General features: G+C 35.3%; 2 protein-coding genes across 2 annotated transcripts; both read left to right on the top strand.

Annotated features, from left to right (window-relative positions):
• Positions 1–36,653: 36,653 nt before the first annotated feature.
• LOC149928552 (macrophage mannose receptor 1-like) lies at positions 36,654–40,789 on the top strand. The gene is made up of 4 exons (XM_090157915.1): positions 36,654–36,821; positions 37,562–37,883; positions 39,385–39,498; positions 40,548–40,789. Exons 1-4 carry the CDS (start codon positions 36,654–36,656, stop codon positions 40,787–40,789), a joined length of 846 nt encoding a protein of 281 aa, XP_090014041.1.
• A 19,301-nt stretch (positions 40,790–60,090) lies between these two features.
• Positions 60,091–60,863, top strand: LOC149928551 (uncharacterized). The gene is made up of 2 exons (XM_090159323.1): positions 60,091–60,324; positions 60,394–60,863. The coding sequence occupies exons 1-2, from the start codon at positions 60,306–60,308 to the stop codon at positions 60,780–60,782; spliced, it is 408 nt and encodes a 135-aa protein (XP_090015449.1). The 5' UTR covers positions 60,091–60,305; the 3' UTR covers positions 60,783–60,863.
• Positions 60,864–72,089: the final 11,226 nt, after the last annotated feature.

Raw genomic sequence — 72,089 nt, 5'->3', positions numbered from 1 at the left:
CACACTTTTCTTTTGACAGATTTCAGTTTCCATTAAAAAAATGTATTATTTAAACTATAATTTTGTAGCCTAATCCCACGTCCCTGACCATGAAAAGCTAAAATTTCTAAGGTCAAGACCAAGACCCTCCTATTTTATGTTTCTGATATTTAAAGTATTGAATTAATTTTTGCAATAAATAATCAAAAGTCTTATATTTTTAGAAAAAAATATTACTAATTTTCACTTAACTGGTCGTAAATAAATTTAAAAAAAAATCAATTGATCATTCCGCCTCTGCAGAGATTCTTGACTGATGTGACTGTCAGGTTAAGTCAAACTTTCCACACTGCTCATGTTATATGGAAATAATTTCCATGGGACAAAACAAAATATATACATTCACGAAGGAAATGTAAGGAATGTTGCTTTAATTCTAGGTTATCCGGAGCGAAATTTCACCCGTGCTTTATGCGATGCAATTTTATTATACCTAAATAACCCCCTGAAAATCAAAATCATATTTTCAAACATTTAATAATTACTCCTGTCCAATTTTATTATCGCGTTTCACCAAATATTTAATCCAGAAAGGTTTTTTGATAGAGATGCTAATGAGGTCACTTGGTTTCATCAATATCAATCGTTGCCATCCAGGGCAGTTTTAACAAGTCGGTCCAGCCGGAATATTAGTTTCACATCGACGCAAAGTATCAAAGGTTAAATACCTAAGCTACCTTCGATGTCTTACGACGTGCAATAATAATCCAATATAATTAAATTACAACGTCCAAAAATGTTCCTATTATAACACATCAAAAGAAATTGTCTAATTCAAACTTACCGCCACCCGCCAATTATAATCCCTTTCTAGAATATCGAAAGAAATTGTCTAATTCAAACTTCCCGGCAATTATAATCCTATTCTAGCATATCAAAAGAAATTGTCTAATTCAAACTTCCCGCCACCCGCCAATTATAATCCTATTCTAGCATATCGAAAGAAATGGTCTAATTCAAACTTCCCGCAAAAGAAATTGTCTAATTCAAACTTCCCACCACCCGCCATTTATAATCCTATTCTAGAATATCGAAAGAAATTATCTAATTCAAACATCCCGCCAATTATAATCCTATTCTAGCATATCGAAAGAAATTGTCTAATTCAAACTTCCCGCCCCCCGCCAATTATAATCCTATTCTAGCATATCGAAAGAAATTGTCTAATTCAAACTTCCCGCCCCACGCCAATTATAATCATATTCTAGCATATCGAAAGAAATTGTCTAATTCAAACTTCCCGCCCCACGCCAATTATAATCATATTCTAGCATATCGAAAGAAATTGTCTAATTCAAACTTCCCGCCAAAGAAATTGTCTAAATCAAACTTCCCGCCAAAGAAGTTGTCTAATTCAAACATCCCGCCAACTGTAATCCTATTCTAGCTTATCGAAAGAAATTGTCTAATTCAAACTTCCCGCCAAACTAACTGCTCGATGTGTAGCTCCATCTACTTTGTCGTCGCTTTCCACGACGCTGACGCCGCCGACGACGACAAACAAACATACAACACTTAACGACATTCGAATGTATACTCCATGTGACACTTAAGACTTTGAGGGCCTTCTAAATGTGATTTTCGACGCCACTGGGTCTTATTGACATATATTTAGCTTTTAATAAACCCACTTTTCTTAAATTAATAGTGATTACGTTGAAAAATATACTAATCTTTAGTCCACGTCAGTTTCCCACGGCATTTGCTGTTGCATCAAGTAATTTTGATTTAATTGAAATTTTAAGCCAATTGGTGGAACCACACGTACGCACTATTGTGATGTATGAATTTAGTAGCAATTCAAGATTTAGAACCAATACCATTTGTCTATAAATATTTTATACTTTCGGTGGGCTTTTTAGGGCACCGCACGTATATTATATAGAATATTTGCTATGCTTCCTTACGCTATCTGGGCTATTGCTAGAGAAGGTGTTGTCTTTGGTATGTTATGATATCTTGATTTATCTATACCGGTTGGGTACTTTTGGAGTTTATTTCTAATTTTCTTATCCATTGATAAAGGGGGTTTTTCCCCTGAAGAAAGACAAGCTGACTGAGATAGTTCCTAATGCACTCGATTGTTGAGAAAGTAATGATTAAAATAACATTAATTTAATGTTGTTATATCGTACCTATCAAGTTATTGTACGGGGAAATTGAGTTCGTTTTTAATTCACAAATTTGTTAATGGTAATTGAGATCGTTGTGAATGCTCTAGGTTAAAGACAAAATGCTACTTTTGGTAAAATGCTTTTCCGGTTGTTATACATAAATCTATAAGTGCACGGTCATTTTGGGTAGTTCTAATTTTAGTTTGTTCAGTTAGGACTGTTCTAAAAACTATTTACATAAATAAATGTTCTGCTACAGGTGACGCGTGCAGGGCTCTCTAAAATACAAAATTTACGTTCCCTACTCCTAAAATGCATTTTGAACAAAACTGAAAGTTTCTAAATCGGGCCTGAACCATTGAGTTAGGAATAAATAGAGGTACAATTGAAATCTGATAGTCGCGGGACAAAAATTTAGCTTCAAATCTGAAACGTTTTCACTCGACGATATTGCCATCTATCTCTAGTGGTGGGAATCATCAAAGCCTAATAACAAAACCCACGTATATCATTCTGATTTGTGTATTTAGTTACGTGGGTTTTACTTTCAGGTGATGTTGTTTCACGCGAAATTGACTCAAAATTTTAAACGGAGAATTAGGCTTAGCAAACTAAACAATATTATTTTGAAAAGGCTATTGTAATTGTATACTAAGTTATTGTAATTGTTTAATAAACACCATAATGGGTCGAAACGTTTTAGTTAAAGGTTGTGTCAATACCGGTAGAAACAAAATTGTTCAATGCATAAGTATTTAATAAGAAATAAGGAATAGAAGGGATTTATCTGAAGCAATGTTATAGTAATTATATTCCCAATTAAAAGACTAACTTAAGTAAAGAAATAGCTTGAGGCTATAAGGCAACTTGATGAGACTTCTGGTCCACAACAGGAAGACGCGATTTGCGGGGTTCATTTTGATCAGTCTGCTTAACGTGAAAACGTGAAAATAAGAGTACTCTCAGGTAAAATGCAGTGAAAACTTTGAAAATTTATTTATTTAATGTTATGACGTTCCAGGCTTGTGTACAAACATACCAAAACGATACAACACAATAATACATTCATAAAAGAAATCAACCTGAAAGAAAAATAATGTTTATACATGAAAATTGCAACAAAAAATGAAGTAGATTTTGAAAAATAGTAAAGCACGGGGCAAAGGAATCCACAAATACATTTAAAATATAAACCAAATTACAAAACCTAGGAAAAAATTTAAAATACAATTAAATGTAAAATTTCTAAATTAAGTTTATATTTAAGGATATACTTTGGTCATTGGCAATGTTGGTTGAGCCGGTGCAGGAAAAAAGGATAAATATCGCCAACATGATTATTGCTTAACAACGAAAGGCCTAATAACCCTACGGAATCATGATGGGTTAATTTATGCATCTGAGAGTGTTGTTAAAATTCTTCAAATAAAAGAAAAATGCATAAGAAGCATTACAGTGGAATATCAAGGGGCCTCAAATAAACGCCTTACCTTACATATTGAGTTGCTGGTTCGAAGGTGCCTCAACCATGATCATATTTGACCATGATGAAACACTTCTCCCAGATTTTAATGATCACATGTTTGACCGAGAGGTGGGTTTGAACTATATCATTTTAATTTTCCCGTCCCTTAAGTAATTAACTCTTACACCGACTTAGGACCCAGTAAAATAGCGAAGAATATTAATGAGAAGGTTAAAAGGGAATGCATTAGGAAAATACTAAATTGACATTGTTCAAAGTTCAAAACAATGAAAACCAGACGTATACAGTAAAATCTCTTAAGATAATGGTATGCATCATTCTATACAGCTAATGTTATTTGCTTGAAACATGTAGCCAAGCAAGCTCCTGTTGTAATGGTTTCTAGGAGTATAGGGAAGTGGATACTTCTCTAGTAAGATATTAACTTCTGCTGATAACTTGCTTTGAATAATACTATTATTGACCAAAGGGTTATACAAGTGTTTGATTATAAGAAGTTTGCTTCTAAAAAAATAAATTGCTATGTTATATACATATTTGTTTTGGAAGAAACAAAAACTTCAATGAAAATATGCTTTTTATTTTAAAAATGAGATTAAAATTATTTTGAAAATATAACAGAGTGGAAAACCTGTAACTAAAAAACAAACTTGTTTTAGCAAAATATCTTTTTTGCCAAACAACTTTAGAAACATATATATCACTGTAGGAACTTAATTATTTCAGGAACTGTATAGGAACTTCTATATTTTCACAAACTGTAACAACTTTTATATTCTTGACTAAAGTAGGAACTAATTTACTCTCAACTGCGAGAACTTCTTTAGTATTGACAAATGCAGGGATTTCATCATGATCAGATTTTGAGGGTGATATTTTACTTCCAGCTTCAGTGGGAGAAACATATTTAATGCGTGGCTTCTTTTCTTTCTTGGGGGTTACTATTGCATCAGGTATTGAAGTAAAATATTCATCCATTTCTTCGTCCGAAGAAAAAATTTCAATGACTTTGCGTTTCCTAGTAGTTAATTCGCTGCAAAGTAAGTTAATTAGAATTATAAATTTGGTTTATGCAAAAGTATACCTTGAAAAGTACCTTGCTTTAACCGGGGTTGATGCTTTAACCGGGGTTGATGCTTTCACCGGTGTTGATGCTTTCACCGGGGTTGTTGCTTTCATTAACAAGTTATCATATTTTACTGGGGAGCATGGAAATTTATCACTCCTAAAAAATATGTAAAATTTACTGTATTTACATCAAATTATAGATTAAAAAGTACTCTTCACTTACGGTTCAAAATTTAAGTTTATAATTTTCCTTGCTTTCACCCAGTATGAAAAAACATTCCTTCGTATGTCTTTGCTACTATTCCATGCATTGAAATATGCGTGTATCGCGGCTTTATAATCTGCATATGCATTAATTGTCCCCAGCTGTCTCATGACTCTTTCCAAGAGATAAGGATCTACACCATTCAAATAAGCAAAAGCACATATTTTTTCCATTTGGTCAGTGGTCATTGAATGTCTCATAAATAGGAGTTGTTTAATATGTGGAGGCCTTCTGAACAAATAGTAAGTTCCATTTCGGTTAAAGCATTCTTAACCCTTTTAGAATGCACAGGGCTAGCACCAGGAGAAGCCATAGAAGACTAGGAAGAGATTCTACTGAAAGGAATGAATTAAGAGCAATGTATATAATAATAGCAACTTTTAAAAAAGTAAAACTTTACCGTATTAAAAAAAACTGCTATGAAATTCAAAATATTAAATTTGGGGGCTTAGAACACTGTTGAAAATCCAGCAAGTGAATTGTAGGTTAGCATAAAACGTTTTGGCGAATTTTGTGCAATGTGCATGGAGATTGGAGAATTCAAACTTGGCTGTACCATGGACGAACTACTGTAGGACGAACTACTTCGTCCATGGCAGTACTGGAAGTGGGATTTAGTCCTTGAGAGATCATGACGTCATTAGTATTTCCTCGAATAATATTAAAGGTTGACAAAGCGTGGTTATTTTAAATGGAATAAATGTTATCACATACAATTCCAAGTTTAAAAAACTGCGAAATGTTTATATACATTATGTAAAAATTAATTAGCATTACTTTGAACAAAGATAAATTATTATTATTTTTAGATATTCCACAGGTTCGACCTACCATTTTAAAAATAATTAATTGTTTTGTATATTTATACCTTAATAATAATACTATTTTATAATCAATCTGTTTTTACATTGAGAATGAGAATTGCATGGCTAAAGATTTCAGAACCAATTAAAACTATGAAGTAAAATATAATTTAGGGTAACAAACCATATTGAAACACCATAAGAGTAAAAAATTACCAACACTATCCAAAGCGCTTGAAGAAACATATGCCTTTATGGTAAGACTAGTAGGTTTCTCTGTATATTGAATCAAACATGTCGCAAAATTTTACATTACCGAAAGCCAAATCTAATTGAGAATGTTGATTGGTAGATTCTAGCATATTCAAACCAGGTAGCAGAGAAAAGTTGTTGTTATGAATAAACTCTAACAATTTTTTTGATAAATTTGATGACCTATCAAGAAGGTTGATATTGAAGTCTCCTACTACAACAGTTGGAGCATTTGGGTCATAATATTGCTACAAACAAACTGTAAGACCTTCTAGAAGGCAACTGAACTTAGTCTTTGGGGAACTATAAACAACTAAGAATGCAACTTTTTCATTGAAAATTACCACATCTAGCCATAATCTTTCTAAATGATAGTCTGCTGTTGGTTGCATAACACTCTTTTCAATTTGTAAAAGAGTTACGCTTGGTTTTATATATAATGAAGTTCCATAGGCTTTTCTGGGTTGACTGTTTGTTATATAAATGCCATGTAGTTCTGAAAATCCTAGCAAATTAAAATGATCAGATTCCTTTTTCCAAGTTTCAACAAGCAATGTAATTTCTGATCCCATTATTTGTTGATCACAGCTGATATCTTCTAAGTGGCTTTTTAGGGATTGCACGTTATGGAAATAGATTGAAATTTTGTTTTCTAGAGTTAAAAATGGAAGATGTAGAGAAGCATTTTGTTGAAGGCGTGCCATTTCCATTTGTACTTTGGGTGGTCTAGCAGGCATAAAATTTCCAACAATGTACATTCCATTAGCTGTTTTTGCTCTACTGCAGGCTACATGAAGTTGAGAGCGACACATTTGTCTTTTAGAATTTAAATGAACGGCAACATCAGAGTACGTATCGCCTTGGGATTTGTGTACAGTCAAGGCTTCTGATATAACAAGAGGAAATTGTTTTCTTGAAACCAAAATATTATTTTGTCCATGTCATCTACAGAAAGTCCGAACAATCTGATCAACTGGGGTCCAGCTTTCATTAACGCCACAAGCAAACATCAAACCTCGACTTTTTGCTCTACATTCTCTTCCAGCCTTAGCACCATCAAATTGAATCCACGCTCGAATAGCAACTCTGTTTTCTTTTTTTGTAAATCCGTAATCTATTTGTTTAAGTTTCCCAGTACTTCCATTTACAAGCCCATCTACCGTAGAAACATTGACAGTCATCATATATCTTAATCCTACTTTGAGCACTAAAACTCTGGGCAAACCAAATGTTTTTGATACAGGCAGTGTTTGTACTTGTTCGAGAATTACTTTTTTTACAGCTGTTGATGCATCTCCAGTTGCTAAATCAAAGGCCATTGATGTTGCAGAATCTCCCGCTGATGAAAGCAATTTATAAGTATTGAACTCATCAACTTCCTTATTTGTTGCAAACAAATGAATTGTGTCTTCTGTTGGGTTCCTAATATTGTTAATAGTTAGTTTGTTAAATAAGGAAATATCATCATCTGTCATTTGTCCAACTGCCATTCGATTTAAGGCCATTGCAAAGGTTTTGTCATCCTTCTGTCGCATTATTTCATATAATTCAATTCACTTAAATTCTTCCCACAATGGGTTATGAATTAAGTTTGCATATGCATTATCCCTCTCTCTCATTGGTTGGAAAGCATAATTGTCCCCAACAGGGCAAAGTTGATTAAAATCTCCAACAATAATTACAGACACTCCACCAAATGTCTTTGAATTGCCCATAATTTCTTGAAGTCTAGTGTTGATATTACTGAATATTTTGACTCCTACCATTGAAATCTCATCAATAATCAGTAATTTCAGGTTTAAAAATTCAACTCTCATTTGGTTTAATGAATCAGAATTCAGTGGTTTCATTGGTCCTGAAAATTGGTTGATAGTCAGATGAAAAGCATTATGAAGAGTAAAGCCATCAATATTGAATGCAGCTTTTCCTGTATATGCAGTTTTCAAAACCGAAAGCTTTGACGGGTCAGTACCAGGCTGACTGTGGTTAATTCTAGCCACAGCTTCGTAAACTGCTTTAATTAAAAGCGATTTACCCACACCAGCTCCTCCTGTAATCAAAAGCCTTAAAGGGTCACGTTGCAATGTCTTAAAATGATACAAAATGTAATAAAATATTTCACGCTGCCTTTCATTAAGTTTGCGAAGTATGCTATAGTAATCATCATTATTTCTGAGGATTTCAACTGTTGAGCCTGTAAATGTAGATGTATTGCTTCCAGGGTCAATATCAGCTCCAATGTCTCCAACTGCTTTTGCGAGTGAATTTACATAGAAATCTGGGTCATCTATACTGTATTGTTTGTCTCTTTCATTCTGATGTTGTATCAAGGGTTGAATATTGTTTGCTAGCACAAGAGGTTCATTCTCTTGTAACTCCTCTATAGCTTCTTCAATGGCAATGTCATCTACTTCAGAAAAAAATTCCCTTCGGTTTTCAGAAATATATTCAAAATTGTGTTGATACAATCTCTCTAAATCACATTGAAGCAATTCACATTCTTCATTTCTCCACGGGTTAAATAGAATTAATTGTTCACGGTAAAATTTATTACATCATTTTGCAAACTATATTTTCTAAACCGAATAATTTTAGTTTGATGTCGTTTCCTTCTGTAACCCGATGACTTTAATTTCATAAACATATCAACTGGGTTACTATCTACTTCTTTACCACTCCTAGTCGAATTCTCATCCTTGTTTGCCCACCTTTTTTGTGTTTTTGAAAATTCAAACCAAGCTGCAAATTTTGCCAAACAAGTAGTTTCCAATTCGTCAGGTCTAGCCGTGTAATGATCAATCAAACCAGTTGCAAAAATGTCAGTGCTATCTTGTGGAAGGTCTTCCAGTTCTTGTGTCCATTTAATAATGTGTATTCTCTCTTCGGGTGGGCCAGTATTTATGAAAACAGAAGCACGACTGCTCTCGGAAACTGGTAGTTGAAGGCATCCATACGCACACTCATGAGCACTAATTTCTTGAGCATTAAGAAACTTATTTGAAATAACTTTCAGTCTATCCTTAACAGTTTTATCACCTTTTATAGCTTCCTTAGCTGCTTCACGAAGTAAAAGTGACATACCCCTATGGCTTTTTCCTATATAAGTTATTATATACATAACAAGAGCATAGATATCAAGTACATATTGGAGACCCATATTCGCTCTCCAGAGCTCCAAAATTTTCTTATTATAAGGATTAATTCGTATCTCTTGTGGAGATCTCTTCAGAAGTACTGTTTTTCTCGTAATGTTGAGTGTCACCGCATTTATATATTCTTCTTCGGTTAAACCCAGAGGTGTGATAAACTCTTCAAATGTATCTGGTGCATTTTCCATATTCAAACCTGCAATCGCTTCAGCCACCAGTTTGGAATGTTTCAGTACATTTTCATTACATTGTTCTTTGGTTCGCATTGATTGATCATAAACTCTAGTTCTCGGCATAGGTGCAAATGGAATGCTGAAACGGCATATAGATGTACTTTTAATTTTCTTTCGACATGTTTTAGTGTGCTTGTGAGTTTTGCAATTTGATCAGATTGTTAGAATTTTCAGTGCCATTACTTTTTGAACAGCTAATTATTGAGTCTATGAAGTTTTCTACGTTTTCCTTATTTGACCCATCTAAATTGTATTTTACTGCTCCATTTATCCACAACAAAATATGTGCATGAGGGGACCCCCTCATTTGAAATTCAATACGTATATAGTAATCTACAATTTGTCCAATTGGGGAATCTAAACTTCTTAAATACTTGAAAATAGCATGCAAACGATGATGAAAGTAACGAGAGCAAGTCACCGGATCTTCATTTATAAGCTTTGCTCGATCGATGAACTCCAAATTTTTGACATGGTTTTTTACTATAGCAGGATCATTGCCATTAATAAGGCAAAGGCATTCCAATAGTTCTTCCCATTTACTTTCAGCAGCTGAAAGGGTTAGGAAAAATGTTGGAATTCCAAGTTGTCGTATCATCGCAAGTAGCTCTTTTTGGCGATGTTGCCAGTATGCTGGGGATGATCTAATTTTTTGTAGTATTTTGAAACCATCATCATGCTTGAAAATACTGTCAAGTGCACCTGGTGTTTTCAAATATCCAGCAGTAAGATGTTGTCCATTTTTCAAAGAGCTTTTCCTAAGGCCCACCTGAATAGAATTCCTTAGTTTTAAAATCTCTAGTTTTACATACGAATAAAACAATTTTTGCACATTTGAAGCACATCTACGATCTGAATTACGTAACTCCCACTTAAGTATGTCACCAAAACTGACATCACTTAGCTTCCTAAATTGTCCACCATATATACAAGGGAATGACAATAATTCAGAATCTTCATCGTACAAAATTCCTAGGGGTCTTTGTCCTTCACCAGGAGCAAAACTTATGAGGTGGTCAGAAGAAACCAAAACTGTATCTCTATTTCCAGCCCCATTAACGACTGGGTCATGAGGTTCCTCTTGCCGTTCATCCTCACTCTCTAATTTGTTGTTTTCCATAATTTTTTCCCGCTCTTTGTCAAAATTTCTTATATATGAATAATCTTCTTCATTCACGACAAAAGGAATAGTTTCAAAATCTTCTAGCTTAGTTGAGGATAGCATAATTGCATGCTTTAAATACAATGGAGTATTAACAAGGTAGTTAGCAGCATCTAATATTCTCTTTGGCCTGACTGTTTCAAACATAAATGGACGATTATAATCCATTTTTCTAAAAAGTCTTATTTGGATTGTTTGGGTGTCACTCACACATCTTGGTAGAACCTTAACTGAAGTATCAATATGAACAGGAACGTTAAACAAATTTCCACATAGTCCCCGCTGCATATCACACCCAAGTTTTCTTATTTGCATAAAAGGAATACGAGGGCTAACCATTCGTTCCTCTAAAGGTGTAAGGCCTTTTAATTCATTGGGCAAGTCTGGGAAAACAAGACCGTCTTCTTTCGCTAAATGTGGTATTTTGTGTTGACAAATATATTTATTACATGTGGTGCAAAGGAAAATACGTAATGGAAGTTCTCTGAAGGAAATACCTTCAGTATCCAAAAAATGTTTAGCTGCTACACACCTCACTGAATTTCGGAAAAAAAGTCCTGAACAGGACTCACATTTATAGGAAGGGCCTTCGGATATAGCGTCAAGGTAAATCTTTTCCTGCTTTGGCAATATATTTTCAGTTGCCTTAGAAGTAGAAGCTTTGGTCTCTAGCATCATATTTTCAGTTGCTTTAGAAGTAGAAGGAGTTTCTTTATTCAATTCACACAACTGTATTCTGTGGTCTGCAGTTTCAGCAGCACCATTTTCCAAAGATAATTCTTGAACCATGTCTGTAGGTTTTGGTTGCAAACTTTTATCCTTATTCATTGCGTAGAGCTCTCGCCTTCTGGCATTTCTTTTTACTTTTTTCATCAACTCGGTTAACTGTCCTCCTTCGATGCCATATCCCAAAGTTAATTTAAATTTTCCAAGCGTTTTCCCATCTTGTTCTTTATCACTAATTGAGTCACATTTATAGGAAGGGCCTTCGGATATAGCGTCAAGGTAAATCTTTTCCTGCTTTGGCAATAAATTTTCAGTTCCCTTAGAAGTAGAAGCTTTGGTCTCTAGCATCATATTTTCAGTTGCTTTAGAAGTAGAAGGAGTTTCTTTATTCAATTCACACAACTGTATTCTGTGGTCTTCAGTTTCAGCAGCACCATTTCCCATAGATAATTTTTGAACCATGTCTATAGGTTTTGGGTGCAAACTTTTATCCTTATTCATCGCGTAGAGCTCTCGCCTTCTGGCATTTCTTTTTCCTTTTTTCATCAACTCGGTTAACTGTCCTCCTTCGATGCCATATCCCAAAGGCAATTTACATTTTCCAAGCGTAATCACATCTTGTTCTTTATCACTAATTGATGAAATTGAGTTTATATTTCTCTCAATGTTATTGTTATTTTTGGTAATATCAACAGGTTTAACACCTTCCAATTGGCTTAGGGATAATTTTTAAGACTTTTTTGGGCATACAGTTCTCTTCTACGTGCATTTATTTTTCTTTCTTAGCATTTTGCTTTGAAATCTCTTGAATCTTTTTAATTTCCTTACTTTTTTTATTTTCATCCAACTCTTCTCTAGTAACATTTTGTTTTTTTTCTGGAAAACGGAGCCATGTAGTATTTTTTCAATTACATTTCCTTCATTCCCAAAACACTCCACTTAGACGTCGTAAACTCTTGAAAATGGTTTGCAGAAATTCATTGCATAAACCCGTCTTAAATTTACAAATTCAACCTGTAAAAAATATACGTAAAATACAAATAAATTATGTACAATTCATTATATATACCGTACACATACGTATAGGGCTGTGCGATGAGTATGTATACTGCAGCAAAATGTATAAACGTATGCTGCAGTTAAATGTATTAAGTCTACTGGTGCCTAACGTATTATGTCTACTGGTGGCTAACGTATTATGTCTACTGGTACCTAACGTATTACGTCTACTGGTGCCTAACGTATTACGTCTACTGGTGCCTAACGTATTACGTCTACTGGTGCCTAACGTATTACGTCTACTGGTGCCTAACGTATTACGTCTACTGGTGCCTAAAGTATTACGTCTACTGGTGCCTAACGTATTACGTCTACTGGTGCCTAACGTATTAACTCTACTGGTGCCTAACGTATTACGTCTACTGGTGCCTAACGTATTACGACTACTGGCACATAATGTAATACGTATACTGGCGCATAATGTATTACGTAAACTGGTGCAAACGTACAGTTGCATACACAAAATGTTGTACAATACCATATTTCAGATTACATTAGTTACTCTACAAACTTAGTTACATACGTATGCTGTTGATCATCACAATACTAAATTTCAAATTACCACTAGAAACTCTACAAACATACAGTTACATACGTATGCTGATCAATGAATCATAATACTAAAATTCAGATTTAGTATCACAATACAATACAATTTCAGAATTGGTATTACTATACAATTTCAGAATTGGTATTACTATACAATTTCAGAATTGGTATTACTATACAATTTCAGAATTGGTATTACAATACAATTTCAGAATTGGTATTACAATACAATTTCAGAATTGGTATTACAATACAATTTCAGAAATGGTATTACAATAAAATTTCAGAATTGGTATTACTATACAATACAATTTCAGAATTGGTATTACAATACAATTTCAGAATTATTATCAGAATACTAAAAGTCAGATTTAAATTATATTAAATTCCATGTACATACCATGTAAGTCCTGACACTCCAAACCATTCAGTTTATTTAATACAATCATTAAGGACCACTTACTACAAATAGATATAAAACATGTAAAAAATATATGTAAAATACAAATAAATGCTGTACAAATATGTATAGCGCTGTACGATGAGTATGTATACTGGAATATACATACCATGTAAGTTCTGACACTCCAAACCATACATTTAATTTAATACAGTCATTAAGGACCACCTACTAAAAATTGGTTTTGACAGATCTAATATAAAAATAAATTATTAATTATAATTAATATTAATATTATTGAAGTTTGCAGATCTAATATCCCTGTACAATTAAATTATTTATTATACTTATTTATTATTAATATTATTGAAATTAACGTACCACAGAACCAGGACGGAACTGGAATGTAGCTTTCCAGACGAAAGGAATGTTTCAGCCCGAGCCGAATGGAATGTTACAGCCCGAGCCGAATGGAATGTACCGGCTTCGGTTAATAACCTGGGACATATTCACAGCTCGCTAGTGTCACTATGTAGGTTTGACAATCGTGTCAGGTAGTACGTTTTTTCTCCATTTTTAATATCAAAGCATGAGTCCGGCACCGCCAATAGATGGCGCGCGCCGGAATAAAAAAGATTTTTGGCGCTACCAATCAAACATTTACCTGAATCCGCGTTTATTAAGCTACAAATGGGAATTGCCGTGGCCCGAATTGAAGGGGGCCCTATAGATTCTGCTACGCAGGTAAGAATTCCATTTATTTAATTATAAAGCGAAACGAAGAAAGAACTATCGTTAAGTTTTGATATATTTAAAATGTCAGTTTTGGAGCATTTTTTTTAATAAAATGATCTTATTGCAGATCCTCATAACCATGTGGTGTATTTTTTTGGAGAGACGGCGAATTATTATCAAGTTGAGTGTTTGTCGAATCGTTCACAGTGTAAACTTCAACAGCCCAATAATTTTTACCTCTCCGAGGGAACTATGTCCCCTAGGAGGGGTTATACAATCGTCGTGTCTGTCTGTCTGTCTGTCTGTGTGTGTGTGTGTGTGTGTGTGTGTGGGTGGGTCTGGGTAATCACTGCGTACGCAGTCGAACAACCGTTTTAGCAGTTAAAAGGTTGGCAAAATCAACGCGTGACGGTAAGCGTTAACGGATTGATATACGGTTGGGTTTGGTTTGGATGGTCTTTTTCGTCAACGCTCACCGTCACGACAGTTTTAATTCAGTTTGACTGGATATTTCGTTATTGTAATATTTATGTGTAGGTTGTGAATGTTGAGTTCGTGTTGTGAAAGTGGTGGGTGTGGAGTTTGTTGTGAATGTTGTAGGTGTGCAGTTGGATGTGTTTGTGTTATGATGGTTGTGGATGATGAGTCTGTTGAGTTTGTATGGGCGTTTTGACTCCAACTTCTTCTTAATGACTTTGGGACGGACCGAGTGCGATTTGTTGGCGCCGGCCGGGAATCGAACCTGGGTCTGCCTCGTGCAAGAGATGTACTCTAACCACTCAGCCACCAACGCTTGTTAATTTACGGTGTTTTTCTAATAAACAGCTTTGGCGAATGTCCTTTACAAAGTTATAACGTTAGGTACTATAATTTATTCTACATCATTTTAAATATTTATAAATTAAATTAATCTTAAAATTAATTAAATATTTATAAATTATATTAATCTTATATTTAATTAAATATTTATAAATTATATTAATCTTATATTTAATTAAATATTTTAGTATTTTAATGTAAAATTTGATAGCGATAAGGAATTGAATTCGGGTCGCATTGTTACAATGCGGATAGTTCACCGCCGAGCCATTGACTTCCTTTGGGAAAATATTCAAGTAAATTAACAATTATGATTATGAACTAAACGGATTAATACAATATCTGTATATATTGTTTATTGAATGATTATTATTCAAAACTCCCGCGGAAACTATATCAAAGTAATAATATAGCGCCACCGTATGGAGAAATATCAATCAAACCGGTTAAAAATATAATCTCTTAAATTTTTCGAACTTTAGTTAAATCTTGACGGGTCTAAAAAACGCCAAATAAACGTATATAAAGCCGTTGCCGTCAATAAAGAAGATTTAGTCTTTCTTAGTTCTTGGCTGTCAGACGAACTACCACAGGAAAGGGGTCCTGGTGTCGGTCAAAAGTTATGAGGTAACTTTGTGGTTTTAATTAGTATGTTCGGTCTTCGGTCAAGAAAAGAGTTAAATTGTGTTTCGCGTTTGGAACGTGAGTGAATGGACTTAAGTGTATGAACAGTGCGTGTTTAAGACTGAAAGTGTTAAAGTAATTGTGAACTAACTCAAGTCAGCTGTAAGATAAAATTGATTGTTTTTTTTTAATTGAAATAACCTAATTATACCCTTGAAATCATCAACTCAACCTGTGAGGCTAATTAAGTAGATTGGAAGTAATTAGTAGCGAACAGCTCTCAGCTGTTAAATAAGACAGAGTTTATAGTTAGGTAGTTTGAATTAAGTTAAAATACTCAGTATAATTTATGATATTTACTTAAGTGTAAGTGTGTTTTGGTTTGTTTTCCAATCACGTTGAACTAAGACAAATCAAGTCTTAGACACTTGAGTACCAGTTCTGTACAATTACGTAGTAGGGATATATATTGTTGGGTTATTGATGAAAGTTAAATCTAGAACGTTCCATAGACTGTTCTAGATAAAAATAAACATTTATAATTTTGCATAATTCTGGTTGCCATTTTATTTTCTAATCACTCGCCCACAACATTAAAGTTCTGGCAAACCCGAATCAAATAAATTTTCGATATAACGGCGACGGGAAATTATTCTCGTAAATTTATCGCGCGGCCTTAGGGAATATTCTTTTAACAAAATTTCGATTAACTATCGTTTAATTAAAATCGGCCTATTCCGTTAAAATTATAAACCAAAAAGCGAACGGTCGTTATAATACCCTCTGTAAATATTTCTTTCATTAAAATTTGCTTTGTATTATATTCAACTGATAAACTTGTACTGTAAAAAGGGTTTAATTCAATTGTGCATTGTTATAGTACGTCTAACTCACTGTTGTAACTACTTAACTTATGATATTCTGAATAAATTAAAATTGGTCGTTTCGTCTCAATTATTTTAATTATAATTAAAATTTTATACCGGGCGGGATAGAACCGGGATAACATTATTAACAAATAACTCTTAATTGCGGAAATATATCTTTAAGGGTTATCTCGAGAAATTAATACCACTAGGGACAATTCTTCCGAGGAGAGGTATATTTTAACTTTCCAACTTGGTTTTATTCGTATTTCCCCGTTTTAGTGTTTTTCTATAGCTTAAATGTTAGATATATTCCCTGCTATTTTTAATTTGGTAGTACTGTCCCGATTAATTCGTCTAAATAGTTTTCAAGACTCACCGACGCCCGCCAAGGCTTAGATCGGCCCTTTCTTCCCTATTTGCGCCATTCTTTTATCCAAGGCGCCATGCTCTCTCCCGTCATTTCTCCACAAAGCGGGCCGGTCATTCCAACCCCGGCCGCTACAAAACAAGTTGGGCACGACCATAACAACTCCCTCGCTGCCAGCTCCACTTCCAAAAAACTATACTGAAAAATTGACTGTGCCAAGGGGAGGAAGGCTGAATCAGAAGGGTTAGCGGAGTAGCCGTTGTATAGACAAAGCAACTATGGCCAAGGACAAAACAAAGAGGACTCGCCGTGATATTATAACGTCGAATTTGGATTGGATAAGATGCACCTGTCTTCGTTGGGAGCTTTTGGACAACTCTCCTCTATTTGGTACTGTATCTTACGAAGATATTGACGATTACACACCCTTCACCTGAAAATTGTGCGATACCTCTGCTCTACAAATCACTCTTCAAGCTGAGCTCGCCAAATTACTATCTACCACTGCTCTCTTACAAGATAACTATATTACCCAGACTAAAGCTTTAATAGATCTGCACTCTGGTCTGAAGCATGTTGAGGCTGAGATAACCACTTTCACCGCTTCTGTCCAACTCCTTGAATCAAAATTCGACGCTTTAAGTCACTCTCAGTCTGCTAAATTGAATTAACACTCCCAGTTTTTAAAAACAGAAACCTCCTCTGTAAAAAATGAACTTTCTGCCTGTCGAAATGAGGTTACTACGAAGTTAGATAACTAGGCTGCTTCTTTCGCTGAAGACTTCCTTGCACGTCTACAGCCTGTGCTCCAACAGCGTGGCACAGCTTCAGGGATCACTGATCCATCCGTTCTCACTGATACCATTCTAGCCCAAATAGATCCGTTGCTAAAACAGCGTGAATCTGCATACATGGAGAAAGTCAATGCCAAAATGCAAGAGGCTGAAGATAAACGCGAGGAGGATTTACGGAATTTTAACGTATTGCTTCTGAACGTGCCAGAGGATCCTACAACCCAGGCTGACATTACGGGACGCGAGTTGGTGGCGGATTTGATCACTAAGAGTGGCCTCCCCTCCTTCGTACAAAATTTTCGGCTCCCACACGACAGACCCTCTGCTTCTGGACGCCCGCGTCCATTTAAAGTACTACTCTCAAATGGGACTCAAAAGTCGAAATTCATTCAATATATCTCCTACCGCCGTCAAGACCGCACCTTCACACTTCAAACTCGCCCCGATCGGACGAAGCGACAGCAGACTCTTTACCAGACCGCGTTCGAAGAACTCAAATCGCGCCTGCAAAATGGAGAATCGGATCTCTATATTCGAAACTACAAGGTTGTCCAGGTCACCATGAGGTTCCCTCCCGCCTTGTCAAATCAATCTCACTCCCCCTCCGAATACGCTTCCCGCTATACTACGAACACTGAGCGACCCCAGTTACACTCTGACTCCAAAATCTCTTCGCATGCCATGGGAAATCAGTTACAGCAGTCAACCTACGCCGGTTCCCTTCGTGCACCGGAAACTTCCACGCATCCTATCCCTCCGTTTCTCCATGCACCATACCTCAAGCTAACTACAATACTGTTCTACATAACACCCACACTCCTACACTCAGTTCCTCCGAATTCAGGTATCCCACATTCCCGGCTGTATTCCCTTCGTCTACAGGGCGTTCTCATTCGTCAACCGAACAATCATTATTTCCCCCCTGGGCAAATTCCCTGCCCGCCTCAACACGCCGGCTCCCAGTACTCTTCACCAAACCAGTATATATCGCCGAACTACATACCTTTGGGGTCAAATTCATGATGCTGACCATCTCACCCCTCACCTCCTGCCGCTACGCTACTACCCACCACTTTACGAACAACCACCTCACCATTACATACCTTGCCGCCCTCCTGTCTCCACCTCAACGCCCGTAGCCTTCGCACTCAAGAAATCAGCGATGAACTCTATTAACGGGTTTCTACGCTCGACACTAAACTTATCTCAATCACCGAAACTTGGTTTAAGGATGACCTCCCTGACGCTGAACTAGCTCTTCCTTCATATGAACTATACCGCTCGGATTGTCCGACTTCCACGTCCGGGGGAGGTAGCGCCATCTACGTCTCCTATGATTATCGATCGTGCCCAGTTCCTGATGTATTGTTATTGTATTCCGGCTCATCTTGCAAAATTAAACCTTATAATGGCCTTAACTACACTGCTATTGAGCTCCACACTCGGTCGGACTATTTTTTGGTCGTGCGCGTCTATCGCTCTGGCTCGTTCAATAACAAACCGGACCTTCTACACCTTTAACAGCACGTTAACAGCTATGCATCCTCAAAACATGAATGCCTGCTTTTAATGGGCGACTTCAACTATCCCACTATAAACTGGTCCAACCCTGAACTACCACAGACCACTGCGCAAGCAGACGACGACTTCCTCGATGTATTAGCGCTGCAGGGTCTTCACCAATTTCTATCCGTTGCCACTCGGTTTTCTAAACATAACGACAACACTTTGGACCTGGTGCTCCCAAATGATCCACTGCTCGTCTATGATGTGCAATGTGTCTCCCCTCTGGGCAAGAGTGACCACCAGGCAGTCTCTTTTAGGCTACGTCTTCCACTTCCCAACCCCCAACTCCCTGTTGCGCGAGTGGATTACTTCAATTCTGACTACGGAAATCTGAATGCCCATCTCTCCGGCCTCAACTGGCCCACTGTCTTTCACTCTCGGTCTGTCTCGGAATGCTGGGATATTTTTTGCACTGAACAACTTTCTGCCGCTAGCCAACTTCTCCGCATTAAGAGGTCTGGTTTTCGAAAATTTCCGTCGAAAGAGCTCCGTCTTGCCAAAGCCGCCAAGGAAAAGACTTGGAAAACTTTCAAAAAATACTGGAAGCTACAATCCACCGATCTCGCCACTCTTCATGATAACTACAAAAAGGCAAGAAATCATCTTTCGCACCTGTCCCGCAAAGCCAAATAAAATGTTGAATCCGTCACTGTCGAAAATATGAAAACAAACCCTAAAGTGTTTTTCAAGTTTATCAATTCGAAGCGCAAGTCAAAACCTGGGGTTCAATGCCTTCGACTACATGACAAACCAATCACTGCTGATAACGACATTGCGGATGCGTTTAACGCCTACTTTGTATCTGTATTTACTCCATCACAAGAACCAATACCATCTCCCACTAACAAGGCTAGCGAAGCAGTCTTTTCCCCAGATGACTCTTTCCAAGTTTCCTATTTTGACGTACTGAAAAAATTGAAAGGCCTAAATTCAGCTAAGCCACCTGGCCCTAACAACATTCACCCCAACCTATTAAAATGTACTGCAACCAGTGTTGCCGGCCCTTTGACGTACATATTCAACTTAAGTTTGAGCACGGGTCATGTTCCCGAAGACTGGCGCACGGCCTACGTCACTCCTATCCCAAAGAAAGGGGACCCAACCAGACCGCAAAATTACCGGCCCATCAGTCTTACTAGTCAGGTGGTCAAACTCCTAGAATCACTTGTCAAAGACTTTGTACTGCAAAACCTGTTGGCTTCGTCATTTTTGTCGAAAAATCAACAGGTCTTTCTACCCAAACGGTCTTGTACCACGAACCTTTTGGAAGCATCAAACTCCTTGACCTCTGCCCTGGAATCTGGGCACGCCGTTGACGTGATTTACCTTGACATACCGTCCCCCATCACCAACTTTTCCGGAGTCTCCAGGCAGCGGATATCTCAGGCTACCCCCTTCGCTGGATACAGGCCTTATTGACCCAACGTTCTCAACGAGTTGTCATTAGAGGTGCTAAGTCCTCTTCTCATCCTGTTACCAGTCAGTTTATTCGCTGACGACACAAAACGCATCCACGTGCTCTCGACCAGCACATCCCACGTTGAACTCCAGTCTGACCTATTCAGGGTAGAAGCCTGGGCAGCTGAGGCTGGCCTCTCGTTGAATGCAGCCAAATCAAACATTCTTCATCTTGCAAAAACAACTCTCGTCACATTTATTATCTGGGTGGCCAAGTCATACCACCAACGAGCTGCATCCGAGATCTTGGGGTTCACATTGATGATAAGCTGTCCTTCTCCGATCACTGCCGCACTGTGGCCAAAAAGATAAACTGGCATGACCCGGAGGACTTTTCACTTAAAGTCCCCGAAACTGATCAAGACTCTCTTCAAAACCTTTATCCTTCAACTACTGGACTTCGCGTCACCAATTTGGTCCCCACATTTCAAGAAGGACATTACCCTCATACACAAATCGTTAAATAGGCTCACTAAGCTTGTCCCTCAGCTGCGCGATGTCTCGGCTGACGATCGCTGACAGTTCCTTTCCATTCCCACGCTTCAAGAATCACACCAAGCAAATTACCTAACCGAACTATTCTCGATTGTGTCAGGCTCCAGTTTCCTTGGTGAAAGAGAATTTTCCGAGCGCCCACATTTGACTTCCACCCGCGGACACAACAAAAAACTATTCCTACCTCGCGTTAACACTTCATACCGCACCCTCTCCATTTGGAATTCCCTCCCTCACGACTTAGTGTCTCTACCCTCAAAACATTCCTTCACCCGTACCCTACGCTCCTATCTTACCCTATCCTGTGCTTAACGTTTTACTGTATTCATATTGTTTTTTTTTTGTTTTTGTTTGTTTTTGTTTTTTTAATATGTCTCAAACGTTTGTATTCTCTGTAACCAAAATTTTTTGAGTGCCTATAAGCAGCCAGTGGCAGCTTTGGTGCGTAAATAAAGAAGAAGAAGAAGACTCTTACGGTGTTGCAATTTTATTCAAGCTGACAAATTGACTAAACATGCGAGCCCTATTGTGTTTGGTTTTTTATCTCTAGGCATGTTATCGGACCCAGCCTCTTTAACAAGGCGGTGCTTATAATTTTGATTTTGACCCCGCTCTCGTAAAAACATTGGCCCGCCCATGGAGCCCACCTTAAAGTTATTTTCTTTTACGAGCCTTGTATGTAACCGACCAACTCTGAACCAGATGTCATACAAACGTGCAAATCGAAAATTTTACGATGCAGCCGGTAACGCGACTAAAACAATACCGTTATCTTTCCGTTAAAAACGGGCTTCACAGAAAAATATAGGAACTTCAGTACCTATATAATTGGCCGCCCCGACTACATTCTCGAAATTTTTCACTCTTTATTATCTCTCATTAAGCTCACTTAAATAGTCTAGTTTTCTTACTTATTTAATGGTACGTTTAAAGATTGTCCTTTTTACATTTGTCTCTAAATTGATTTTTTGAGGTACTAGGTAGATATTTTTTAAATAATAGGTTAGTCTATTGAATGAAAGATTGGATATTAAAAGGGTAGATTGTTAAAAGAAGAGATATGGTAATTATTATGAGACCCTCTGTGAAAAATAAAACATTTTTTTTTATTTTCAGACTAAACTTCTTCTGCAACTGTGGCTTTTTGCTTCTGCCAACAGTTTTGGCTTTCATTTTTTGTTTTTGTTTTTAAATGTAATATTAATACATTGAAGGATTTTATAGTTGACATGCTGGTTTAATTTGTTAAATACTAAGCATTTTAGATAATAAGGTAAGTATTTGTAATATATAACAGATTACAGTTAATTTAATCATGTAAAGCAATTGAAACTATAGTAAATCCCACTTTTTATTAAAGAGATTAATTAAAATCAACTTTACCCTAAATACTTAATTAACTGTTCAATCAGTGAAGGATTTACCAAGAGGCTTAGCAGGGGTCCAGATCTTGGACAGAGCTAGACTGACTCTAAACGAAGACATCAATCCCAAACTTATGAGGTGAGGTGGAAACTAATCCGTAACTGCTATTTGATTGAAAATTGTTTCTAAAAACCAAATTCATGGATTCATAGTTTTTATTCAAGTGGTTTGTTTGGAAATTGAATGCATTATGATTTGATTGAAAAGGAAATCGCATTTCTTCTATGGGATTTGGCTTTCGACCGATGTTTTTCAAATTAAAACAAGTTGTTGGGGTTGATCAAAAAGGAGAAAATTGGTCTATTGCCATTTTTTTCTAGCTCTTATAGTTTGGCCAGAATCAGCCGTCAAAAGTGGACGAAACTTAATATTGTCTATTTGTTAAAAGAAGTCACGGCCCATCGGTAAGCGCTCTACGTTTGCGCGTCGCTAGTTCGGCTCCCTATCAATAGAGGTTTCTTGCTGAGATTCGGGGTGCTTCCAAAAACAGAGTGTCGGATTTGGTTTCGTTCTGATCGTACCTTGTGATAGTACGACGTGCTGATCGCACGATGAAGGAACTCAGTGAATAAATAGTTAAATATTGAGTTTTAACTGTCGTGTGACCGTGACTGAATCGAGAATTAAGTGTTTGATCTCTTGTGGAGTGACTGTTTCTTACCTATCAGCGAGTGTTGAATGTGGGATTCAACGAAACGGTTAACCTTATATATTGCGATTTCTTTAGTAATTCTTTTATGTTATGTTATATTTTATTATTGCTCATAAAATATTGAATAATAAATAATTCCACGTACGGAAATCCATCGAATAATAAGTTGCGAGAAAATAAATAATTAATAATGAAGTAGAGGTGTAAAAATCTTGTCAAGAAAACTCTATCTGGCCAAAAACCTTAAGGTTAAAATTCGCCAGGTCCTCTGCCCAACTTTACGTCCTAATGTCTCAGCCCATGAACGTAATGAAATCAAACCATGGGCAAGGTCTTAAATTAGAAATATGGACTAATTCTTTATGGGCCTGTTCATAACTGTTGGTAAAGAAAAGCCCGCATATCACGCTACTTGACATCAAACACGCTAAACCTTTACGCGGACTTTTTTTCATGATTTGCAAGATCTATTTTAATCATGACAAAAAAGGCCGCGCAAGGTCTAGCGTTTTTGATGTCAAGTACTCATTTTCGTTAAATTTACACTAAAAATACTATAGTGCGCTTTTTAAGTTAATGTATATAGTGCTTGAAATATGGTTCATATAATGTACAGGGTTACTAATATCAAGAATGTATTTATTTATTCTCAGGGAGAATGAATATGTTGAGATTATTTTTAGCGTTTCTCTAATTCCACCCGTTGTGCCCCCCGGTATGCTCCTCCGCTTTAATAAAATCAAATAATACTGCAATCTCATTGGTTCTTAAAAATTACGTTTTCCGACGCGATTAACGCTGCTGCGAGGACGCAAAAAATAAGACCGCCTCCTTTTTCTCCCCCCCCCCCTTAGCGTGAGCGGGTTAGGGCCTCAACGTGTCCGTCGATCGTCTCGACATATTCATTCTCCCTGAGAATAAATAAATACATTCTTGCTAATATATCGTGGTGATTGTTTTTTTTGAGTTTATAATACTCCTTAGTTAATAATGCTCACTGGGTTAATTATGTCACGAATGGGTGATTGAGATATTGTTTTTCATATACCGGCTGATTAAAAATAAGGTAATTTTTGACAATATTCCATGTGGGTTATTTTAGTATGCGTGCTTATTAAGTTATTATACAAAATGATTAAATATTTATTCAAATTTAAATTTAATATTCAAAATATTTTTCAAATGTCCGTGAGATCTCGTTTGATTTTCTTTACACCAAACTAGTTACCTGCTTTTGATCGAAGAAGCTTATAAATCCAATATGAAAGTTGGAATAAATTGGGCACTTTTTTCATAAACCGGTTGTTCTAACTGGGTTTGCATGATTAATTGTAAATTATAGTAGAAAGCAAAAATAAAATACTATAAATAAACGTTATAGGTTAAGGAGTAATGTAAGCGAAATAAAGGAAAGATGTAACTTAATATTTACAAAAATAAAGTTCAAAATTTAAAACCGCTTTTTTAAATTGACTTACAAATAAATATTAACATAAACTGAAAATTGAGAAGATTGGAACATTCTATTCTCATATTACCGATCTTTTATGAAATACTATCTTTTCGAGATACTAATCTTTTGATAATGACGTTGAGACAGTTATTCGTATTGTCGTTTTAAAACGAAATTTTAAAATTGCTTCTACTAAAACGTTATCCGCAAATGTTGAAGCAATTTTTTTATTATTCGATTTTATTGCACTGTACGTGGTGAAAATTATTAAAAATTGATTTAAGATAAATTCATAAATCAACTTTACGCTACATGGTTCCACCATTTCTTACAGGTTATGGGTTCATGGCCACCGGCGATAGAATGTTCATTAAGAGCGATTCGTCGTGTCCCAAACATTGGGTTCCTTACGGTAAAGTTTTAATACCAATTTTAATTATGTGGTTTGTAATTGGTTGGTTTTAAAGATGAAATGTGCTACAAGCTCTCCAGTCCCTCTAACGAGAAATACGAAGACGCCAAAATTATTTGCAACATAGTTAACGGGTCTTTAGTAAGTGTGCATTCTCAAGAAACACAAGGTAAGAATTTGTTAAACTGGAATAACGAAAATAAACTTGTTCAGAGTATGTAAAAATTACATGTTATGCCAAAATAGCCAAATTGGTTTTTTAATACAATTGTCCTAGGTTATTCATGCGATTTTCGAAGGTTTTGGTATATTCCCATTCGATCGAAATCCCATTCGACCGAATTCAATATGTTTCCGAAATATAGCCCAAAAGGCGGATTCGGTTCATTGGGACCTTTTGTTTTGTTTTTTACTTCTGCCCCGAGATATAGCAGGGTACGCAAAAAATGTTATACCTAAACAAAATTGCTACAGGCGTACTAACGGTAAGGTTAGGTTAGTTTAGGTTAGCCTCTCACTTCCCTAGGGTGGCGTGCTTTCATAAATATATTTATGCTTTGAACTTTTTATTTATATCAAGAATAGAATAATTCGAACCATTTCATTTTTTAATGCGAATGGTTAATGGAGCGCCTTTTGTAATTACGCCGTCGTAAGTTACCATTGTTACTTTACAAGTCGCGTTTCTACACGAATAATAACTAGATTTATTTACCGTTTTGTTTAAGCGAAACAAATAATCATTCTTAATATACAAAAACCCTCCTTTGTGAGGTATTTTCTCCATTTTAGCTAACTGGCTCCAATAAGACTATCACCACTTATTTATATAAGAAGTAAACTATTTAAAAACACGTCTCATAAAAACGAAATAATATAAACGTGCAAAATTGGGCTGTAAACCGCACAATTGGGGTATTTTCGATCGATTGGGACTCAATGTTAAATCGTTTTCGAACGAATGGGATTTCGGTCGAATGGGACCAAAGCAAGGTTTTACATATTTTACAGTCCGAAATGATAATATAAGTAATAAAATTCAAATTAATTAATTTTAATTAAGTGTTAAGCGTTTCCAGTAGTAACAACAAATCCGAGGAAATATTCCAAAATATATTTCTTTTTTCCCAATTTTTAGTTACAAGCAAATTTTAAAAGACAGTTACATAATGCCATTTGTAATTTTCTAAAAAAATATCTCACAATTCTACCTCACTCTAAAAATTTATTAAATGCAATTTATATGGTTACTTTTTCTTGTTCACTACACCCAGAGAGGAAGTTGTGATCGTTTTAAAACAAAATTGGTAGTTTTTGGAAAATATGACCTCAGTCGCAAAATACTTTTTTAACAGTACTTAAAATCAGTTATGCTTTTTGCTTAATAAGGTGAATTTCAACATCAGCAAAGCATGTGATTATATCAAAAAATTAAAAAAACCGAACACTTAATTGAACCATCCAATTTTAGTTTTTGCCAGGGCAAGTATATATACCGTCAATAAAAAACTAACGTTATCGTTAAAATAAAATACAAAAAAAATAATCTTCAGCGTGTATCCGTAATAAAAGCCATTATCATTTTTAATCTTCAATAAAACTCTTATTAAAGGGTCTCACCGGCGTTTGAATTTGACCTGTTTCACGAGCAGCTGCTAGTTTCCAGAATAGGATTGGACGTATTTGCTACCACGTGCTAAGTTTGGGCAAAATTTATCGCCGGTGTGGCCCTTTAAATGTGTGCCACTTACGGACTTCATTAAGCGCCAAAATGTTGCCACCGTTGTTTTCTACGCACCGTGAACGGCAACACTGCTATAAATATGCATTTTAAATGGTAGAGTTAGAAAACAACCATTCCAATTCTTATTTTCTAACTCACGAATAAAAAGGTCGATATTCTGTTAATAGCTTTGGTGGCATATGAAAATAGAATATTTTTTAAAGTAAAGGAATTTTATAAATGGAATAATAACGCATCCAATATTTTGTTTTGAAAAGTAAAGCGATTAAGAAATTTTTAAAGAAATCACTGTATGCTGTAGGAAGATTTTAAGAACATGATATACATTTTTCTAAATCACCAGCTACAGTCACGGTTATGTGAGCGACAATGTTGTTATAGTGAGGGTCAATGACGGAAATGCCTGCATACTATGATGCTAAACAAAGTCTACATTGTCCGGGAGTCAATGTTGAAAATATGATTATTAAGCGGATATTAGCGTAAAACCCTGGACACTGTATCTCTAACCGGACGGGAAAAGCTGTAGCTTCCACCATACAAAATCACCTGCTGCCGCAACCGTCTCTCTGTAAAGGGGGGGAGGTTCAAGAATTTGGAAAGTTTCGGGCTGTGAAGGCCATATAATTCGTCACGTGGTCGACAAAATGTTCCGTTTGAAATGGGGGCTTACATTCTTTCGAATGACCTGGACGGACCTGCGAATCGAGTACGGCCGACTATTTCAGCAAATACGAAGTAGGACGCAAACGGACAGTAAGGGGCTACCTCTTTCAGGCTGCTTTTACCGTCCGGTTAGAGATACAGTGTCCATGGTAAAACGGTTCCGTGAGCAATAATTTAATAGTGGCTTATTTCTTTCAAAAGGTACATTTTAAAAGACTTATGGTATAATAAATTCAAAGATATCATTTTTAAATTAAATATTTAATGAAACCGCGTTCCAACATTCGGCATATTTTTGGGTTAAACTAACGTGGAAAGATTTCCAAAAGCTTTTTTTTAAATGAAATTTGTATCATCCCAACCAATTGTATGACCTAGGTGGAAATTAATATGTACTGACAATACGGACTTGATAATTTTTTTTACATTAGTTTTGTATTATTTTAGTCGAGTTTGTCTGATATAGGAATTCTGTTGCAATCCCAAAGTTTGTTAGATAATTATGGGGTTTATACAGGATGTTTTTTTTGCTCGAAAAAGTAATTTTTTTCAAAAACTATGTTTTCTAGAAAGTTGAAATTTGTACTGTAAATTATACGTGCCGGGGGACACATTCTAATTTTGTTTTAACTAAATCGTAAAATACTTTCATGTTTTTTGAAAATTTAAATTTTAACCTCTAGGTGCTATAAAAAAATTGTCAATGGGAAAATTGTAGAGCGTCACCGAAAACGTACGAATAGCGTTGGCGCGAAAAAAATAGACGTCTTTTTCACTGAAAAAATACGACTTGAAAAAGTGACAAGTTGGGCAAGCTAAAATAATTTTTCTTTGAATTCCATTGGGAGAGTAGTGTTTAAGCTCTACAATTTTCTCATTGACAATTTTCTTATAGCACCTAGCGGTTAAAATTTAAATTTCCAAAAAACAAAGGAAGTTCTTTATATTATTCATTAGAGGACAGTTTTATCTCATTTTACATTTAATCTTGCTGGTGAATTTAGAAACGGTTTTTTTGCATATTTTCCAACGCAGTTTGGGACAAAACTTTATTTAATTTTTTCCACATTTACCTCATTTAGAACAAAAAAACTGACAATAAATTTCCTTGGAAATCTTTGTGTAGTTTCAATTGACATTTAAAATAACCCTGTCCCCCATTACCATATAGCGAAACCTTGGTTCACACTTAAGTCATCGCGTTTTTATCATTAATTTTCAATTCATAAATTATTTATATCAATCTTAGGTCGTTCAAACCTTTGCGTTTTTATTTACAATGTATAAGAAATAAAACATAATACTAGTACAATTAGTTTGGAGAGTTTTTAAAGTGGGATAATCGTTTAAACTCTAATCTTAAATACTGTGTGCAGAGTATTTAAGTTTTACCGTTCAATGATAAAACCACAGAAAGTTATAAATTCTATGAAAATTCTACAACAATAATACTTTTATACGAATGTTTGGTTTATGCGAAACTAAAATATATTGTAACTTCGTCTTAAAGGCCTATCGGTTCAATTTAATAAATAAATTTATTTTAGTTTCCCCAAACGTTTTTGGACTTTTTTACCCCTTCGCGTTGTTCCACTGGTTTAAAAATTCATAGAATGTACACCGCTTTCCTTTTAAAAGTACGGGTGTGCCTTTGTTCCTGAAGGCGTTGCTCGACTGTGAACCTTAAGACCTTTTTCATAAACAGTAAATGAATTAATCTGCTCGTTTTTAAAGCACATCCTTACGGTCAAATAAGAACCTGTTTACGATCTACTCTACACTACTTGTTGTATGGTAAACCCTGACGTTTGAAAAAATCTCTTCGTGTTCTCCTCAAACCTCTGTGGTACAAAATCTCTTCGCGTTCTTCTCAAACCTCTGTGGTACAAAGTCCAGTCACTCGATGACCCACACTATATCCCTTGTTTCTTGTGAACACCGGGTTTACATAGAATATAAAAGTTGAAATAAGAACGCCTCCACATTGAAAATAGAACCCAATAGGTATTTTTCAAATACGAAAATTTTAAAATAACCCAGAGCTTCAACGTATAACACTTATCTATAACTATAAGTCTTAAAGTTTGTCCTTTTATTTATTTATTTATTTGTATGTCATGTTCCTAAAAACTCTAGAGCTTTGAAATTTTAACTCAATGTTCAGGGCCTAATTTCCAACTAAACGCGTCTAATTCCAAATACCTGACATCGTTAATAATCTAATTCAATTTTTATTTCATTCGTTACTTCGTAGAAGGGGAGGTTTAGAAGTAGTTCAGGACTTTTTGCTACGCGTGTTCCGTGTGTTGCGTTTTTGCTACAGCGCTTACCTTTCTTACGTACAAATCAGATCTAGTTCGAAGCCGGGTATTAAAGCTAGTACCCTATAAGATCAACGACGTGCTCTTCGGTTTTCGGGATTAAACCCTTCAGAACCCTTTTTCTAAGGGTGTTGAAAACGCCAATAATCGCGGCATAGGTCTACACCTCAAAATAGTCTTAGTATTTGGTTTCGGTTGGCACGTGAAGTGTTCTGTTGTGGATATATGTAATGGACAGCCAGCGACTCGGACTTAAGTATTAACCTTTTTTTCATTTACCATTAGTCAATCAGACTTTAAGCAGCAAGGCCATGGGAGTTTTGCTTTATACCAATGGTTGAAATTCGAGGGTTTAATGTAGATATAATGTGCTATTAAATAATAATTTTACACAGTAGTGGAATTGGTTTTAATTTGGTTTAAATGGTTGGAGCAATAAAGGTACATGGTAGTACATTCTAACCATAAGTATGACACTTCCTATTGTATTCATGGTAATTTTCTAATCGAATTTCTTTACAACTCCAGCTCCGACTTATAATATCGTCTATGACATTAGTTTATTTATATTTGGGCATGTTTAAGGTGATTTTCTAAATCATTTTAAATTAATTAACGTTACTGAAATTAATAATTACTAAATGATTCTACTCTAAATTTGTCAATACCACCATCCAAACTCCGAAGACGAAGAACCTGAAAAGCAAAGACACAGTGTCGGTTTTGGCTCGTTTTGGGGGCTATAATAGCATCCCATTAATAATTTTCGCCCCAAAAACAGGCTTAAATAGTCATAATTTATATATTGTTAAAAACAGTCCGATATAGGAACGGGTAACCTTAAACCCCACAGTATACGCCAGTTTTTCTAAATGATCGTGAATTTTCGCGATAAAGACTTCAATCGCGGATATTCCTTAAACCATATATTTCGAATTTGCAGATTTCTGTTGGTTTTTGGTGGTTTAAATTTAGTATTCTACCGCACTTCAGAAACTGTTTAAAAAAGTAGTTACCTTATGATCTTGGTCATAATCAATTAACAACGCACGAAAACGAATGAAATGAAATTATCCGTTAATACTTAAGACACAAATCTATATAATTAGTCGTTGAAATAAAAATCCAGTGAGTTCAGCGAACAGCTTACTCGAGTAGTCAAATATTTGGTACACGATATCTGACGAGTATTAAAAAAAATATTTCAAGAATTCGAGCAGTCTCTTTTAATTGTTATAAAGATATTTCAAATGATGACTTAAGCAAAAAAAGACGAAAAGAAATTCTAAAGGTATTCTGTAGATTTTCTAAAGATATTACTAAATATATGAATTGTATTTTTTCTGTCTGGGAAGGATATTGAACGATATTTCAATATGATTGATCGTCATTAAATTTAATAATTATGTTATTACTAAAATTTATTTCTTTAGAAAATTAGTGGTTTACTACAACTAGACAATTACCAATAGAAATTTTTTAATTTCTAATTTACATAAATAATTTTACGTGATTTAAAAAGCTTAGTTTTATAGTAACAATAAATATAAAATTAAAGTAACTTAAAACTAACTTTTATACTAACTTTAAAACTTTGTTTTAAAGTAATGCATACTATTAAATTGATCATTTGTGTAATTCGGTATTACGTCAATGGCTAGTAGAGGTCTTTGTAGAGGTCTATGTAAATTACATTTTTTGTATGTTATTATTATCGTCTATAGAAAATTATTTAAGATGTAAATTAATAGTTTCTTTGTAATATAATAAACAAAGAATTTATTTGCATCAAATCGATTTTGAAAATTAAAATACACTGCAATTAAACCTTTTAACATGATACCAGACATGTTGTCGTTTTTTATTGTGACCTTAAGCAAGGCCTTATATTTTAGAACTTCCCAGATTTGCTCTATTGCTAAGAAGGTCAAATTTACCACCAATTTAAAAAATTTCGGAAAGTCCCATTGCAACTTTAAGATAGTCCAAATGAAACCATACTACATTCTACCCTCTAGTGGATATCTCCTTGCTTTACGCCACGTGAAAAAATCTTACAAACGCCGATACTTACCCTTAAAATGGCTTTACCCTTAAGTTCCTCTAGAGGTTAACAACAATTTACTTTTTTTTTACTTTTTTTCACGCAGAAACTGTTGAGATTTATATTTTTGAAATTTTTTAAAGGTTGACCGTGGTAATAAAACTCACTCGGTCAATTAATCGAGAACCTTTCGTTTTTTAAATGAAGCTATTTTATTTTCAGATTTCATCACGGCGTACATTGGATCGCAAGGCGTTGAAAGTAGTATTTATATCGGGCTTCGAAGTGTCACTCCTGTCAAATTATCGACTAAGGATAAGAACGACTTCCAATGGGAAAATAAAAAACCTGTGGATTTTACAAATTTTGCACCTGACCCGAATTGGACACTTAAATTATCCAAAGTACTTTCCATTTTAGTTAAAAAAAAACTTTTAGCAATCCTGTCCTCCTAAAATTCACAAGTGCTAAAACCATCGGTAACCTTCAACTGAAATTGTTGTTTTAAATGCTAAGAAATTTAAAGTTGGAAAATAATATTTGAAAATCAGGTAGTCTCTCATGCAAATTTCAGCCCCTATACTGGAAATCACTAGTCTATTCAAATTAATTTTATAATCTGGAATATTAGGGTACCCTGTAACAAGGTATTCCGTGCCTAGGACTGATGTGAACCATGAAGTACCGATTTAAAAAAATTATTTTTGCAATATTCGAAAATAAATAACATATTTGTTCTATTGACATAAAGGGTGTTAGTGTTAAGTATGCCATTAATTAAAAGGCGTGTTCTTTAGGTGCTCACGAGTCAAAAAATTCCTATGAACATGGGTCCTAAAACTACAAAATAGTCAGTAATGTGAAGTTCAATATTCTGTTTCGAAACCAATTGTTCCCATTTCTTATTCATTTGTTTTTTAACGGTAAAGCGATATCCATAATAAAAAATTCCAAAAGTTCATTACTGAACTAACAGAAGTGAGCTAAGTCATACAATGATTTTATTAATGCCAATTTCCATTATTTCAAAGAATCAAATTTAAATTTGGAAATAAGCCACTTACACGAGGCGAATGCCAATTCAAAGTATTTTCCCCGATGGATGCTGATATAGTGCTTCTTATTTTAGAAAGTGCTTAATAGTTAAATACGAGTGTTAGGAAAATTGTTGGAGGCACGGAATAAATGGTACTGATACAGTTTGATTTGCGTAATGTCTAACCATTGAGCCCAGGTGAAAGAAAAAGTTATACTAACAATACCACCTTAACCTTTTTTGCCTAAGCGGTACTTAATGATACCTAACTCTTGCGTAGGCGTTATCTTACTTAATTCAGGGGGATAAATTTCAATTTCGATATTTGACTTTTTTGTCAGCGAGGCCGTTTAGACTTTGTTCTATACTTTCAAAGGTATGGTGGTTTTTAAAGAACCAAATCAAGCACTGTATCGATCATTCATTATTTTGCATCCAAATTTAAGATAAATATGGCGCTTTTTACTAATTCTTGGTACGCGGATAAGCACCTAACGTAGTTTCATGAAACATTTGAATATAGGTTCATGTTTCATTTTTGTATTATTTTTCACGTAAAGTTTATTTTAAAAAATCGCTATGTTTATTTTAACCACAACCAATGTCAGACGCTTTGGTCCCATTCGACCGAAATCCAATTCTTTCGAAAACTATTTAACATTGAGTCCCAATCGATCAAAAATACCCCAATTGTGCGGTTTACAGCCCAATTTTGCACGTTTATATTATTTCGTTTTTATGAGACATTTTTTAAATAGGTTTACTTCTTATATAAATAAGTGTTGATAGTCTTATTGGAGCCAGTTAGCTAAAATGGATAAAATAGCTCACAAAGGAGGGTTTTTGTACATTAAGAATGATTATTTGTTTCGCTTAAACCAAACGGTAAATAAATCTAGTTATTATTCGTGTAGAAACGCGACTTGTAAAGTAACAATGGTAACTTACGACGGCGTAATTACAAAAGGCGCTCCATTAACCATTCACATTAAAAAATGAAATGGTTCGAATTATTCTATTCTTGATATAAATAAAAAGTTCAAAGCATAAATATATTTATAAAAGCGCGCCACCCTAGGGAAGTGAGAGGCTAACCTAAACTAACCTAACCTAACCTTACCGTTAGTACACCTGTAGCAATTTTGTTTAGGTATAACATTTTTTGCGTACCCTGCTATATCTCGGGGCAGGAGTAAAAAACCAAACAAAAGGTCCCAATGAACCGAATCCGCCTTTTGGGCTATATTTCGGAAACATATTGAATTCGATCGAATGGGATTTCAATCGAATGGGAATATACCATGTCAGACATATAACACTTTACGTAAATTATTTGATCCAATGTCCAAAGTTGGATAGAACTGGTATCAAGACACACGCATACATTTAATCAAATACTGTTTGAATCAAATACTCTTTATAAAATCTGAATAAAGTTGAATTTCATACTTAGTAAAGGGATCAGATATAACATATTCTTCTTCTTACGATATGACATATTAAAATTTCCATCAAAATCGTATTTCGATCTCTCCATTTTGGGCATAAAATTTGATAAGTCATTTCCGTAAGGGAATATAGTAACATTTAAGTGGTTTTCACTGATATTTGATTTTAATTTTAATTTTAACACTTTTTAGAAAAAGGTCGATGTGTGTGTTCATATGGAAGTATCAAAAAGTGTGGCAGGAAAATGGCACAGTAACACGTGTTATAAATTTATAAATTATATTTGTGAAACAGGGCGGGAAAACACAAGTAAGATCTAATTTCAAATTAAAATTTGATGAAATTTTGTTCTTTCGAATAACTTCATATAAAATTGGCTCTTACAGGAAAGTATTTGACTTTGAAAATTTTTTTAATCAATTATTATTCTATAAATTTTTAATGTTGTGGAAGAGTTTTCTCTTCGCGGGCACTTTCGTTGAAAACATTAACGTCACTGATTATTTCAGAAATATTATTTGACAACGTCGAAAGTCACGTGATTGTTTATTAAACTTTTTTTCGTGTTTATACTAGGCAGTCGAATATTTTATAAATATTAAATAGCTCAAAGAACGTTTGCTATTATTTATCTCAGCAAATTGAGTTGTGTGAATTTGCTGATTTTCTAGCGGCAGTCATGGTAAACATTTGAAAAGTGTTTTAAATTGAAATTTTATAAGATAAAATATAAGCAAAGTCATTTGCGGAAAATCATAGTAAAAGCATTGTCGTACATTGTATTGTTTAAACACATTTTTAATGGCAGCATGTACCCTTGCTAAAAAAATTGGTCTGAAAGTGTCTTTAAATTCTAATTGAATAATAATCATTCAATTTAACTCTTTATATAAAAGCAAGCGTAAATGGTTATAAACTGCGGTTTCTTTGCAAACGTTAAGGTCCTCAAAACGTGACCGTTTAAATTGCTAGATCGCTTGGAATTAACGATGTGAAAGCAACTAACAGACTTTAAGTTTAGAACATTTAAAATTGACGGAACGGCCAAATCTCTTAGAAAAAAAATGACCAAAAGTAATCCAACTCGTTTAACGTTGAATGGATCATAAAACGTTTGCACGGTATTGGCTAAATCTAGTGGCGCATCTTAGGCTTTTGTGCCCCCTCCTTATAATAAAGATCATTTGTGGTTGAGATTTTTGGGGACTCCTTATTCTTCAGAACCCAAAAACCGCTATAGAAATTAATTTAAACGAAATGCATTCTTATGTTAACAAATATAATCAAAATTTGGCTACATACTAGAATATAAGTTTGACTTTCCAACCTTATTTTACCAACTATACCTAGGGGATTATCACCTATGGTTAAAATCGAAGTATCAAAAATATTTGTGTTAAGCGGTTTAATATTTGCAACAATCTCTCTTATCTAACGCGCGACCAAGGAAGTGTTTGAAAATATCAGATTGCAGCGCCAGTTATGTACATTCAATTTCGCCTAGAAACAAAAATATTTATTTGAGCTTCAAAAATCTCTAATAAGTTAGAGCTATTTAAAAAAAAATATTATTTAAAAATTTACATTGAAGTTATTAATACCTACTACCCTGTTTAATACGAGAAAACGTTCAATTCAAATTTTGTCAATATAATGTTCAAATTTAACAGTGAAATTGGAAAACAATTGTCGTAGCTTTCTAAGGGAAGTATTCGTTATCGGAATTGCCTCAATAACCAAAAAGAAGGTGAACTACAGGTCTATCTTAGGAAAAATAAACATAATATTTGAAAGACTGCTTTGGTTTTATAAAAACAATACTGGCAATTTCGTACCAGCTCGAAAGATTTTCTTGTTACCGTTTATATATACATTTGTAAAGGATCGAAAATTATTGGATTTTCCGACTTTCGAAAGTCTTCATGCCACAATTTTTATTACCATTGTATCTTAGATCACCAATGGTCCTTTTTATAATCTCACAAGACGATTTACTGATTTTGCTCCTTTTTCAGTTGAAATAGCAAATTTTTTGTACATCATTTATTACAGTTTGATTTAATAATTTTTTTACCTTGAAGTTAAATAATATGAAAATACAAAAACCATTGTTAGCCTTTTTAATATATGTGTCCAGGTAAATCGTCTTTCCCCCCTCCTTTGCCAAATCATTGCAATGAGCCAGAATCACTCCAATAAAAATAAATAAATTTTAATTATTCTGATCAGGTAAAATTTGGTAGAAGCTGCGATTTTACTATCTTCTACTGTAACAGAAATCTAAAAAACGGGAAGCATTAATACAAAACTCATATAATATTTAACATTTTTAGATAATGGGATTGTAAACGAGTTCGTTCAGGATCCAATTTGCCCAAGTGGATTTGTCAAATACCGGCATAGGTGCTATGGAGTTACGATGACTCCAATGAGTTTTTGTGACGCTGAAGAACATTGCCAGGAGAAATATCGCGGCAATTTAGCGTCAATGGAAGACCCCTACGACGAAGCTTTTCTTTCTCTGTTGATTCGGAATCAACATTCCGAATCTGACTTCTGGATTGGTTTCACTGATAGAAACTCAAAGGTTAAACACAAGTTTAAATTTTTCAACCTTGTAAAAAACATTTCTATTTCATTCTCTAAACGAACCAAATAATAAAATAGTGCTGTACGTTATTGCAAATGAAAGGGGCTAATTAGGTTTACACAATTAAATCCAAAATAGTTAACATAACTAATTGTTTATAAGTTTAAAATTATAAGAGTTTGTTTTTAATTAGCTCTACTTAAATATTAGAAGCTACGTTACCTATTTGGGGTCACATGTGATTTTCCCCCAATACGCGTGTGTATTTCTTAAAATTAAGTACTTATTTCATTAAGAGCCACCAAGCTGTAAATATCATTAGAGAATGTAGTTATCATTTCGTTGGCTAATTCAAAGTAATAAGATCTGTGATTATTGATCTTTTTTCAAAAAGAGTTAGGAATTGCTAATTCAAAAATCCAATCCCAGCAGATTAAAAAAATTGATAACTTAAATTATTCCAAAGTATAATATACATCTGCTCAATTTTGTTTCGAATTATTTTAAATTCAAAGTTGATCTTACATTTTAGAGAGGGAATAAGCGAAACCTAATACAAAGATGTCCATCAAATCATTTCACTTTTCCGATAAAAAGACCAAATTTTCCTACTAACGCATTATAATGTTAATACTTTTTGAGCATGCACTGTTCGATACTACTTATAGCTTAACAATTTAACAAAAACTGTGATCTTTGCACACTTAAGTGTTCATATAAATCACTTTATTTTCTAGGACACTGCGCTTTTTTACTGGACCGATGAAAGTCCAATATCCCTAACGAGCTGGGAAGAGGGAGAACCAAGTGCTGTTAACGAAAATAAACGTTGCGTCGTGAAATTAGGTTCAAAACACGCTTGGGTGGTTCGTGTCTGCGCCGATAGAAACCCTTTCATTTGTTCCACTCAGACTGCTCCGTCCAATAACCAAACTCACAGACCCGTGTTTGGTAAATGTCCACCTAATTGGATTGACTCTGGAAGTCTGTATTGTTATTTCATACAGCCAAATATAACAGAAAACCTAGACAATGCTCTGAAGGCTTGCCAAGAACTGGGTAAGTTTCACAGCATGTAAAAGAAGTTTTACTACTTTGTTTCCAAAAAAACCTCCCAAAACTCAACTAAAAAGATCTACGCAATGGTGATTCCTCTTACAATTTTGGCGGTAGTGTGCGTTTTTATTGCATGCTTAAAGATATTCTCAAGGTGCTCATCTATTTGAGTTCTTATGTGTAAAATCTTCTTTGTAACATTTGATTTCGACTACATTTTTGCGCAATATACTGCTACCAAGCTAGTTTATTCTTTTGGTGTATCAGCCAAACCTTGGTTAGAAAACCCAATATTGAACGGATCTAGAAAAAAATATCCTGTGGTATTTAAGTACTATAAAACCCTATCAAATTTGGACTTTAAAAACTGCTAACTGTTCTGTAATATGTAATATCGTTTCAATGGTTTAAAATGCCTAATTTTTAAATTCGTATTATTTGTCCCTTTTCATTTCTAATTAAGCATCGCAAGCGTAAATAACGTACAAGCAATATTTTAGTTTAAAATAACTTTTAAGGTTTCAGTTGAAAACACCAAAAACCAGCGTCATCTACCAATCCACGAGCTCTTGTCAGTGCGTGTAAACCAGGAATCAGGAATTTAAATTAACCTTTCAACATATAAAAGTCACCTTTAAAATATGGCAACGCTACTGTTTTGATCTGGTCGTCAATGCGGACCACAACCATGATACAAAAAAAGAGTTTAAAATTTTCATGCACTAGCGCGTAGAACTTTCGTGAAACTTAGCTGTAATTTTTAGAAGGGTCCATATAAAATTGGCCGGAAAATCGTTACTGATTAGTTACAGCTGATGAAACTTGCTTGACAGGGAAATACCCTAATACGAGTTCAATTTTGTTGAGATCAGCTTGTCCGGAATTTTCCCCATTTCAAATAATAATTTTACTTTACACTATTGTCGGTACTTTGACTTGACATTTTATATATCTAGCTGGTGACATAACGCCACTCAAAGAGTAAATTTTGTGAATTGAGGATAATTGTTTTATTTTATACAGTTTTAAAATAAAAATTGCGTTTGGAAATCTTTCGTATTTGGTGATTTAAGCTGAAAAGTGCATTAATTTTAATGTATCTACAACTAGAATTATTATATCAAATTGGAGTAAACAATACAAGACCCTGATATCTCTTATCGCCTACCACTTCTTTCCAAGTTATAAGTTCGTTTGAGGTATGCAAAAATGCTCAGAACGTTTGGAATAAAACCATCGAATGCGACAAGTTTTAAGGAAATCTGTGCACGTGCCAAAATACAATATTGGAGAAGATAAAGGTGTGCACCAGAACACGTTTCCTTTACAATACCTGTCGCGGTAATGTGATATTATCTCGAGATTCCACAGATATTTGGACTATACATTAAAAAAAATTGATTTTCCAGATCGAGTCAGGTGAAATTAACACGTTATTACATACAAAACATATCGTTATGATTACCTTTGGCTTATCGCAATTTCTATTATGTTTTCTATCCAGAGAAAAACTCAATATTGGCTAAAATCGAGAATGAGGGTGATCTTCATGAACTGAGACCGCATTTAAGCAAATATATATCAACTATTTTTCTTCTAGGCATTCACGGCAATGACGGTAGTATAAATCATTTTAATTAATCCAATAAAATTAAAAATTTAAGTCCAATAGTTTATTCAAATTGTTTGTAATGCCAATTCAATCCCAATAGAAAAAAATTGATTGACTGGAATTGCCCTTTATAAAAATTGAATATTTGATAACGTTACTAGCACTATTGAGAAATACTGTTCTTAAATAATCAAACAATCATTTTTTACTAAGAATTTGGAAGTTTTGGAAAGAAGTTTTTAACCAAGTTTTGTGAAATAATATTTTTGTTTTAAGGTGCTTGAGCACTATTATTGATAATAAAATTGTACGGCGTGTCTGCTACCAAAAAAATTGCAGTTGATTAAATGACACCAGAAGTGCAATATTCTTTCAAATACTTTTGTACTTTTGCTAAAACCTTCCAGCCATTTATATCTTCTAACTACGGATCCCTAAACGACGATTGAAGCGCACGCCGTAAATTTTTCCTCCTCCTCTAGTCAGGAAGTGCCTTAGACCATGATGCCGTCTCTTTTGATCAACATTATTATTTTCCCTTAGTATACATGTATACATTTTAAAGAGGTGACTCTAGTATTTCTCTAAATTATCCAATCGATTAAAAACTACTTTAACACTACTCATTTTAGAAAGGCGTTTTAAAGCTTTTGTTTAGGTTAAAGGTGAAAACAATTTAAAGCATTGTTCTTGTTTAATCAGATTGAAGAATCTCTGATGAAGAAAATCTGCACTCTTGAAAACTGGCTTGTTCATTGTTAATACAATTCATTTCGTTATATCTCCCAATTTACCGAATATTTTTTAATGATCAAATTTAACGAATTACTTAAAAGGCCCCATGAAGTCTTCATTCAAACATTCTTTTGAATTTTGCTATGGAGTACTTTTAGCGAAGGATTTTGCAAAAATGTTAATATATGGAATGAAATCGTAATTCAGCATGAAAGTTATAATTTTCATGCCTGGTTGTCGGTTTCAAATTAGGGTTGTTGAAACGTATCGCTCGGAAATTAATCAGAGATGACATTTGATTGCATTTATATTTATCTCAGGTGATGCTACCTTTTTGGACGCAAATCGCACCAAAGTCGAGTACCTCCCCTGGGGCCAAACAATGAGAGGAAACCCTCGAGGAAAATGGTGTGCTGGACTGGATCCATTCTACCAGAAATATTCGAAAATAAATTGTGACGATAAGTTTCCTTACATTTGTCAATTGGAAAAGAAAATGGTTGAAAAAGAAACAAATGGCCAATCAATATTGGACTCATTGCGACCCATTTATACTTGTTAACCGCAATTTCAAAGAGCACTTTATATTTACAATATTTCACGTGCTATTGTTGGTATCACTTTTGTATTAGTTTCACACTACATAATATGGAAAATAAAATATCAAAGTGCTCCTTCCAGTTTTCTAAATAGGATATTAGCTGACGTTATTTAAAAAGAGATGTATTTCGTGTAATGAAATAGCTATCGTTCGCTAAATTAAAGATAAGAATAATTCTAATTACAAAATAAAACCAGTAAATGGTACGTGGATGAATGTGGTTCGTTAAAACGTTTTTCTTAGTGATTTAGTGAACAATATGTTAAAACTACGGTAAGTTAAATGAATTTTTTTCCGTAAACGTAGAAGAGTTTTGGTTTAAATAAATCGATTAAGGAATACAAGTTGCTTAAGTTCTCCTATTCGTGTCATGAAAATTTTAAAAATGTAATAAAAAATACTAACGATTTGCGGTAGCAGAACATTTTGATAACGTCAAACTGCTCCTCCTTAGGGTTAAATATTTGCGAAAGACAAGTCAATAATACCGCCATCAAATACAGCATTGGGGTGAAAAAAGTTGCCATTTCGCAACCCGGCTTTTCATTAAAACTACTGAATAGTTTAAACCTGTCAAGAACCCAAAATACAGGCATTCTTGCCTTGGCTATTCTTACCTTTTACCAATGATTGCATTTTCGTCTTTTTATGCTCTTTTTTACGAATGGTAGAAAAATGTTAATAGCGTTTTCATAATTTTAATTAAAAGATATTTATTAGGTAATCCATTAAAAATTATTAAATTACAATGTTAGAGTATTACTACAATTAAAACATAAAATAATAATAATCATTATTCGAACACCATAGACTCAATTCGTAGAGCTGATGGTAGTCTGACTGCCATCCCTCTGGAACTCCTTCGGGAAACTCGAATATTCTACGAAAACCTTTATAAAAATTCCGATAAGATAGATAAAAATTATAATTATTTAAAAATACTATCTACTCTCAGCGATGAAGGTCGCGCTACATACAACGACACTTCAACCATAGTTGACCTTGATAAAGTGGCAAAATCCCTACCACCAAATAAATCTCCCGGCTATGATGGTATTACAAACGAACTTATCAAATTCATGTGGCCGAAAGTTCGGGAAATCCTTTTCACGGTCTTTCAGTCTTCACTGAAATTCAATAAACTACCCACTAGCTTCACTACTTCCATTATTTCTCTAATCTATAAAAAAGGGGACCCCCACCTATTGAAATTTTTTCGGCCTATTTATCTCCAAAATAACGACAGTAAAATGTTTCGCTATAAAGTTACTACCGTCTCTAGACCCGGTAATTAATGAAAACCAAACGTATTCCCTTTAAGGTCGAACTATTCATACTAACATAAATATCTTAAGGGACGTCATCGACTACATAGGTGATAACCCTAATGAACAGTTGGCCGTGGTCTCTCTTGATCAAGAGAAAGCTTTTGATCGAGTGGACCATGACTATTTATTCTCCATTCTTTCTCGCATTGGCGTCTCGGGCGATATGTTTAAATACATTCTTCTAAGTTACGCCAATGCGGAAGGTCGCGTAAAATTAAATGCGGCTTTAACTTCCATATTTAAAGTCAATTTGGGTATTAGACAAGGTGATCCCTTGTCTAGCCTCCTTTTCATCCTGTCCCTCGTCACTGTATTGTCGCCCTTCGAAATTATAGTTTTTCCTTTCTATCTTCGCCCCTAGTTAATCTCTCCTTTGCCGACGACCTAAATACACTTATTACGCGCAACGATAGTTTCAAAGTTTTACAAGACCAGATAAACACTTCCTGCGCAGTAAGCAACGCGTCTTTTAATCTTACGAAGAGTTCCGGTCTCTGGTTGGGCGCTTGGGCACAACGAACCGACACTCCACTGGGCATCTCGTGGTCAAGCGACCACATTAAAATCCTGGGCTTCGATATTCTACCTTACCGTGACTGGCAATCGGAATTAATTTCCTCTTTTCTCGAAAATTTCGAAACCCAATTACTAGCTAAATCATTTTTCGTTGAAAACTTATCTTACAAAAGTAGAGCCCTTCTATGTAATAACGAGTTAACCAAGCTTTGGTACATTTTACCAAGCATTTACATACCCGATAGCGCAATAACACGCGTCCTTTCAATTCGTGTGGAATGACAAAAGGCAATGGCTACCCGTTATTCATCTCTGCAAACCTGCCAGGGAGGGTGGTATTGGATTACTCGATCCCACTATTCTTAAACGAAAATTTCACCTTCAAACCGTTAAACGTATCCTTAGTGAAAATAATAATACGACTTAAAACAATTTTTTATCTATAATATTAAACAACCACAGCCTTTAAACTATAATATTGAAAGTCTAGCTTACAAAATGCCCGTAACTAACAAAATTTCCCAACGCGTATACATCTCCCTACTTGCTACGTGGCACGCCCTCGGCCCTGAAATTTTCCCACCTACCACCTTCCAGGAAAATCTTTCCTAACCCTAACATATAAACCCTTTTTTCCCGACAGATCTTTCGCCCTATTGGCGAGATGAGGGTATACGCTTTGTCTTTGACTTAATACATATACAGGAAAAACGATTTAAAACCATCAACGAAATTTTTACAAATACTTTTCCTAGGCTTCGCAACGCTAAAACGCAACTAAACTCGTTAATTACTCAAATATTAAATATCTTCCCTCACTTTAATTCTCAACTACGTTACAAGGCCATCGAAACGTCGAAAAATAACCTTTCGAATAAGTTATACTATAAATTTTCGAACTCTTCACAACCAACTTTATTTTCTTCCCTGAGTAAAAATCGAATCAGTAAAATCTGTTCAAGTTCCTCTGACCCTATAGACAAAATTCATCAGTTCATTCAAAACAACTAATGGGCTAATACATTTAATGCCCAAGAAAATAATTTAATATATCGTTTTTTTTTCGGCAAAATTCTTACCCCAGACGCAGCCAGCTACTTTATTCCGGACATCGGCCGCGGATGTCCATTTTGTCATACCAGAAGCGCCAATTTCATCCATATTTATTTTGAATGCAAAACGACAATAAAATTTTTAAAATATATAGAGATTCTAATCAAAACACTGGATCCCGATTTTGTATTCGGTAATAATATCTATTGACTTTTGTACCCCATAAAGGAACCTTATAGCTTTACCAAATGTTTAATCTTAACTGTAACAAAGTTAACATTATATACCCTATCGTTAAGTAAAAATTCAATACAAAACCCGCTTTACTCTCTAGAAAACCGTTTTAAAGAATAAACATAAACGTTGAAAAACAAAACAAAAAAAAATAACTTTAAAAATCACTTAAATGAAATTAACTCAATTGACTTTTCGGAAATGGATCCTGGTTAATTTATAAGAGCCAATGAATTAATCTTCCAAAATTTTAATGTAAAAATGTGACAAATAGCCTAACTGAAAAGAAAATGTAAAATTGTAAATATGCACTCCTGAAACTTCAAATATCTGTAACACCCCAACTGTAAATAAAATACATCATAACCTGAAAATAATAATAATAATAATAATAATAATATTAAAAATTATATAAAAAATGGCACCACATTAAGCCCAAGTCATCTAGCGACTTTTAATACGCCTTTTATAAAATACTTTCTTAAAACTATTTTTGATTTTTTAAGATTTGTTTAAAGAGTAATTCATTAGATATTAGCAAAATTAGTATTTGTGTAATAAACAAAATTAGAAATGTAGTATTTGCGAAATTTTTAATAGAAATAACTTACTATTATTACAAATTTAGTTGTTAAATTCAAAACAAAATTTCGTCAGTTAATCAATTATTAAAATTTCTAAATTATCAGTTGATATTAGTTTTAGTTATAATAAGTGATATTACAAGCATGGATATGTCTTCAATTATATTTCCTTGGAAGCTTTTAAAAAATTTAATAAATTTTTATTTGTTTATCTCTTGTGCACTTTAACACATAACCTTTCATACTCATTAGGTTTAATTTATAACTAATTATAAATAAATGCAGTATCATTTATTAAACTAGGTAATTGTTTTATCATTGGGCGTAGGTTTACCAAAATACCGCATCACATTCCCATTAACAAGTGATATTAAACTTATAATAAATCATATTATTTATTGTGATCCGTTCAACATATCTGTATTTGTGGTAACTGTACTTTGCGGCTGAGTAACTGATCTCGATGAGCGGGAAAATGAATGATGGACTGATTCCGTATTTAAACATTAAAAATGCTTTGGAGTATTCCTTTAAAGTCATCCGAGATTGTTCATTTTTGTGTATTTTCCACAAAAAATTCTCGGAATCAATTTTTAAAGCATTGAAAATATAAAGTTAGTGCCATCCTGTTGAAAGAGCAATGATATATTTAATTATGAACTTTTATTAAACATAACCAACCGGACATCGAAGTTTTGTGAAACCGTTTATTTTTTCTAAGATAAAATATATATCTACTAAATATTTATGATTGTCGGTCTTTTTGGGAAAGGTTGGTTGTGGCATTTGATCAGCGCCTTTAGGGAAACCATTATTTATTGGTACTACTTGTATTCTCTGAGTAAATGGCCTTTTCATGAAATTTTAAGTTTTACGAAATATATTTTTAATTTATCAATTTGGAAACTATTTCTGCGATGGTGTAGGGAGCTTGAAAATAAAATTGCTCTTTAAGACAACTACGAATTGAAGGAGCTTCCCATATTGGGAACTGCCATTTTTAGAAACTGTGCAATTCGGTAATTACCATATTTGGGTTTTTTTAACTACGCCTAAGCAATTTGCGCCAACATAGTACTGCATTTTCTGGATTATATTAGGAGTAATGTTCTAAAAACCGCCTATGGAAATCTTTTGGCGAAAAAAATTATTTTTACATTATTTTCTGAATATCCTCCTGGTACAACAGAGAAAGGTATTACTATCCGGAAGGACACAAAGCTGTTGCTTGGCTCCCGCCGTTCATCCGCTCCTTTCCCCCATTGCTTTCCTCCCTTCTTAATCACCAGAATTTCTAATCACCAGATTCTCTCTCTCGTTCACCAGCTGCTTTCCCCCACCCCCATTCACTGGATACTTTATCTCTCTCGTTCACCAGTTGCTTTCCCCCATCCCCATTCTCCAAAATTAGTTTTGCTCGTGCAGATATCTGGAGATTAGATTTTACCCGTTTGCTTATCGCTTCCGAACCCCTTAATTTCTAATCTCTAGGCAACAAAAACAAGAAATATACATTTCTAATTTTATTTTACTTTTAATTACATGATTGCGTAAAACAGGTTCTAATATTAGACCGACAATATAAATAACGCGTTTAAATCGTATTTTATCAATATAAAAAAAATTAACTCGATCTTCGTAAGGAATATGTACAATTTCATTTAAAGGGTTGAAACGAGCTACCTTCTGCAAGTGCAGTTTGTATAAATAATTTTATTAAAAGTTCTACCTCACCACGTCTGAGCGGAATAGATATGAAATCGTCATCCTCCAGTGCCGCTGACCTTGGTGGTGCCGGGATCTCCCATTCTTGCGAAAGGCACTTTTTTCCGATGGTGAATTATCCCTCGACGGACAGTGTGGAAAGAATCTAGCATGTTCCCATTCTGGTACGTCTCCTGATTCCCATCCTTCTAATACGCCATGGCATTTGTAACATCGTCCTTCATCGCCCCGCTGAATATAGTAGAATCCGGCGGCTGCGAGCTCTTCCTTAGTGACGTGTGGATTTCTCCAGTGACGAAAAGTTTCAAGTCGATACGCTTCGATGTCCATACTGTAAAACTGATAGTTTCTATAAGCTATTGTCAACATTCTTAAGCCTAATTGGTTAAGCCTAAATTTCAATAAATGTTTTTCTATTTATTTTGGTTAGACTCTAAGACTATTTGGTTAGAATCTAAGTCTATTTACTTAAATTTAAACATGGCCTAATTTTCCTCTACAGTAAAATAATAAAGTCACTTACTTTTACGGAAATCCTTAAGCCTCTGCCTGTAAATAGAGTCGAGAGATCGGCGTACGGAGCTCAAAAATCTACGTGTCTCTTCTCGAGGAGGTCCAGGAACTAAAAGAACGCCGAGTCGTATATCTAGAGATCAAATAACACTCGAAACTACAAGTAAATCCTGATTTCTCATTGGCTGAAACAAATTGACGTCACGGGAGATTGTAAAATATAACCAAAAATAGAGGTTACTGCTCATTGGTTGGCAATAAAAAATTCGTCACGTGTTAAATTAGGCAAATTAGAATAGCTGAAAATACATTGCGCTTACTTCGCCTCTAATTTACTTCTGATACAACTTTGATAAAAATTAATCCTGTTTCGGGGCTCCCGCTGGAGGAAATCTTAGAGACTATTAACTCAGTAGAATACACTATTTTAGCAATTGCATATAATCCTGGTTATTGTAATGGTTGATATATACTGAAATGATTATTGTAGGATAGGAAAATAAAAGTTAATTTTTTTATTCCATAATAATTGGTATGGAGAGTAGAATCCTACTACTATGGATTTCGCCCTCATCATCCCAGTATAACTAATGTTCTACAAATTGTAGGAACATCCTTCGACGTCCCTTGGTCTCTCCCATCTCAAGGCTAACAGAACAATACATTAAATTTTAACTTTAGTACAGTATAAATAATTCGTGAAATTTAATTTATTACCTTATTCTAAGTTCAAATTTAATTGAATCGTCGTTAGCGCTTTGTAATAAAATCCCCTTGATCTCTTCTATTCTACATGAAGAAAATTAAAATCTTAAATTTTTTTGTCCCAAAAGTTATTTAAATGTTAAAATAATATTTACCGCATCTTGTTTTCTTTTAATTGGTCCTGATCCGGTTCGAAAAAAGGTCAGAATAATTTGTTCTAATTTTTTACCACCCGTTTTTATACCTTTTTCCAACCCCACCAATTCCTACCCCCTATATCCTATCTCCTTCTTTTCCTTGATGAAATTTAAGTTAGAGAGTGTGGAATCTATTCAGTGTGTAAATAAATAAGTGGATAAAGTCAGTAAATTTTTCCATGGGTTAAATAGTGTTCGTAGATAATTAATTTCGTGAGACAGGGAATTTCCACCATCTTCCTCTGCGCGTACGTCACGAGAAGATGGTTTAGGTTCGTCCAAAGTCTAACAAATTTACAGATAAGAGTCCGCATTGTATTACGTTCTTGCAGAGGACTGGTTGACTTACCGAAATTCTGGAAAAAAGGGGTAAGTGATTTTCAATAAAGAGTCTTTTTTTGTTACGTTTTAAAGTATTTATTTATTAAGAGTGAAAAAAGTTATATAGGAAAAATTGTTTACAATTTGTTTTTTCGCGTACATGAGTTTATATTATTAAATAAAATGGTCGAGTCAAATTTCAATCTTTTTTTTATCATTACAAGGCCCAAAGCTAACTAAATCCCTGTTAAATTATCTAAGGCAATGTTTTTTTTCACCAATCTTATTTTGCGTGTGCTAAAGATATTTTGTTAATGACGGGTAGAAAATATCTTTCTATGGTTCAAGACGGTAACAGATTTCAATGACTTTAAGAAAGTACTTTAAATAGAACGTGCTGGGAATAATGCAATAATATATTTCTACCAATGTTTTGTTTTCATGCTAGATTGCGTAAACCACCCCGTTGTCCTAACTATTATACCAATACTTTCTGATTCTATTTTAATTTTTTTGTTTTTGGATGGTTTATTTTATTCGAAAGTAAATGGTTTGGCGCTCGTAGAAGCGCGCGCATGTTTTCGAGAGAGGTCGGGTCATATCTCTAAAAGATACCAGATAGCGTGGGAATATATTGTTTTATCCTCTGGAACCGGATTTTTTCCAGTCAGTCACCATACCTCTCTCTCTAGCTAATGGATTCGCCAAATTCGATGTTATGATTTTTCTAGCATGATTTGCGAAAGATAAAAATATCTTGCGGTCGTTTTTTTCCCAATTTTTAAAAAACTTTTGGTAGTACGTTTTTGTACTCTGTCCTTTAGTTCTATGCAAAATATACATTACGCAATATTCACCGCAAACGTTACAAGTTAGTCCTTGCAATCGTCTTTTACTAAATGTCCACGTCTTACACATTGAATTTAAATATTTTCTGATTGGTGATAAAAACGGAGGAAGCCCCATTGAATCAAAGTAGAATCCTCGTTTTCGGCCATCAACGTAGAGGCAAATCCAATGAGAACCTGTTTCTCCCCTTTTATCAAAATTAATGATAAGCGATTGTGGATATTTCACCATGGGTTTTAAATTATCGGAAGAAAAAACGCCTAAAAAGTTCGGTGTTTTATACAGAGCCTGAGATAAGTCAACGTTTGTCGTAGTCATTTTAATAGTCTCGAATAATGTTCCTATTTTTATCTATCTGTAAACAAGATTGAAATTCGGCGTACACGATAAAGACCGTAGAATCTTTTAAAGGGGTACCAAATCCTAAATCTAAACGTAGTTGCCCTCTCTTTACGGGGTTCCAAAACGTGTCGTCACTGGCCGAATTGTCAGGGGTTAAATCAAAAGCGTATAAGGCAAAGCCTAGAGGAAAGTGAGCCAAGGCGATGTGGTTTCCCTCGTCTTTGTAGAGTATCCCAGTTCCCGAGAATAGCGAATGATAGGCTAGCGTAAATTGTTTACTATTAAAATTCGGGGTCAACGCTTTCGAAGGGATTTGTTCGTTATCAACGTATAGAGCCAAATAATTTAGGTCGAAATTTTCAAAATTATAAGGATTAGACTTAACGGAGCCCTTATACGCTTTGTTGGTGGCTAAACCAATAATGACTCTGTTGGGCATCGGACCTAAGAATATATTGTAAAAACTATCGTTCTGAATAGAACTAGCCAATGTTTTAGCTTTAATTTCGGTACGAGTAAAGGGATATTTGGCATTGCTACGTAATAATCCTTGCTGATGGGCTAATAAAATTTTAGGCATAATTTTAACTTTACGTACAATTAGAGCAGCGTCTATAAATTCGACTTTATAAGCGTCGACAGTGTCGCTAAAAAGGGTAAAATTATCGCTATTTCTAGTGAGTGAAACCTTAAGTTGTACGCCATTAATTAAATATTTGTTGAAATTAAAAATGTCACAAAAAATGTTCCCGTAAAGTTCAATTTCTTTTGATTCAGCGGCTAGAGCCTGACGTTTTATGAATCCGGCGATTGTTATCAGATCCATACTTCCAGCCGTGTCATCGTACCATCCAGATGTCGCAAGGTGAGTGTTTTTTGCATCGTACCCAGAGTTGAGCAAGGTTTCGATATAGGCCCTATAGGGGTAATTTGCGGCCGATGGTGAAACCGTCGTATCATTGAGTTTCACTTCGCATTGTTTGAATAGCGAATGCAGAGAATTGTTCACGAGCGAAACGTTAGACCCGGCATCCAAGTTGTCACCTTGACTATTTCGACTTTACAATATATCATTGTCATTGCCAAATCTGTGTAAGAGTCTCCCGTACCCGGTACCACGAATTCGATGATAGAACTGCTGTCGATAGATGAAATTGGCTCACACCATACCGTTTGACCTTTTTCAACGCTGAGTTGAGTTGGTAGTTCGTTGAAAATATTTAATTCGCTTTTAAGTACTTCCATTTTTAGAGATCAAAAATATCGCGAACCGTACGCGTGAACTTGCAGCGTTTAACTGAACTCTTTTTCTTTGCGCGGGGGTTCTTCTTCAATGCTTTCTTAGTAGTTTTTCTTCTGTTGCGACGACCCGAACCTTCTTGCGCTGCCATTTCGTCCACAGTTTCTGTCATTCGTTTATTGGCTGACGTTTTTAAGTCCTGACCTTGCAAGACGTCTCCGAGTACTTTCTTTCCTGTAGAAAGAGCCCTTTTCCCACGTATTTGGCAGACTGTTTTAGGAATGGGAATACAAACCTAGCTAGCCCTGAAAAAAAGCTACCAATTCCGTGTCCTTTTTGTCCCGCAAACCCAGAGAAAAAAGGTAAATCTACTCCACCCCCCGCCTGATTTAAATAATATTGCATGTAGGGACAATTTCTATCAACGTACTGATAAGCCATTTTTTTTACTGAGCTCGTCGTAAATGTACTTTACACGTGACTGAACCAAACTGAAATGGCACGAATTCACCTAAACTAGTTCTTATATTAATGTCGATACAGTCAAAATAATTTCTACTCAGTTTAAGGTAATGCGGAGAATCAAAAGTTTTTGAAACGGTTGATCCATGGGGCGCGTTTTGGTCTACAACAATTGTTCGCAAAAGGGGGGCTAATGTATCCCCAACCATTTCATTTCCTACCAAATCAGAATACACGAACATAACATCGGGGACGAATAAGTTTAATTGCATAGGGGAATCTGATCTGAATGCTAGCTTAGGTGATATATCAGTAACATTATCTCTAAATCCTAAAATTTTCCTCAACTTTGGCGTTAACTCGAGTTGGTAATAATGTTTACTATAGGAAGTGTATTGTACGTGTCCACTTTCTAAACTATATTCAAATTTTCCTAATGAATCATTATCTAACTCTGAATTAGCGCTTTCCTTTAAATCAAGGTTCAAACTTTTAATACTTTCATTAAGTACGACCAAAAGTTCATGAGGATTTTTGTAGTAACCCTGAGGTATCTCGCGGAAGTCGTACGTATATTTGTAATCTACTATGTGGGCTGGAGGTTTCGATAGTAATTCCTTAATTTCTATTCCGCACCCCATTGGTTCGCTTAAGTTATAAAAAGATAAAGGATAAATAATTTCTACCAGGGCAATCTCCCAATCTCCGCGTAAACTAATGGGTTTGGCCAACGTTGTAGAATACGCGGCTAGAGTATTTTCTGAATTATTCTTATTCTTATCTCTAGTATTACTAGGAAGAGTTATGTAAATCCCAGACGTCATCTTGATTAACCCAACTATTAAACGATGGAGGATATCCTAGCCAACTAACGTACAATTGTTTTACTCCGTTTTTAGTTCTCTGTCGTAAAACCTTGTTTAACTTGAACGAACGAAGCGCGCTGACCTTTTGAAGCTCTCGAAAATAGAACGTTCCTTTTATATCGATTTCTGATAAGTCTTTTATTTTATAAACGGGGGGATGTCTTTTAACTATAGCTACGACTTTAAATATTTCTTCGGTATAATTAGCTTCGAAACCCTTTTGAAATATCATTTTAGTTGTATTTATTCTAACCAACTCCCCTACTTGGAATTGCGGTTTCATTTTCAGTTTCTCGGCATAATATTTAGAGTAGATATTATTGTACACACGTAATACGTTATTTTCCGAAACGTCATTAGGGGCCATTTTATTTGAGCTATGATAAGAGGAATTGTACGCTTCGACCAAGTCCTGTAAGACTTCCAAATATCTATTTGTGGAGTGATGGGTAAAATATCTATACATTTTTGTTTTTAACTTTCTAATAAACCTTTCTACGATAGAGGCTTTTATCTCGTCATTTTTGGTACTAAAAAATTTAACTTTATTCTTTTTGAAATATCCTTGTACTTCTTTATTCCTAAATTCCGTGCCCTTGTTCGATTGAAATTTATCTGGAATTCCGTCTTTAAAAACAATTTTTATATTTTTCAAAACCTCTTTCCCCGATTTAGTTTTAAGAGGTAACCCCCACGCTTTTCTACTAAAACAGTCTATAATTGTTAAAATGTATTTGTATCCGTCATTATCAGCCTCTAACGAGCGCATATCGTTAATATCCGCCTGGTATTGTTCCCTTATATTACTAATTACTATTTTATTTCGTTGAAACTTTTTATATTTCGGCCTATGCATCGTAAAAGCGTCGATTCCTCTTAACCATTTTTCTACAGTTTCCCTACTTAAGCCGTGAGACTTTACGGACTGGAATAACCTTTCAGCACCTCCGAAAAGAGCCGGATGCTTCGGGTTAAAATATATTTTTTCTAAAATAGCTTCGCCCATACTTTCGACTTTTGCGCGCGACTCCTTGTTTGTTTATAAGAGTGATGAGAAGAGTCAGACGTGGAGTGATCTCGGTCGAGGCTACGAGTGGGGCGGGGCTTATCTGTCCTGCGCGCGCGCCCTCTTTGAGGAACCGGATACTCGCGCTTAACGGGAGAACGTCGTTGTCGGGTTCTCGGAGCTAGCGGGGAGGGAAAGCCTTGGATCGCCGGTGAAGAGTTAAATTGGGTTAAATTGGAAATAAACGCGAAATATCCGATAGGTTTTGGGTAGGCTTTAGGATTTAATTACGCTTTGGCAATTTCGCTAATATTGGAACCTTTAATAGGTCGACCGTTTATTACGAGCTCCCCGTTTTCATCCCACCGTATTCTTTCGGGTACAGTTTCCAATTGATCCACCATGCTTTGCGCTTTTTGGTAATATATCAAAGGCAAATCGTCTATCCAGTCCCTACTTAGCGAGTCGATTGCGGGTGCAATTTCGATTTCTTTAGGAGCCGAGACTTGCTTACGTAGATTTCCGTGTCTCATTAAAGCTTGTTCGTATAAAATCCATTTCGAGGCGTCGTCTAAATGTTTCATATTTAATATTTGGTCCATCTTAACGTCTAATTCAGAGACTGTCAGAGCGAGGGGGTGCGGGAACGGGGCGGGCTTTAAAACGCCGCTAGGGACGAGAATCATTTTTCTGGCGTGTTTCATTGTTTACTACCGAATATAGAACCAAGAAGGGTTGAAACGACGGGTAGAAGAAACGAGAAAAATCCGCCCCCAGACTGAACTAACAATTTCTTTTTACTTTTCCAAGCTACCCGCTTACTGGCTAGTTTTCGAAGGGTATTTTTATGACGAGATAACCTGGTTTTTTGGGTATTTGATAGTTTTACGTTACCAATTAAAGTGTTATGAATACATTCACTGATAGCGTCTATGAGGGATTTGTCGGCTTTAGCTAAAATGGCTTTTCTTTGAACGGGTTTGCAACGACCGAGATAACGGAGAGCGTCTCTCTCGATACGTACTCTACGAGACATGATTCATAACTGATTGAAGTTACGAAATGTAAGTTCTATTTATTTAGGGAGATAGGCCTAGCACGTTTCTCCCGGTAAAATATTAGTTAAGACTCTTTGATCTTCGGGACAAGTTTGAGTTAAATTGAATACTAGGTAACCGTGAGGTCTCGAAGTCGCGTCTTCGTAGGCGTCAACTACAAAACGCCACTTATCAGGGAACATTTGTCTAGCGAGATAAGCCACTTGCTGACGGTCTCGGGGGCTTTTCAATAAAATTATGTAATGCGAATTCAGGGAAATGGTTCTGCTATCTTTTGATTGATGGAATAAGTTCTGTGTAATAAAAATAACGCTTAGAGAACGGTGATGGGTCCCTTTCACGAATAAATCGCCAATTTGACCTTTACTCTCGCTCATCTGGTCGTCGATAACTAATAATATAGGATCTTTTCCGTCATAATCAGATAAAACAGGCAATCCTTCTTTAAAAACTACCCTGTGCTTCATTTTATCGTATAGAGCTTGCCATTCTCCGTAATACCAATGTATTTCTTTGAAACCCGGAACAAACATTTCCTCTTCGTGATTAATTATAGATTCAATTAAATAGCTTTTGCCACTCTGACTCGGGCCTGCCGTTACGCAATTAAACGGATGAATAAATTGCATGGTTATCTCCCTTCGAGTACTAGCGTACAAATGAAAATGTAAATTAAAATTCGGTTATATTTATGGGAGTCTTCAGCGGAGGAAAAATATAATCGAATAACCTATTTCGTCCCTTACCCTGTATAGGTTTGATATTCACATTAGAGTCGCAAGACTATATTTACTTTAGAGTCGTAAGACTGAAACCTATATTCACTTTAGAGTGGTGAGACTAATTTTAAGCGAGAATTAGCGATTGGAGGGCTCTACGTCCCCGTCCTCAGGACCAATTAGATTCGCTTTATAGCCGTAGGGTACCGTAGTGAAGTCGTTCAGTAACCGTACCTTGTCTACGACTGGTCTATAGATTTTAGTACGGTCGACGGAAACGACCGTATGATCGGGTAGACACAAAATCTGCCTCGGCTGGGGTACGGTTACTGGCTCGTTCGTTTCTCCGTCGCCAGCTATTAATCTTTTAAGCGTGTCCATATTAACCAAATCTTTAATGCCTTGATTTATACGGAACCCTTTGACTTTCATTTCGTAGGAGACTTTACCGGTCGTAGGGTTCAGTACTTTAAAGGCGTAATTTTTTGCGCCACCTGTTGGCAATTCTTGGATGTACGAGCCTTTTCCGTACTTTTCCAACTCATCGGTCTTGTCTCCAAGATAGTTTCCAATCTCTATCTCTATCCCATTACGTTCTTTTAGATAAATGCAACTGTCCGTATCATAATAATACGTAAGCTGGCCTAATCTCCTTATATAAGAGTATAACTTGATCCTAGCCATTGCGGTCGTATAGGCTGCAATTACTACGTTCGTGTTTGGGTAAACAAGATCAATATCTTTCAAAAACACCCACTTGATCACGCAATGCGTTTGACTTAAGGGAATAACCGATTTAACTTCTATGTCGGGGTCTAAGAATAAATCGAAAAACTTTTTGGGATCGCTAATAATAGCCGATGGGTCTTTGCGAGGGTTTAAACCAAACCGACCCCAAAAAGAGTTAAGACAAAGCTTCGCGATGGTACGAAGTCCAGGGTTCTTTTTAGTATTGGTAGGATCAAGTTTTACTCCTTCCTTTTCGTAATATTCGTCAACGTATTTCTTAATCTCTTCATCGGTCTCTATTCCCGTGGATAAGCCTCTGGATTCCTGTTTGAGTTTAAGAAACGCGTTGACGTACTCGGAGAAAAGACCGCCCTCTTTCGATATCGGGTCGTATTTTACTACCACGTATTCCCAAATTTCGTGAATAGAAATGACCTTGTAACCCATTTCGATTGCCAACCGTACCTCGTCTGCAACCCAAGTACCAGTTATTTCTCGTTTTGAGTCTTCGTGGGGACAATCCTGCTGGTTTCGAGACTCACTACATTTTTGCCAGTTGGCAAACACTAGTTTCGATCCTATTCTTTGGGGTAAAACGGGATGATAGAGAGATTGAGGCGGTAACATTGTGGCTTTTATTAAACCGTTTACGGTAGAAATGTCAGGGAAAGGAACTTTTACATGTATTTTAGGGTGTCCCACGGGTAACTTGCAATACTTGTTACACCACGGATAGAGTGAACAAATATCAATGTATTTAATTTCCTCCCCCTCTTTACACTTGTGATGTAATTTCAAGGCTGACGTACGTCCTCCGAAAAAGGCTTCGCGGGGGCGGATTGGCTCTTTAATTTTTAATTTTTAATTTGCGGTAGAAAGATAGGCGTCGATGGCGGGGTTAGTACCCCTCTCGGCTTTGAAGGTACATTCCCATTTTTCATGGACAGTGTATCCCAATTGTTTCAAGCGGTTTGTGATAGCAACGGTTGAGGCGTATCGCGAATTATGGGTCTGAGTGTGGTCGCCGTATAACGCTAAGTTTCTATTGATAGGAAAACACTTTTTACAGCCCTGAAAATAACATCCGTGATATTGAAACCCTTCGTTATCGAGAAGTCCGTCCACGTTAATGTTAAGAATTCTAGGTTCAAATCCATTAAAAGCAGACCTAATTTCCTTCCCCCGTAAGTGAGACTCCCATTCAAGCCATTCGATCGCTCCAAAACTCTGGTTGCAGTTCATACGATAGCCGAAAGGGGGCACTGCACCAATCGTATCGGGCTGTAAAAAGTGTTTCCTAAAGATAAAACTGCATACTCCCGCAATCGTTATCGCGGTTAAGAACGGGTCTATTTCGAATTTATCCATGAAAATAGAACGATACGATAAACAGCCTTGCAAAGAATGTTTACATCCTGGCGACAGTACCGGATTAAATCTCTTTTATAATCAAAATAATTAAAGTTGGGGTCCGAATTACTGCAAGCTTCGGACCGGGAATCGTTATACCACTGGATAAATTCATCGTAGGCCTTACCGCTTAAACGATTAGGGTCGTACGCGTCCATCGGAGACATGTCATTATGTACTACGTAATTGGTTTCGTTTGAACGGCCGGGATCAAATTCATGGTCTACGGTATTAAACAATAGATGCGGAAAATGTCCCTTATTTAAATTATTATCTAAACCAAATGTGGAAACGAATTGAGAAAGGGCAAAAGGCATAAAATTTAAGGAATCTAAGAATTTTAATTTTTATACTGTACATTCATGAATTTGGTCCCGTCTGTCAAGACTTTAGGGGTCCACTTTAAATCGATCATTTTACGTACTATAAATTGCGCGTCGTAACCTTTAGCGTTATGGGCAATACATATTATCTTATCAGTCACTCTGTTAAGCGTACGAAGATACTCTAGAAAGTCGCCGACGGGGTCTTTTGAGAGAAATATTTTCTCCCGAGGACCACTACCGCATTTAGCGCACGCGTACTGACTATCTTTTTCTTCGAAACAGAATTTACACGCTTTTTGGTGAATCAAAGCATTGGCGTCAGTACGATTTGTTTGTTTACATTCCAAGTCATAAAAAACTTCCGTTTTTGGAGTACTTCTCTTGGTCAGTGGTGATTGTTCATGTCGGAGTCGTGGACCCGTTTATTATTGCTATTTATTCGAGAACAAGTAGTTTTTTCGGCAGAATCTTTACGGTCGGTCTTTAAAGGTTGCATGTAACATAAATGACCAGCGGGGTTAAACTCACTTCACGAAAGACAATAGGTCTCTCCACAAACGTGTACTTCCTTACGCTTAAACATACTGACAAATTTTCCGCAAAGATTACAAACGTAAATTTTATTACATAAGGGCTCGGGTCCAGATAAATGGTAATCGTAACAATTTTGATTAGGGAAAACTCTTAAACATGTTTGGCAAGTTATTTTATCTACGTCCTTCCTGCAATCTTGTTTTCTACAACAAGCGTGACAGAAAAGAAGGCATTTATGGTCAGTGAGATTATTAAAACCTACTAAACATTTTTCGCAAAAGTAATTAAACGCGAAAAGGGGTTTGGGGTTAGTAATTACGTTGAAATGTGTGTCAATATTTAGAAGATAAAGACGTTTGCGGAGAGGCCCTTCTAGTTCCCTCTCTTCTTCGACGTCGCCGAAAATAACTAAGGGTACGGGATCGCGTAATCGAAAAACGATAATACTGTATTCGGGCAAGATTTCTTGGAACCGAGTTAAAGCGTCCGGACCAGCGCATTCTTCGTCTGTTAATGCAGAATATACCAAAAGGGTCCTAGCTTTGCGGGTCTGTAATTGCGCTTCAATATTTTTTCCTCTACACTGTCTTATAGTAGTATATTTTTTTTAAGTTATCCATCATTTTTATTATCCATGTATTCTCTATGAGCTATGGCTACTACAAGAGCGCGTGCTAAACAAATTTTATCCTGGTTATTTATCGTTATCGTGCATTGTTTATAAAAAGAAAACTCTTTTTCAAGGGAAATCCCTAAGCTAACTGATCTAGTTCCTCCTTGCGGTAATCTGACTCGATTAAACGTAACCGTAACTATTCCTTCAAAAAAACTACCATCGTTCTCGGATCTATAGCTTTTTTCATCGATATACGTCATCAACCATTGCAAGTCTAATTGGTCCCGACGCCGGAAACTGACGTTAATTTGAAAACCGGGGTTAGTGACGTTCACAAATGAAACCGAAACCATATCTGAAGGCAAACAGTCCTCCAATAGGGTTTCCATCAATATATAAATACCATTTTCTATATTATTTTCTAACCGGACATTTAAAGTCCGTCCCATTAGTCCAAAATTTGGGAAATTTTGGATATTATTATTCAATATTTTAACAGAACCTGGTAAATTAGGAAAGGACGGAGGCGTTATTGGAACGTCAACCAGCCCACCTCCAACTTGAGGAGGAGACGAAGTGGGGGCTGCCAAATTTGCGTTCTCGGGGTTCGCGTTTTTCTCAGCAGTCTGAGACGATGGAGGTGAATACTGCGGAGCTCGTGAGGGGCCGGCGACCGCTATAGGGTCATTATTACGCTGAGGGGAAATATTATGAGGGGGCCTGCTACTACTAGCAGTACGAGCAGCTAACAACGCTTTAGCTTCCTCGAACATTTCGGCTGCCCTTGCGGCTGCGGCTGCAAGTTCCTCCGCGTCCCGTCGGGCAACTTGTACGTTCTCAGCTAAGCGCTGAATGCTGTCCGTACTGGGGGACGACATGATAAAATTATCTTCCAAAGATAAAGATTGGCACGTGTCATCTGATTCTAGAAAGGATGAGGGAGCATCCATAGGCGTATACGAGGGCGAATAACGTACTTCGTCAGGTGGGATAGAACTAGGTCTTAAAAGGGATGAAGGTAAATTAACGATAGGGGGCGAACAGATTTGATGGGTTAGTTGATATTCTCTAAGATAATCTCGTACCATTGTCATTTCTTTTAAACGTTCCAATTGCGAATCAGTTACTGTAGTTAAGGAAAGGGTAGGGTCTTGGGTATCAGTTAAATTTATTATTTCCATTTCTGGAGAATCGGTTAAAGTTACTATGGGTACTTCCGGGAGGTCGTTATCAGTTATATCAATCAATTCTGGGTCGATTATAATCAATTCCGGGGTATCAACTAAATTAATTTCTGGGTATTGTACACCTTTCATTTTAATGCCAATTTACTTAAACCTTATTCAAAAATTACGATAAAAAAAATCAAAATAAACTTACGTAGAGAGAGAGCGCGCTTCAAAAATCCTGGTACTAGACGCACAAAGAACAACAATAGAGTGACGTTCCCCCGGTTCAGGCACCCCCCTTATATAGGGCCTAGGGGAAGATAGTAAGTTTATCTCTTATTCCCAAAGAACTTGTTCAGTTCTCGAGAATATATTGGGGTTATGCTAAAATTTATACTTATTTACGCAAAATATTCCATTTAACTTCATTTCCGATATGGACACTGAAGTACAAACATCGGCCATAATCGCCGTCCTGAAACAACCTTCTAAAATTATAGCCGTAGTGATTATTTTAATTACAATTTTCTTATTTGAGTTCATTTTGTGGTATTTTGAAAACGTTTCTACCGTAAAATTGTAACTTTTTTCACTGTAGTTCACAAAATGGTATTAAAAGTATACTAATTTTATGTTAATTTCTATTAATTGTATTGTTTTCTAGGATATGATTGCTTCACAAGCTCTCGATAGGAAACTACAATGGGGTTTTTTTTCTTCCAAGTGGATTAATATGTGACGTCAATGGGAATAATTAGATGCAGTTTCGAGCACGAGACGGTTTAATTTCGAGTGTCTAGAACTGTTATCTCAGAGAGACAGCCGATAGAATTTGAGGGTTATTTGAAGTTTAGATCACGTGATGAATTAATCTCAACAAGATAGGAACTGATTAATCTCCCATGCGTCATTTCTCTCTGAGACGCTGAACTGAAAAGAAGTGCATCCGCTTTGCTCCCGTCATCTACCGTAAACATGGAAAAACGATCTATTGGTAAGCATCATTTTATTAATACTATTACTATTTCAATAGACAAAGGCTTAACATTTTCATTTTCTATAGCTGAGACGCATACCGTATCCAAACGCAGGGCCCAAGAAAGACGTATCAACATAAAAATCACGTTAGGAGGATCAGTCTACATTTCTTTTGGTTTCGACGGATCAAAATTACAAGTTCTCTTCTTCAAAAAATTGAACGAAAATATTCTGTTCCTGACCTCCGAAGCTTTCACCAATCTACTCTCTCTTTGGGGAGAGCTTTTCGCCGCTACGCAAACCGGAGCATCGTCTCTAACCCACAACATCATCGACTATCACGGCAACAACGTATCCGTCGTCGCCACGACCAACAACATCAAATTGAACTCAGCCTACGGTCATGTTCTGGATCTGGGAGCTCGCGAAATCGGTGAGTTCCAAAAAAAATTGATTTTATTCGGTTTCAAATAAATCTTTTAAACGAACATAAAAATGTTATCGAATGCATGTACTTAGCTATTGTTAAAAACCTTAAAAAAATTCACGAATTATTATATGGAAAACCTTTCGATGGTTTATTTTTGTACCCAGATCAATTTAATTCGTACCATCAAGTAAAATCTTATTTTGGCTGTTTTAAATCACCCTCGGAAGTACTACAAGATTTTACTAATTTACTCGTAGATAATCAATTAACCTGTAAACTTAGCTACTTTAATTTGTTTTCATTGTGTAATGTACAAGATAACCATCTAATGGAATATCTGATAGTACCTACTAACATGTAAACAAAGTTCTAAAATAAAATAAAAAATTAATTAAATTGAAAATAACTTGTTATTATTGCTTATATCCTAGAAATTAAAAGGGTTCGGAAGCGATAAGCAAACGGGTAAAATCTAATCTCCAGATATCTGCACGAGCAAAACTAATTTTGGAGAATGGGGATGGGGGAAAGCAACTGGTGAACGAGAGAGATAAAGAATCCAGTGAATGGGGGTGGGGGAAAGCAGCTGGTGAACGAAAGAGAGAATCTGGTGATTAGCAATTCTGGTGATTAAGAAGGGAGGAAAGCAATGGGGGAAAGGAGCGGGTGAACGGCGGGAGCCAAGCAACAGCTTTGTGTCCTTCCGGTGAATGAGTATGAAATTCTCATTCACCGGAGGCGCATACCTTTCTCTTACAACAATATTCGGTTTCTGAGTGCGAAATGGTTTTTTATTCAAATCAACGTGACAAACATAACACTCATTATCGTCATTCAGGTCTATGTGGATGCTCCTTGTCCTTGATTTAAATGACTATTATGTTTTTGAAGCAAATTAACTGCTAATATTAAGAAATTATCGGATAACATATTTTATTTTCAAATTTACTACGTTACGAACATCAGTTTTTAGGTGCTCGATTTTCATGTGTGATGACGAGCCACGTGAAATTGGTTTTAGCTTAGAGTGTTTTTTACTCATTGCTTACATTAATGAATGTTAAAAATATTTCTTACGTTCTGAAGAAGGGGCAGATATTAAAGAAGCTTTCATATATTGTAATAAAATTAATTAGTTAAAAAGTTAATTATATTTAATAATATTACAATTTCTGAAATTCAACTTTTTCCGATTTGGCAAAAACTATACCATTCAAAGAGAATTGGATTTAAACAGGATGTGTATTTATTGTAGTTTTATCTAAATTTAAAAAATCGTAATTTAAGAGAGTGATTTAAATTTTATATTCAATATTTTTTAAACTCTTAATATTTCGGTGTTCTTTTTTGCATATCTGTTTTCGTCAAAAGCTTTCTTTGCGGCTGAATAAGAAATCTCGCTGAGCAGGGAAATGAATGAGAGACAGATTCCGTATCCAAACATTCGGAATGCTTCGAAATATTCTGTTAATTTCATCATAGAAAGTTCCTTTTCAGGCATTTTCCAGAACACTTTCTCGCACTCAATTGTTACAGCATTGAAAATATTCTCGATAAACTTGGTTTCAAAAATTAGTGCCAACCTGTAGAGATTAACATTAACGTGAAAAAAAAGATTTCATATTCCATATTCAAAATGACATAAAATTGATTTATTTGAAGCGGTAAGCAAAATTAAACGAAAGATCTTAAACCTTTTATGTCAGCCCAACGCGTACGGAGTCAACGAAGTAATAACATGTGTGGATAAACCATTTTTTGGGAGTCAATTGAAATATCAAATATTTTCTCTACAAGCCAAATAACAACTTAATTAACAACAAGCTTAAATAGCTTGACAGAATTTTAGATAATTCTAAAGAGGGTAAATAATTTATAAGGTTAACTTAATAGTCGCAATTGCAGCGCGCAACATATAGAAGTAGATAAAAACTAAAGTTTCATCGGGTTGTTCATTGAATGCCTTGAAATTCAAAACTAACGAATCTGTTATTCGACTAGTTTGGCCAACAGTTTGAAATATTAAAAAATAACGAACATTTTAAAAATTGGTTTGATCTTCCATTCGATCAAATTATTTGGTGAAAACCTCATTTTGAAGCATTCATTATTACACTATACAGCATTACTTGACTTTAAAACATAAAAACAGGCTATGTTCAAATACATTTACGACATTTTTCAATTAAGTTAGCAACTGGGTGTACCAATTTGCTGGTTTCAATTATTTTAATAATTTTAGTAACGTCTTCCTATTTTTAATAAAGATGCATCGAGACATTTTCGTGTTTGGTTTTCGTGTGACCATTCCCAAGTCAATAACAAACTAATGAACACTTTCACTTGATTTTTAGTCCGGCGGATCAAAGATGGCGTGGGAATTTAAATTTGATCAAGAGACAATAGACCTTTCCATAAATTAACGTGGCTTTCTTGTTTACTGTTTTTTCATCACTTCTACAATTATTCCCCAGCTCTCCCACTAAAGAGAGCGAATGAATTCGTCGATAGGTTTGACTGCACAATTTCAAGAACAAGTTGGGCAATCGTAGCGAATTTATGGAAAGGCCTATTTTTGAAATTTAATTTTGGTTTTTACCTATTCCAAAGTAAGACGGCCCTCGAAAATCGGCCAACTAACTCTCAAGGTGTAGAGGGTTTTGCAATGGGGCTGCCGGTAGGTTAAATTTAAAAGCCTAATTTTTTAATAAATGAATATTAAAATTTAAACTGATAATATATTTATTATTTATTATTGTTTATAAAAGTTCCAATAATATTAAAATATTATTAATGGGCTTTTCTCGACCAATTTTTGGTTTGCCGAAATAAGTTGACTAAAGATTAAAAATTTATAATTAAAAGGTATCAATTATTCCTGCCAGGAGTGTTTTAGTTTAAATAATCACTAATTAGGACAATATTTGTTTATTCCTCAGAATATTGTCATTGGATGCTAACGAAAAGTTTAGAATTGGGTGAGACTAAATTTTTATCGTAAAACATTGTAACAGCTTTTGGTTGCGATTCAATTAATTTATTTGCGAATTGAAAGCTATATCAAGGTTGCCATTTAGGTAATTTGGGCTACTTTTGAAGTCGATTGTAGATCAAAAATACTAGGGCGGATTGGACGGAATAATAGGAATTTTGTATTTTCCAGTCCTTGAACCCTAGCTGGGGAAATCAAGGGTTTGTAGGAGCCGTAAACATTAATTTAAAAAAATAATTTATTCCTGGTATACTCATATAATCCTTTCACAATGGTCGATGATAGGCCTATACTATTTATATTTTTAGAAATTTTAAGTCCCTTGCCAATATATTTTATTTGTTTATTTTTAACTTGACAGCCCCACCAAATTTAAAAATACGGGTTTTTCAATCATATTATTACCATCTTGAAGTTTGGAACATAAGTGTTTTCATTAAATAAAACAATAAAAAGTAAGAAATATAAAATGTCACGAACTTAAGATTTTGTGTTTTTATTGGCACGCGCGTTTCGCACGTGTACTTCAAATTTCAAAATCTTTATCGACTCGAGCGCGTGCTCTCTATCTTTAATATTTAAAGGTAATTACGTCGAAAAAAACCTTAACAAGTGACCACCTGTATTTTATAGAAACCCCTATTATAGTTCTTTCCACCCTGAAGTTCGAAATGTAAAGAGTGCGGTTTTTAAGCCACCAACAGATTTGCTAGACTCAATAAATCAATAAATGTAGGCAAGACGTATTTTTAATTATATAATTAGTTTAGTAATCGAAATTATCAAAGTTGGACAATGTTTTGGATGCGGTATAAATATTAAAAACTAGTTAGTTTTATAACATTATTTGGTATCGTTAAATTTGAGCAAAAAATTGGGCTAATTTTATAAATTTACCGAAATTTTTTTGGACGGAAAATTGCTCTACTTTTGGGCGATAATCTGAGACGTGACCTGGCAAGTGCAACTATGCAGGTAAGACGTATACCGAAATTTTAAACGTGCTGTATAGCCAAAATCCGATTAAATTCAATGGAAGACATTCTAGCGAACATTTGTAAATTTACATTTTTTAAAGGTTCAGTTTTACCTGATGATCAGCTAGGCTAATACACAAGGCACCATCTTATTCATTGAGCTACTTTTAAAGCCATTTCATTTTGTTTTGTTTTGTTTAAGTCTACCTGACTAAGCAGGTAGACGTTTATTCAACAACAAATATTTACAAGAAAAAGAAAACAACAAAATAAACAAAAATCCATTGATTAACAAACAGAAGGAAAAACTTAAAATTTCCAATTTAAAACAATGTTACCTTTCATATCTAGTTTACAAATATTCGCACCAATTAATTTATTGAGTATATTAGGTTCATTCTTCTTATCTAGTTCTTAATGGTATGTACAACATCTTAAAAGTTTAATCAGAAAAGCCTCTTTCATTATTGTTATATAATTTAATTTAACAGAGTTCATTGCATTTTGGTATGCAAAATAAATAATTAGTTTAGCTATGTTTAAAATTAGTGTTATACATTTGTTAAAATCGTTTTTATCTGTAATGTTAAACCAATATAAAAATAAATGATCTGTAATTTTAAAATCTTTGTTGAAAAGCCCTATTTTTATGAAAATTTCATTTAAAAACTTTAATGTCGTTTCACAATGAAAGTAAAGGTGATCCAGTGTGCCCTTTACTTTTGAACAAAGGGGACAAATGTTTGACAGGTTAAAAACATGGAAGGCGGTTTCAGGGGTAATAACATTGCCTTTGAGAAGGCGATATAATATATTGGATTCTCTACCAGTGTAATGGCCGCGCCAAATACACCGGTAGTTAATTTTAATATCGGTTTCTTTGAGATTAAACATTTTTAGGGCTCTATCATTTTCATTTCTTATTTTTAGCACATTTTTAAAATCGTTTTTATTACAGTCCACAAAGCATTTAAATTCTTCTCATATTTTAATTTTTATTGTTTTTAAACTTCTATCGGCGTCTGGTCGGCCTTCTTCCCACAGATAAATTTGGTTGACAGGAAAGATTTTGTGTATTTCATTTTTTAAGATTTTAAACTCTCTGTTGATCACTCTCGCTATTGGAGCAGATATTTGATAATTTTCATTATTTACAAAGGGGTTGAAAAATTTACGATTATCAATTTTCATTATGTCTCGAACATAGAGGATTCTACACTCGAACCATTTACGATGTAATTTAAGATTGTTTATAGTCGGGTTATTTTGTAAAGGTAAGTTTAAAAATTCTTCTATACAGTTTGGTTTTTCTGTACTAAAATCAATTAATTTTAAAAAATTTATATAATCATGGAAAAAAGCGAGGCATAAAATCGTAGTTAAAATCAATGTTTTTTAACGAGAACACGCGGAAACTCATATTGTAAATAATGCTTTTTGTTATATACAAATCAAAAAAACCAATTTCGGCACTATGGGCCTCATTTAATATAATTCTCTTGAGTCTAGTTAGAGTAAAGGCTTTCCACTGTGTGTCCAGAGACTTAAGACCCAAGCCGCCACTGATAACGGGTTCGAGTGTCACGTCTCTTGACACCCAGTGCTTAGTAGTATCCCAAATATAGGTAAGACATTTTTTGATTAGAGGCTCCGAGTACTCCAGGGGGCGCTTTGTAATTGGGAGCTGGTAATAAAATTATGAAATTTCAATTTTGCACAGCTGTGCCCTTGCCTTATACGAGAGTCGAGGCTTGATGTCGTTTGCAGCGTTTAATCTTTTGTCCAATTCCAAGATTTGTTTTTAAAAAAATTTTCCTGCCACGAGCCATCGACATTAAAATCGACGCCTAGGACACTGATAATCGAGTTACTCCACTTAATGTCTAGCGGTTTATCAGAACGATTCCGCCAGGCACCAAGCCAGAGCCCGCTACTCTTGTTTAAATTAATCTTCGCGTTACTAACCTGGGAGTATTTAGTACACTCCGTTTTCAGAATAACTAGCCCCGAATCGGTAGAAATAAAGTTATTTTTAAGGTCGTTGGCGAGGGCGCTCACTACCAACGGCCTAGGGCAAAACGACGCCATGAGTCGATAGCTTCTCGCGTAAGTGGCACAAGAACGGCTCTAGAGATAACAGAAAAAAGAACGACGACAGGGGGTCCCGCTGGCGAATACCCTTTTTTATAGGAAATTTTGCAGTATAGTTCTTGTTTACTTTTACCCGCGCTTCAGCGGTTTGATAAATTGCTTTAATAAAATGGAGTATGGTATTACCAATTTTAACGTGCTTTAAGATTGAAAGCAAATACTCGTGCGAAATGCGATCAAACGCTTTGGTCTGATCTAAAGAGACTATTGCGAGTTTTTCTCCAGAATTTCTACTAAAATAATGGATTATATCGCGCATAATACTTAGGATTGAAAGATTTGTCCTATTTGGTATCCCTGACGTTTGGTCTTTATGGACGATATTTTTAATAACAGTACGAATTATATTAGCGAAAACTTTGGCTATTATCTTATAGTCCACATTGAGCAGGGAAATTGGACGCCAGTTCCCCAGTTCAAGTGGATCGCCTTTTTTAATTATTATTAAATGCGTAGGAGGATGGTGACAAGCCCTTCATGCCACGCGATCAAACAGCTCCCTAAACTTACTTTTACCTTTGAAATTTATAGAAAAGACGAATCAAAGAACTCGGAAAAAAACCCTTAAAGCAGTTGGGAGAGAACTTGCAAACCCTACGCAGAAGGAGTTGTTCCGAGATTTCGCCCAGTGCCACCATAGACTAAGTGAACGAGAAATCACGTAAGTTTTACTGCATTGAGGTCCCTCTGTTAACCAGCGAGCTTTCGGGGTGGGGAAAAGGGTCCATAAAACCTCAACTTCCAAGATCGATCTTTCAAACTAAAGATGGCCGTAGCGTGAAAGTCCGGTTTATGACGCTGTGGATGACGAATGTTAATTAAATCGGTTCAATCTTTAGTGGTTCCATATCAGGTTTTAAGTAGTCCTATGACACGTTTCACTATAAAAATATGCATAACTTTACCACGTTTACCACCCGAGCTACACGCTACATTTTATATTCATAAAGTTGCGGAGATGCGATGCAACTTAGAATATTTTTTTTAAACAGTCAAAAACGAAGATGCGGGCGTCGTTGGCAACAAGCGTGTTTTTGGCTTCTAAACTTTTTTCCAGAATTTTTTTTTAATACAATTAGGTAGTAGAGAGTATAGCTCAAGGCACGTGTATATCAATTTTCAGGGCTGTATACCAATTCCGAACAATTTATCACTATGCGCTCTCACTATCGGCTAGGAGCAACCAACACAAGGAGAACGCAACCCGTCAAAAGTCGTGGATTTTCTTGTTTAGAATTTTCATTGGTTAGACGCTTTAGCACAACCCTGCGGTAGCGTGTTTAAAGGCTAGCTGCGTTCTGCTTGTGTTTGTTGCTCCTAGCTATCAGTCACTCTAGCTCAACTACTAATACCTTTAAACCTATTTCCCAAAATGATGCTTCTTCCCTCTTTCCAATATTTCCTAATTCCTCTACAATTAGCTCGAGGGTTTCGTCATTTGATTTCCCCGAAAGAATGAAAGTTGACGAAGCTCTGATTTACAACTTGACTAAATTCCACTGGGTAAATTCTGAGAAAAATTAATTTTTTTAAACTATTAGCCATGTTTCTTTTAACAGCTATAATTACTTATTAAAGATCGATGTTGTATATTATTTTTTGCCTTGTCTGAAACTACTAGTTTTTTATCGGATTATAGATTCTGAATATTGGGAACTCCCAATATTCGGTCATGTTCCTCCGTTATTATATACTTTGATATATCTTAAACTATATACATAGATCTTCCTATTATTTGATCTTCTAACACATGTGTAGGAGATACATATAATGTGATATTTTCGAAAATTGTTAAAATATAACCTTTTAATTGTAAAGAAATGTTCGCAATATCGACAGTTTCTCTTGAATGAGTGACCGTTCACGATATTTGAAACACTCTCCATTGCGAAAAGAGCAAATAAAGTTTGTTTTTAAACGTACAGCTGTTAGAATTTCGCTGGCCAGAGTAATTGGCCGTCAAGAGAAAGAGCTTGGGTTCTACAACATCCACCGATTTCTCGTCCTGTAGGTTATATACTGTCTATGGTTCCACAAGCTGCGATTGAACCCGGCTGCTCTAACTGCGAGGCGAAAATGCTACCTACTCCGCAACGACAGTAACTCGTATCTCAATATATGTTAAGAAAATAATACATACGATAAGTTTATGGTATCCAGAATTGGTTTAATTTCATTTATGAACTTTGCGATGGGAAAGACTAATTTATACGTTTTCATCGGTTCTTTTCCAACGTAAATTGTATTTGCCATTTCATTGCAATTAAGGATGGAATTGAATGCCAATTTCAAGTTATGTAAATTCGCCACGAGTGCTCTCTTTCCTCTGAATATGTCCTCATACGTATCCGGATCCAGAAAGTCCATTGCTCCGACTATATCTAATCTCTGGCTAATATCCGAGTTCTTCTCCAATTTTATCTGTAATTAGTTTGGGAAAACAACGGAAGATATCTTTAAATAAATTCATGAACGTATAAAGATTCCTAAACGTCATCAATTGTAACATTATCTATTTCTGCGATCAGTGGTGTAGTCGGGCCAGTGCGGGTTAGGGCGCCGCCCTTGTGCTTTTATCAAAGGCAGGGTTTTTCCGTTTTTCCACGGGGTACCTTGCCTCTTTATTCCATCTTGTTGGGGCGCGCCCTGTCTCTTTTTTCGAACTTACTAGGGCGCGCCTTGCCTCTATTTCGTTAATCATTGGTACTGCGACTTCCTTACTATTTTGTATAAAATGTTTGTTTATTAACAATATTGACTTTTAGTTAATTTTATCCATTTACTAATTAATCTTAACGTTTTCTACTTTACTGCCAGCTTTCATATAAACTCCGTTATTCTAGTGTGTTTAAGCGTCCGATTAACGTAACAATAACAGTTGATTCTAGACTGACTCAGACTAGTCAACTCTGAGTTTTGTTTCCAATTTAGTTTTTTCATAATATTAGCGAATGATGTCATATTTTGATTATTGTTTTTGGTTATCTTAGTCTAGTCCATCTTAAATGATTGTTAGAAAATATAAATTTTTATTTCAAAAATTATACGTAGAATTCGGTGACTTAGAATTGCTGAGTATTACTATTAGCCTAGCCTTGCTGCCTCAAATAAAGGGTATGTGGATTTATTATGAATTTTTCCCGTAGGAAACGTAGACATATAAAATAAAATAGACCCCCGGCGAATAGGCTAAGCCTAAAAATAAACACACAAGCAAGAACTAGTAGTCGTGAGATAAATTCAGAAAAAAGCGCTACCTGATGTAACAATTCGAAATTATCAAAAACAATTACGACTTCTAACCAGCATGTTCCCCTCAAGACAGTTTCATACGTTTTACATCACCAATTAAAGAGGGTGAAAAATGTGAGCGGTGGGTTGCAGCGTATGGTCGTTCCTTTTTTTCATTAGCTGATGTGACAAAATCCAGTCAATTATGTGCACGCCATTTTGAAGGTTTCCTTGGACCAACGCTACAAAACCCAGATCCGATACCTTAAGTTGACGTTATGGCTACCACTATTATAAAAACATAAGTGAAACTTTGAATACGATCCACCCAGATGTTTTTGACTTGCAAACTATAATTCCTCAAATTGGATGGGCTATGGAAATTTTTGAAGACAGAGTTAAATTTAGTAAAATGCGCAACGGTTCACAGATTATTGAAGGTATTATTACAAAAAATAAGGAAGTATCAATAATATCTTTAGACAAATACTTTAAAATCAATGGCATCTCCAAAAATTTTGTTCTGAATGGAAATGATGACATATACTCGCTTCTAAGCAAATTGAGCAAATTTAACATTTGTGTTGACAACACTGAGAAAGATTTCCTGAGTTCATTTAATAAACACCCTAAGATTAAACATATTAGAAAGGGCTACTATTGTGATAAAATCCAATCAATTTTCAGTGAGAGATTAGACCGTTTTATCCCTGGCAATTTGAAAAGATGTTTCGTTTGTGTTCAATATCGTAGAATCCTCCGGAAAACTCGAAATTCTCAAAATATTAATCGTGATTTGGCAAAAAACAGAAGAAGCCGCAATTTCAACAATGAAAGAAATCTTCGAAGACAAATTGAAAATGGCATTGACTGGGTCGTTCACATCAGTGTTTATTAAGCAACAACTAACAGCAATGCATAGGTCAAAATACGGCATGAGGTGGGACAAGACTTTTTTAAAATCCTGCATCTATTTGCTGAGTACAAGAACTTTATATAATGAGCGACATGTGGTTACTTCCAAATCAGGTTTCCATAAAGAAAAGTTCGCAGACATGGTAAAAAAAAACCATATTGTTAATCGTCCTAAATGGGATCGATATTTTGTCATTCTACTTGATGAGATGAAAATCAAAGAAGATATATCGTGCCATAAAAATAGTGAAAATTTAACAGGATTTAAATACATCAGTTATGACATGAAAAGTCTGGATGATAAGAAAAGAGAAGTTAGTGATAACGAAACTCCACCATTAGCGACCCAAGTTTTGCAACTTATGTTAAGAGGTATTACGAGTAACATCAAAATACCTTTTGCTCATTCTGAAACGACTGGTGTTAGTAGTATCGAAATCTACAGTGTTATTCAAGAAGCTATACAAAAACTTGAAAATTGTGGTTTTCGGATACTTGGAATAAATTGAGATGGCTGTTCATCAAAGCGGAAATATTTCAAGATGTGCGCTGAAGCAGCTGCGAAAATTAGTGATGATGATTCAATTATAAAATTCTGTCCCCTAAATTTGTTTGCTAATGATGAGGAAGGTAACTTATTCTTTATATCAGATGCTCCTCATCTGATAAAAACTACACGGAACTGTTGCAGCAATAGAATAATGAAAATATCTCGCGGAGTGTCATAATTAAACTGTATTTTTATCAGGTACGCCGCAAAGGAGAATTTAAACATGTATCCAAATTGAGCTACTTGAATTCATATGCAAAAATGAAAATTAATTATGCTGTGCAGATGCTTAGTGAAACTGTCGCCTCAGCCATTGAGCATTGTTTTGGGTCTGAAAAGTACCCAGAAACAGTAAAATTTATACGTATATTTAACAAGTTTTTTGACAAATGCAATGGCAAGAACTGCAAAGAAGTTTTTGAAAAGAAGAAAAAGGATAAAGCACCATTCAGATGCATAAATGACGAAAGATTAAAGGTAATAACTTTTAGCATAAGTTCTATAATTCTCATAAGTTTGTATCTCACTATAAACT

The sequence above is a fragment of the Leiobunum rupestre genome, chromosome 9, assembly GCF_980474605.1.
Source record: "Leiobunum rupestre chromosome 9, qqLeiRupe1.1.hap1, whole genome shotgun sequence".
In the NCBI taxonomy this organism is placed as follows: Eukaryota; Metazoa; Arthropoda; class Arachnida; order Opiliones; family Sclerosomatidae; genus Leiobunum; species Leiobunum rupestre.
This window is presented reverse-complemented; position numbering and strand designations above follow the sequence as displayed.

Coding starts and splice junctions, on each gene's coding strand:
- LOC149928552 (XM_090157915.1), top strand. CDS start 36,654: ATGACTCCAATGAGTTTTTGTGACGCTGAAGAACATTGCCAGGAGAAA. Junction 37,884..39,384: donor GAAGGCTTGCCAAGAACTGG/GTAAGTTTCACA, acceptor TTTTCTATCCAG/AGAAAAACTCAATATTGGCT. Junction 39,499..40,547: donor AGGCATTCACGGCAATGACG/GTAGTATAAATC, acceptor TATTTATCTCAG/GTGATGCTACCTTTTTGGAC.